Source organism: Lactuca sativa, chromosome 4, assembly GCF_002870075.4.
Source record: "Lactuca sativa cultivar Salinas chromosome 4, Lsat_Salinas_v11, whole genome shotgun sequence".
Classification (NCBI taxonomy): domain Eukaryota; kingdom Viridiplantae; phylum Streptophyta; class Magnoliopsida; order Asterales; family Asteraceae; genus Lactuca; species Lactuca sativa.
The window spans coordinates 14,212,648-14,284,736 of record NC_056626.2 but is presented as its reverse complement, the minus strand read 5'-3'; the positions used below and the strand labels follow the sequence as shown (position 1 = coordinate 14,284,736).

General features: G+C 34.8%; 2 protein-coding genes across 3 annotated transcripts; one reads left to right on the top strand and one right to left on the bottom strand.

Annotated features, from left to right (window-relative positions):
- Positions 1-31,913: 31,913 nt before the first annotated feature.
- On the top strand, positions 31,914-38,678 carry LOC111909768 (paired amphipathic helix protein Sin3-like 3). Of its 2 annotated transcripts, none has more exons than XM_023905543.3 (22): positions 31,914-32,246; positions 32,337-32,406; positions 32,499-32,571; positions 32,967-33,122; positions 33,203-33,386; positions 33,466-33,564; positions 33,656-33,829; positions 33,927-34,176; positions 34,270-34,406; positions 34,492-34,567; positions 34,665-34,804; positions 34,902-35,056; positions 35,134-35,261; positions 35,345-35,599; positions 36,213-36,988; positions 37,068-37,162; positions 37,249-37,387; positions 37,487-37,639; positions 37,725-37,888; positions 37,971-38,082; positions 38,153-38,331; positions 38,489-38,678. In XM_023905543.3, the coding sequence occupies exons 3-21, from the start codon at positions 32,501-32,503 to the stop codon at positions 38,297-38,299; spliced, it is 3,411 nt and encodes a 1,136-aa protein (XP_023761311.1). In that variant the 5' UTR covers positions 31,914-32,246; positions 32,337-32,406; positions 32,499-32,500; the 3' UTR covers positions 38,300-38,331; positions 38,489-38,678. The 2 variants fall into 2 exon arrangements, with proteins under 2 accessions (XP_023761311.1, XP_042756765.1); XM_042900831.2 differs by having other exon boundaries at positions 32,484-32,571.
- An 18,874-nt stretch (positions 38,679-57,552) lies between these two features.
- Positions 57,553-60,880, bottom strand: LOC122197583 (uncharacterized). Its single transcript, XM_052770772.1, has 4 exons — positions 59,444-60,880; positions 58,903-59,369; positions 58,373-58,824; positions 57,553-58,293 (listed from the first exon to the last, which is right to left on the bottom strand). Exons 1-4 carry the CDS (start codon positions 60,878-60,880, stop codon positions 57,725-57,727), a joined length of 2,925 nt encoding a protein of 974 aa, XP_052626732.1. The 3' UTR covers positions 57,553-57,724.
- Positions 60,881-72,089: the final 11,209 nt, after the last annotated feature.

The following is a 72,089-nucleotide window of genomic DNA, read 5'->3' as shown; positions in this document are numbered from 1 at the left end:
TTTTCGGTAGCTTGGTGATGAAGTCCATCGTGATTTGCTCCCATTTACACATGGGAATCTCCAGAGGTTGCAATTTTCCATGCGGCCTCTGGTGCTTGGCCTTGACCATCCTGCAGGTCAAGTACCTCTCGACATACCAAGCGATTTCTCGATTCATGCACGACCACCAGTAACTCAATCGCAAGTTCCGATACATCTTGGTGGCTCTAGGGTGAATAGAGAAGTGAGACTTATGATCCTCCTCCAATATAGTCTGTCTGACCCCACCAGACATCGGAACCCAAACCCGACCGCAACGGGTCAATAATCCTCGGCTATCCCGCCGAAACCGGGTGTTCTCACCCCTAATCCTCTCTAATTTCCAGTTCTCTGGTCGCATGCCCTCAACCTGAGTATCTCTATCAAACTCATAAATAGAGAATCCATCGATATCCTCATACATGTCGCTGGGGTGGAAGACCCATCTGACTTGCGGATCAGAGTGTCCGCCACCACGTTCGCCTTACCTGGGTGGTAAAGGATCTCACAGTCGTAGTCCTTGACTACATCTAGCCACCTGCGCTGCCTCATGTTCTGGTTCGACTGATCCATGATGTGTCTCAGGCTCTTGTGGTCCGTATATATGGTACAGTGGACCCCATAGAGGTAATGCCTCCAAACCTTGAGGGCGAATACCACCGCCCACAGCTCCAGATCATGAGTAGGGTATCTCGTCTCATGCGGCTTCAGTTGCCGCGATGCGTAGGCTATCACCCATCCTCTCTACATGAGGACCGCCCCCAGTCTTGTGATGGACGCATCACAGAACACCACAAACTCCTCGACTCCCTCCGGAAGAGTCAATAATTGAGCCTCGCAAAAACGATGTCGGAGGGTCTCAAATGCCCTCTACTGCTCAGTGCCCCATAGGAAATCCACCCTTCCTCGTCAGACGAGTGAGGGGTACTGCAATCTTGGAGAAAACCTATATGAATCTCCGGTTGTACCCTTCCAATCCCAGAAAACTCCTGATATCGGAGGGAGACTTTGGAACCTCCTATTGCATAACCGACTTAATTTTGGCCGGATCGACCAAAATCCCCTCCTGGTTAACAAGGTATCCAAGGAGCTGAACCTCTCGTAACCAAAACTCGCACTTCGAGAACTTGGCATAAATCCGTACCCGCCTCAAAACTCCCAGTAACTCCCGTAGAGTAGATGCTCCTCATGCTTCTCTCGGATCTTAGAATATACCAAGATATCATCTATGAACACGATGACTGAGCTATCGAGCATCAGCCTGCATACCCGATTCATCAGGTCCATAAATATTGCTAGCACGTTGGTGAGCCCAAACGGCATCACCACGAACTCGTAATGTCCATAACGAGTCCGGAACGCGGTCTTCTCCACATCCTCCTCTCTAACTCTAAGCTGACGGTACCCAGACCTCAAGTCTATCTTGGAGAACCAAGATGCTCCCTGTAACTGATCAAAGAGATCATCTATCCTCGGGAGTGGATAACGGTCCTTCACCATCAGCTTGTTCAACTCCCGGTAATCAATGCATATTCGGTACGAACCATCATTCTTCCTGAAGAAAAGTATCGGCGCTCCTCACGGGGAACTGCTCGAACGAATGAACTGCTTGCCTAATAGTTCTTGCAGTTGTGATGACAGCTCCTGCATCTCTAGTGGTGCCAATTGCTATGACGCCTTGGTGATAGGGGCCGCACCTGGCACTAGGTCGATCCTAAACTCGACCTGCCTCTCCGGAGGCACTCCGGGAAACTCCTCTAAAAATACGTCAGCAAATTCCCTGACCGCTGGAATCTCTGATACTGAAACCTGATCTATAACCCATGTATCCACCACATACGCTAGATAACCCGCACACCCGTGTTGAATGTACTGTCGAGCCCTGACAGCTAAACAAAACCCTGATCCCAGTCTGGTACCCTCGCCATAGACAATAAGTTCTCCCCTACTTGGGGTTCGAACCACCACGCGCTAACCCTCGCAGTCGATCATGGCACTGAAGCGACTAAGCCAGTCCATACGCACGATCACACACATCCCCCATGGGAATCGGAGTCAAGTCTATCGGGAAAGACACCTTGAAGATCTCCAACACACATCCCCAATAAATTGAAGAAGCGGAAACTTCGTGTTCGTTGGCGATAGGGACTCGCAACGGACACTCTAGCTCTCCTACTGGCACACTGAACTCCCTACTAAACGTCTAAAACACAAACGACTGACTCGCCCCCAAGTCAAATAAAACCAATGCAGGCAAGGAGTTCACTAAAAGCGTACCTAATCACAGGTAAAACAAATAAGCATAAAAAATATATAATCAGTAAGATAAGGGATAGAAACATACCAGCAACCACTTCTGGTGTTGTCCTGACCTCCTTTGCTGTGAGCTGGAAGGCACGTCCCTGAGCCCTCGGGGCTCTGCATTACCTTGCCTCCCGTCTGTAATCCTCAGTGTAGCCGGCACGGGAGCCTGCACCGGCTTGGCGGCTAGTAGCGGACACTGGGGCTTCATATGGCCCACTTGCTCGCAATGGTAACAAAGTCTAACTCCGGGAGCTGGAGTCTGCTGCTTGTAATCCCTTTCTAGATGACCCTGCTTGCCACATTTATGGCACCCGCTCCCTGATCGACAAATCCCCGAATGAGCCTTTTTGCACTTTCCACAAGTATGGTCTGGCTGTCCCCCAGATCTGCTATCAGCGGTCTTAGACCACTTCGGCGCCGGCTGTGACTGTGTCGGGGCTTGCCGCTGCTTCCTCAACTGCAGCTCAATCTCCAACTCTCTCCGCCTAGCGGCCTCCTGTAACTCCACTAGTGTATCACATCGCTGGGTGGCAACTAACTGAAGGATATCAGTCTTGAGCATGCTCAGATAATGCGTCATTTGAGCCTGCTCATAAGCAAACTCCGGGCAAAACATCGCCCTCTCCGTAAACATGGGGGTGATCTCCGTCATCGACTCTGTAACCTGCCTCAGATCCAAGAACTCCTGTGACAACCTCTCGCGCTTGACCCGTGGGATATAGAGAGCACGAAACATATCTCTGAACTGATCCCAAGTAATAGTAGCTCTCTGATAATCCGTATACCACCCCGTTATCATCCCAACACCAATCCTTTGCCCCAGTCCTCAACAAGTTCAGGGCACATCTGACCTTTTGGTCAGTAGGACATGAGCACTTGAAGAAACCTCCCTCCACGTCATACAGCCACCTCATGGATATGATCAGATCCTAAGTCCCATCGAAAGTCGGGGTCTTCGTGTTATCAAAGTCCCATTACTAGAAGCCCCGACTGGCTCCTCCCCCTGCCATTGTTACAACTGTTGTAGCTGCTGTGCCAGCCGTCTTAGCTAGGGCTGCATATCTGTCATCAAAACACTCAATCATGGCGGTCCTAATAGACCCAAACATCTCCATAATCTGACCCCGGACAATCTCGACCACCTCCTCGTGGATGATCTCCCTGACGCGATCCTCTGTCAACACTGGCCCATCCTGGCCGATAATCTCGGGTGTTGTCGGGGCACCCTGATCTCCCTGCCCTGATCCCGATCTGGATCCAATCACAAAATACCTCGTAACCACCATGTTGATTATACACCAGGAAGATATCATATAATCCACACAAATAACAGGGAACCAACTCCCAACTAAACCCTAGGGGTTGTGACTTCTTGCTACGCGTATGGGTCATGTGCTTTCAGTGGTACGGGCCCATACTACCTTCCATACCTACCTATATTTGTCTCAAGTATCACCACAACACCCTAACAATATACATATACATGGTGGTCTCTTAATCCTCACTCTTAGAGGAAGGATAACTATCTCATAACCGACCTACCGGCCTCACACAACCCACCCATTAAACTTCCACCAACCCTATAGCACTCATGTATTATAGCCATACATAACGTTGGACCCCAGAGACATCCGAATACTCGGTCCTACTCTAAGCCTACAACCAAACAAGGAACATGAAATAAAGCTGAACCAAACATTCTTAGGATATAAGATCTTAATTATGTACAACCGTGATGCATACACTAAGCAACTACAGTAATGATGTCAATCTCATATAAAGAAAACCCTAGGCTATCAAGCATCATACAATCAGGCAATTCTATCATGCAGTTCCTGAAGATCCCTAGCCTAGTACTAGCATGTTGTTCTAACATATCATATAATCAAATAACTTCATGGTATTTTGGGGTCTACTTATTGGCTCCAGCTGATTGTACACTTTGCATACTCCTTTACATATTTTGAAAACCATTTAAAAATCATTTTGAAAATCTTTCCTTGATTTGAGACTGGATTCACACGAGTGTTCCTCCAATTCACTCAAACCAAGGCTCTGATACCAACTTGTAACAACTATAAAATTCAAGCCAATTTAAAACTTTTTAAAGCATTTCAAAACCATTAATCATTACAAATCAGTTTTCAAAATAGTTCCATATCAGAGTATCCCATAAACAAAGTCATAAAATGTGAGGAGATGTATGATCACACCTTTGCCTTCCCGAAATCATCTGAGGTACCTGAAACAAAAACTGAAAATATAAGCCTAAAGCTTAGTGAGTTCCTCCAAAATACCCATACACACAACAATATACATACAATCACAAACATCATACTATGGGTCCAGTCGACCATCGAGTTGGAATACCCCAGGCCCTCAACCATCCGGTTGGAATGCCAACATACTATGGGTCCAATCATCCTCGGGATGGAATACCCCAGGCCGACAACCAACAGGTTGCAATGCCCACATACTACGAGTCCAATCATCCTCGAGATGGAATATTCACGGCCCACAACCATCGGGTTGGAATGCCCAGGTCTATTGTATTTCGCACAAACCAGATAAGCCTCAACCACCAATCAAACATGTGCACATATATCAGCTAATCACATAACAGTCTATAGACAGACAAACCGATCTAACATATCATAGCAACATATAACATCCTATCTGATGGGTTTTGGTCATAAGACATCCTATGTGCTCATACAAACCCTAAAGCTCGGATCTAGGTTTCTCTATTGTACATACTTTGAATCCAAGACTTGAACCCTAATTCTAGCATATGGAAATCAGAATTCACATGTAAATAGGTTTAAGAACATACCTTGATTGTTATATAGCAATAACAATCCAATTCCTCCTTGAATTGACCTTGGAAAGCAGAGAGTCACAAGTGTCACTCCTCTAATGGCTCACAAACACCATAAGCAAGTGGAGAAGGTATAAGGAGAGAGGAGGGAGGTTAGAATTCGTCCTTAGGACCTCTTGGGAAGGGATACACGAATTCATAACCCTAGGGGTGTTTATATAGGTGTAGAGATAGGGTTTCAATCATTATCCTTATCTAGTTGATTATCCATTAAGCAACCAATAAGATAATCCTTGAATCCTTATCATACTCGAATTCTAAGGCTTTCCAACCTTAAATTCGTTCACCATACTTATAAGATAATCCTTACCTTATTTTGTAACTATCACATAATTACAATTCAGCCCCTATAGTTTAATTAATTACATTTGATCACAAAACTAATTCTTAATTAATTATCAACCAATATTAATTAAACAAATATGATTTCTCCTTTAATATATTATTCTTATAACATATTAATAAATCATATTATCCTCTCTTTCTATTTATTTCTCCAATCAAGTTGCTTTGGTGAAGGCAACCCAAAAGGACCATGCACCATCGGGTCAAGTACATACCAAAATAGTTATGGACTTAGACACTAATCCAACAGTCTCCCACTTGGATAAGTCTAATAACTATTCTGCGTATGACTTCGGATTCCGATCTGCAATCGTAGCTTTCCAAAGCCGCTGTCAACTCTGATCATATCAAATACGCGTGTCCTTAGATAAGGGATCAAATATTCCTCCATTCTAGATATCATATGAGATATGATTTCAAATCATTCTCTTTGTACTATATCTCGATTCCGATTTATGACGACTGACTAATTGAACAAATCAAATTAGCCCTAGCCCGGCCGAGCATTTACGTTTGTCATCACTAAACCATCGAGGGGCCCAAAGATATCGCTTTTATCCTACTTTGAATAAAAGGAACGGATAAACTTTGATACAATGCTCGTTTGCACTCACGCACCGAATCACACACAACAATATGTTTTATAACACCAAGTTACTGGTGCGTTTACATATTATCAATGTGTAACCGATTTGCAAGATACAACTCACACATCTCGGTTTCAAGAATATAAGATGTTATCGTCTCACCAATCACTCGTGATACAATCCATGGAGTGATCCAAGTGAGCGTGGGTCTAATCCAATGCTCAAATCTCATTCATAAGCACTCATGAACGTCGCAGCAAACATTTGCTTATGTCTAATACTTTTCTAGACATTCCACACACCAATTCACGACAGTCTTTATTCATATCTACTTCCAACATATGAACGACTGTGGCCCGTTTGAATAATTCGATTATTCTTAATAAACTCAATTATTCTGGAAGTCAAAACATGCAAATGTGAAACACAAGAATAATACTAATCCCATATGGCCTCAAACCTTTGAGTATAAATAAAACTCCTTTTATTTATCACCATATCGATTACTCATTATTTGTCGTTTCGGGTAATCAACTTCTTACTTGAATTACACACTTATCCCATGCTCCTAGCATGCACACAATGTTTACCTATGGTTCTTACTTTGTGAAATAGATCACATTGAACACATTTCCAATCATTCTCATTTCACAACTCCAAATCCTTTTCATAAGTGAAAGAATATCAAATTCTTGCTACTTATAGAATATGCTAGATTCTAACATTCTATGCAACTTATCCTTTCGTAATGTCATTGCACCAAAGTCACAAAGACTATTGTCAATGATATTACAAAGTTTTCTATCGGAGATTGTTACAAGACAATTCCATAGATGTGATGTCTCTTACTCAAAGCACTTTCTTTGAACATCCTTTTGCATAGAAGTTTCTAATCTAGTCATGAATTTCTCAATATTCAATTCCCAATATGGACACACTTCCATATGTTCCATATGACAACTCATTCTTAATAGAATCTTATCTATTCGTAATGATGTCGATATGGTCCATCAATATGGAAACATTTCCATATTTTCCAATACTATACTTCCAACTACTCACAAGCGACCAATCATCGTCGAACTTGGATTGTCCTTTGATAGTTGTTTAATTATTTTAGTCTAAACCGATTCTTGTCCTTTTTCCCTCTAAATGTGCTCGACATTTGGAAAATTTTAGAATGGTCAAACATTAAAGCATTTGCAATCGATCCTATACCCGAAGCGTATGGGACACGACGCATAATGTTTTATTTGCTATGTTCTCAAAATTCGAATTGTGAAGAGGGATGCCGTAATCATAATCGAAATTTTAAGAACACACTTTGTACCTTTGACTAATTTTATTAACATTTCTCAACCTAAACCTTTAGATTTGAAATGAAGCATAATATTCTCTCCCTTAATTATAGCAAAACAACCTTTCAACTCTTACAACTTTGCAAAGTATGACTCTTGTTTTCTATAATTAATATTGCTAACCTTGCAATACTTTTCTTAATAATCATATAATCATAACTTTTATGCTCCCACTATCATGATGATTATTAAAACATAACACTTATGCTCCCACTAGCTTCGACATGTATTCATAAACATCTCAACTTCCAGAAAGACAATACTTATTGAATTTCTTAAGTTCATGTTTCTAATACTTAGTGCTTTGATAATCCTTTATCAATGCTTCTTGAACTTATACACCTTTGCCTTCGATAGTTCATATGTGTGTCTAAACAATTAAAACTAATTGCCAAACCTCACAATTCAAATTATGGAAAGGGATGCCGTAACCATAATTGAATTCGAGAATGCAATTTTACAATCACTATCTTCTTAAAATCTTTCTTAGTGAAAGCATTTTCTCACAATCATTTTCATGAAGGAGGAAATCTTATGACACTTAGATTTAAATAGTGTATAAACGTTCCTATCCATGTGAATTTGTCAAAACCAACGTTTACGACAAATTCAAACTCATATGGATCGAACTTTCTTAATCTTGATTTCTTGCCTCATGGTAGCACAGCTGTCGACCACGTCTTCCAAGTAATTAAGCATCTCACCCTTTCTTATCAATGTACCTTTCATTGATTAAGGTGCCTTGCCTTTTATGCATTCAAGATGAGAACTCATAGAACTCACATGCATAATTAACTCGATTGGATTGGCACAAAATCAAAATAATGTCGACACGATAGGTTGTAAACCTTAACTCGTGTGCTAGTGATGATCGATAAGGTTTATTTGATTTGTTCTTGAGACCTTTCAAGACCATTAAGACTCCCACTGACTCCTTGACATATAAGATTCTCTTGTCAAAACATTTCTTGACAAATAAATATTCAAGAGTTAGTGTACCTTTTATAAAAAAAATCTTCATAAATTGGTCCTAGTTGGTCTTTGTCTTATCTAAGACATCACAACTTACCACATTTAATGAATGTTTTAAACCTTCTTAATACTTTTCACTCATTGTTACAATCTTAACTTTAAGATTTGTTATTGGAACGAAGTATGATTGACTTATTGATTTAACCATTTCTTCAATTCTTGATTCCTCTTCTTAGACATACAATTGTACTAAGACTCACTTAGAGGATCAATTGAGATATGGTTCTTAATCATTAAGACCTATCATAAAGCATAAAAGGTACTCTCCCATCTTCTCAGAATGGAGAAACTTTTATCTTTCTGCCTACTTGATTCTTCTTATTCGTTCTGCTATTGATCTAAACCCTTTAATCAATTCAGAATTACACTTAATCTTGTAAGTATAATCATATTTACTAAGCCTTTAGTAAATCATGATGAATATCTTTGTTATTCTTATGGTGAACTTGATCAACACACTACTTTGTGTACTTGATCTCCTAGTCCTTCACTTGACACTTTGTCAACGAATTGGTCTAATTTCCAAATATGAATTTCTCATTCATCATGCAACCAAGTTGCGTGATTCCAAATTTCTGTCCAATTGAAACTTTGGGCGATGAGAAACTTTCCCTATTTGGTAAATTCTTGACATTTCCATAAATAACATAAATAAGAATCATATCCATTTGTTGTAGAAATATGCAAACACCAATTTTCATAATGATTTCATTGCAAGGAAATAAATAAATAAATAAGTCAAACAAAAATTTTATTTTATTTATAAAAGCAGCGGAAAACATATGTCTTTACAATGCAAAATCCATTGAAAACTATGTATTTCATAAGAAAATTTTCTAACAACTCTATCATAACTATCTAAGATCAAAATCTAATCTTCAAGTCCATGCGATCAAGATCCATTCCTTGTGATTAGATTCATCTTGCTCTTTCACCAAGCTTCCTTTCTTTTCACCGATCCTGTAAAACATTCAAATGTAATCTTATTACATCATGTATCAAGAATCAATGAGTAGGAACTTAATGGAGTTAGATAGTGGATTTTTACCTAAAGCGCAGTCATACCTTTGACTCTCCCATCTCCTAGATCTCTTAGGTAATTAAGGCAACTTCGTCTCCAATGCCCCTTCTCTTGGCAATAAAAGCAAATTGACTCTTTTGGAACAACACATAGAACTACTTCAGACATCGCCTTTCTCTTATGATCAAACTTTTCGATCATTGCATGTCTTTCATTGCCATTGTCTATATCCATAGAGTTCTTGAAGGCAGATTCACCAATCAACCTTGCTTTTCTATTGCGCCAAACCATTGCTGATTCGGCAACAATAAGCATATAGGTGAGATCTATGTTGTGGTTCGTCATATAGTACTCTCTTACGAACTCACTATATGAGTTGGGAAGTGACTGAAGAACCCAATCAACAGCTATCTCTTCACTAACAACGGATCCCATGTCTATCAATGTGCGACTTCATCCCTAGGACGTGTGCACACACCGACTTTCCTTCTTTATGTTTACTTGCCAAAAGGGCTTGAGTGATATTGAACCTTTCAATTTTACAATCTTGTGGGTTAGGGAGAATAATTGGAGGAGGAGGAGGAAGTGAAGCATGATTTCTTGATCCTCGATCGAATCGTGGAATATCATCTTCATGTGGAAAGCTTGTTCCACGGGATTTGGGAATACCATAGTTGTCGAACTTTGACATCTACAAAACGGGAGAAAACGAATTCAAGTTAGTTGATAGATTAAGTCCTTGGTAAATCACCCAAATGAAATTCCAAGGCTAGGACCCAACACAATATTCTACAACTCGGGAGAGGGATGCCGTAACCCTAATTGCAGAATATTTGAAGGTAAGTGAATGATGATTCACTAATTTCCACCATGATAAACGAAAATTATTTTTAAGTTTTAAATCTATGAAAACTCCTAGATCCTTTGAGATTCATTAAACATTTCAATGGCATGTTTAAATCTCGATATGCCCCTCTAGTTTGTGACTGGGATGCCGAGGATCACAAAGCGGGTGTGAATAACCATGCAAACTACATGGTGCCCTCACACGTTACAGTCACCTATTCGATGTGCCGGTAAACCACACACGCTCCACCGAACTATGACAAACATTGAGTCACCCTTTGCTACCTTTGCTAAGACCCATTTAGTGTGCCGGTTAACCACACACGCTCCACTAACGTCTTCGCAAGGGCACAAAGTGTAATTTCATGGAATTGCATCAATTCACTTTTGCCTAAGTAACTAAGATTGGGAATTTTATAAAACATTTAGTTACTTGATAATTCATTATACTTATAATGGAAGGTTTCGTCCTATCCTACCCGTTCGGCTAACGACCCTCCACTAGTCAAGAGTGCGGTGGGTAAGAGTGGATACCCATTCAATCGCCATTTTATAGGCAATTTCCTTAAACACCCCTTATAGACCAGCTTCGTGAATGAGGCCTACTAACGGTAAGACTGACTTTTACTCATACATATATATAATGTTAGACTTTTAATGTTATATATAGTATAGGGTGTATTTTATACTTTTAAAATATTAGGTGGTTCAATTTAACAATTATACTTTTAATTCACTTAAATTGTAAACCTAAACTTTTATGGATTTATTAAACTTCTTTTAATTATACACCTTAATTAATTAATAAAACCATAAGGGTGTATTTGAACTTTTTCAAAACTAGTGTTTTAGAATTTAACATTCCTAATTAACTTTTAATCAACTTTTAAATTCCAAAACTTGAGGGCAAGTTTTGAAACATTTCAACACATTAGGGATTAGAATTTAAATATGCATCAAAATTAAACTATTTAATCAAAATTTAAATTCCAAACCTTGAGGGCAAGTTTTGAAATCTTTTTCAAAGCATTAGGGTTTCAACTATTTAAATTTCAAAACAACAAAACTTTTGGGGTTCAAATTTAAACTATAAAACCTAAAGGGCCAAATATGAAACTTTTCACAACAACAAGGATCAAATAACAAATAATTCAAATTAACATTTAATCACATAATTATCCATATTTGATGATTTCTTGCAAAATAATTTATCAATTTACTTAAAATAATTAATCAATTATCTTATAAGGAAACAATTATCCTATTAATTGATAAATATCTTCAATTAGATTAAAAATATAGTCAAATATATCATATAATCGGATTAATATTAATCTAACATGATAAGGTAATTATCCATAAGCAAAAACAGCAAGAAATCCCGAAGTACCCTCCTTCTGACGAGTTGACTCGTCGAGTCAGCCTTGGACTCGTCGAGTCACCTTGGACTCGGCGAGTTCAGCCATGGACTCGGCGAGTCTAGCCTCCAGAATGCAAAAAATCGAATTTTTCAGTTACAACAAGCATCAATACAATAGAAACCAATCAAGGCTCTGATACCACTGATGGGTTTTGGTCATAAGACATCCTATGTGCTCATACAAACCCTAAAGCTCGGATCTAGGTTTCTCTATTGTACATACTTTGAATCCAAGACTTGAACCCTAATTCTAGCATATGGAAATCAGAATTCACATGTAAATAGGTTTAAGAACATACCTTGATTGTTATATAGCAATAACAATCCAATTCCTCCTTGAATTGACCTTGGAAAGCAGAGAGTCACAAGTGTCACTCCTCTAATGGCTCACAAACACCATAAGCAAGTGGAGAAGGTATAAGGAGAGAGGAGGGAGGTTAGAATTCGTCCTTAGGACCTCTTGGGAAGGGATACACGAATTCATAACCCTAGGGGTGTTTATATAGGTGTAGAGATAGGGTTTCAATCATTATCCTTATCTAGTTGATTATCCATTAAGCAACCAATAAGATAATCCTTGAATCCTTATCATACTCGAATTCTAAGGCTTTCCAACCTTAAATTCGTTCACCATACTTATAAGATAATCCTTACCTTATTTTGTAACTATCACATAATTACAATTCAGCCCCTATAGTTTAATTAATTACATTTGATCACAAAACTAATTCTTAATTAATTATCAACCAATATTAATTAAACAAATATGATTTCTCCTTTAATATATTATTCTTATAACATATTAATAAATCATATTATCCTCTCTTTCTATTTATTTCTCCAATCAAGTTGCTTTGGTGAAGGCAACCCAAAAGGACCATGCACCATCGGGTCAAGTACATACCAAAATAGTTATGGACTTAGACACTAATCCAACACTATCTACCAGGATACTGATCTAACGGATCATAACAACATATAACATCCTATCTACCAGGATACTGATCTAACGGATCATAACAACATATAACATCCTATCTACCAAGATACTGATCTAACGGATCATAACAACATATAACATCCTATCTACAAGGATACTGATCTAATGGATCATAACAACATATAACATCCTATCTACCAGGATACTGATCTAACGGATCATAACAATACTCGAGCATATAACATATCAGGATAACAATCCAAAAGGGCTGGCCTTTGTGCCTTAGACCCTTGAGTGTAATGAGGAAAACTCACCTCTCAATTGTAGAATCGAAGTGACGATCTCAGACTCTCGAACCACTGCCACGAACTCCACCACCTATATTTACCATATGACCGTTTCATAAATTTCCAATTCACTAAAATACCCCAGAAGTCAACTAGTCAACCCTTGGTCAAATTCCAAGTCAATGGTCAAGGTCAACAGTCCATGTTGACCCGACTCGTCGAGTGCAGTTCACCGACTCGTCGAGTCCTTCTTGAACTCGAGAAGTCATGAAATCCCTCGTTGACTTGTCGAGTTTCCCTGCAACTCGTCGAGTTCATGCAGGTCTAAATGTTGGGAAAACCCTAGCTGACTCGCCGAATCATCCTACCGATTCGCCGAGTCCATGCAGAAATCCTTGCACGACAATCTTCATCGGACTCGCCGATTTGGCCATGCAACTCATCAACTCCCTTCAGTCCTTTCTCCATCCAAACGATTTTAAGCTACTACAAAGCTCCATATTGCGGATCAAGCTTCCCAAGGCATGTTTATCACGTAAAGTTACAAACTTTACACTCATGCAAGGTCTTTAGAGCCAAAACCAAGCTAAAGAAGAGATTATAGGCAAGGGAAATGCACTATCATGCTAAAGGCTGGAACTTTATGATTATAAGGACCAAGATGAGCCTAGATCTGAAGTTGCAACTTCATATCTTGGTTCATCACCCAAAATGAAACACCAACATGCTAAAATGGCCCCAAAACTCAAATATAGAAGGGTCTATCTAGATAGAGATCAAGGTAACAACTTGATACCTTCAAATGATGCTAAATTAGGGTAGAATCAGATCCACACATGTTCCTTGCCTCAAACTTCTTGATCTTCAAGCTCCTTGCAACAAGATCTACCTTCCAAGCTTAAAACACACAAAATAAAGAGTAAACATAAATTAGGGTTTCTAGGCTCAAGGGGGGCTGTAAGGGAGGTTAATGACCCTTTAAATAGGGTGCAATACACTGGAAATTAGGGTTTCATCCACCAGCTCCAACTCGTCGAGTCGTGTCCTCCAACTCGTCGAGTTGGCCAATTAAAACACGCAGCTGATTTCCTTTCTACTTGACGAGTCAGGGCATCCGAATCGTCGAGTAGACCCTTTAAGATGTAAATAAAGCTATAAAATCAATACCTGAAAGTTAGGGTATTACAAATTATTTGGGTTTAGAACATAGTTTTTTATTCGTTTTCTCGTTAATGATCCGTACCCACTAAGTCTTTTATTAAAAGGGTTGAGTATATATCATCACTGATCCACTCCATTTATAACATGCCCCGTATAAATTTTCGAATTTTACATTCATATTTGATACTTTTTATCATTTATTTTTTATTCTAATCGAAACTCCAAAGGCCAAACCATGTTTACCTAAGGCTCGAGGAGTTGACATTAGACTTCTAGTTTTCTGCCAAGATTCATGATGCCATTCTATTTATATTTCATCAAGCAATCGTCAATGCCATTTATAAATCAATAAAAGCATCTATCAGTTGGAATAAGGTTTATAATCACTATTCTCTATCACTGCAATTAACAATCAAGAATGGATCGGAAGTTGCTCCAATAATGATTTTAATTTCCAACGAAATTCCTCCGCATGTAATGCATTTTCTAAAGCGACATTTGTTTTATTTAAGAAATGTTATTTTAAGTATAAAGTTATAAAAGACATTTTTTTATTTAAGAAATGTTATTTTAAGAATCAAGTGAAATGTGTCTGCTTATTCAAAAAAAACCTACGAGTTACGGGGTGGATTTTGATATTTGTTGATTCGGTGAATAAAAGTATGTGTTTAATTATTCAAAACTCTGCGGGTTATGGAGCGAGTTTGGATCATATTTTAAAATTTGGTAAAAATGTTTGGATCAATGTTGATTCGCTCTAAACCTGCTTCATTTACAGGTCTAATCATAACAAACTATTCCTATAATATATATTTTTTCGCTTTAGCATCTTGTTAAATTTCAACATAAAATCATGTGGTTTTAAGAAAATTATTGTAAAATGATAGTATCATTGAAATAAAATTATCTTATTTTATATATTAATAATTATCAATAATACTAAAAATATAGACAAGCCCATTCAATTTATACTAGGAATTATTTGTATTCCATCTGCTTATTCTACCACATCTACATAGTTTAGAGAACATATTTGTGGTTACCATTTTAAAATATATAATTCATGTTGAGATATATATAGTATGTGATATATAGATAATGAAAATGTTATGTCATAGGTGTACTTACAAAAGACATTCTCTTTCTAGTATCCCCCATGTTGAGGTCCCTAGTGGGCACCTTGTTTGGTTATGATAGTTTGGTAGCTTGCATATGTGATGCTCTCAAGGGTAATTTTGGTACTTTAAATCTATAATTGGTACTACAATGTGGATAAGCTTTGACATGGGGGAGTTGCGAGCAACCTAATGAAAAGTTTCTATAAACTAAAGTTAGGGTCATGGGAAACAAATTTACTTTTTGTATTTCACTTGCGCATATGTAAAGGACTTTTAATAACTTTAAGATCTATTATCAAATAACATAAAGTTTTTTTTTTTTAATGTGTGTGTGTGAAGCAATACTTGTGTGCTTTTGCCGTGTGCTTAAATAACATTAAAAAGTAGATTAAACGCAAGAATGAACAATGTGTTTTTGTTTTTCTTTAACATTGTAGATTAACTAAATATCTTATTAAAATACTACAACTTGAAAATTTTACTCATTATACAAAACTACAATTGGATTATCGGCTTAAGATGTAGCTAATTTTTCTACTGTAACTTTGTTGACATGATGTTTAAGTACCCTGACTGTATAGCATTGCTAATTTTATGGGGATTCCTAGCATAAACAAACATGTATTCGAATTTCAGCAACCATATATTCTAAGTTTAAACTCCATTATAGATTTGACTATGTTTTTCTTTAGCCAGCCCTCACAAAGTGAGCAATATGTACATATGGCCGTTCCAAATATATTTTGGGCCGGAGAGAAAACTATGGACCTTTAAACTACACAAATGTGATCAAGTTTTTTATAATCATTCAATAATTGAAAGAAAATTACTTATACTATCTTCCAAATATAATTGTTTCCATAAAAAATTGAGGTCTCTTTAAAAGATGGGCTTTAGACCGTCGTCCCTATCGCTCACCTTTTGGGACGGACCTCCATTTGCAACTCATACAAGATGCTCTTGGGATGTGATGATGGAAGTTATCTTGAGGGTTGGTGGATGGTATAATGAGTCCTTGTTACGAGTAGATTTATCAAAATACAAATTCTTAATAAGATTATATTTTGTGGACCAGCTAATAAAAAATGATGTTTAATAGAATTAATTAATAAGTTAACTGAAATATATAAAATTATAAAAAAAAATGTATGTAAAAGTTTGATTTTTTTAATAATTAATAGATCGTATATTTGGAACTTTTTTTTAAATAAATAAATAAATAAAGCTCAATAAATTTGTTAAAAAAACTACCATGAGTAGCTTTTTAGAAAAACTAACTAATAAAGTGATTTTTATTTTAACAACGTGAAACTAGAAAAATAATTAGCTTGTAATCCAAATATGACATGCCAAACATAACATGAGGAACTATAGATATATAAAGGTATAATAGCAAATAAAAAGTGTGATGCTAAAAAAAATAATAAAATATTATTATTATTATTTCCTTTTAACCTAAAGTAATATTCAGTGGTTTCTTTTTTGGCCTTTTTTATTATTAATAATTCATGAGCCATTTTTAAATAAAAAACAATATAATATCTAAGTCCTATATTGGCTTTTTTTATTATTACTAATTCATGAGCAATGCTTGCAAGATATATAGAATCTAGAGACCCTTAGAAGCCAACTATTTCAAGAAAATCCTTTCGTTCTATCTCGAAGTTTGATAGCTCACTTAAAAGTGACATCATTAGCTCAAATTCTAATATGAAGATGAGCTTTTATCACTGGTAAGTAGTGGTTGATTCAAATTTTCTTATATTAGGCCGAGTTTTCATTGTTTCTCACGAATGATTGGTTTTGACTTTTGATTAATCAAACCATCCTCATTTATTTGCTTAAAGAATTTTAAATGTGAAGAACCATGAATTGAGATAAACCAAACCAATAAATATGGACTCGTTTATTTATTTATTTTTAAAATAAAATCTCAAAAAAAATAAAAATGAATGCACAATGTCATAATAAGGAAAAGTTAGAGATAGATGCAATAATAAGGTGAAATTTAGGTAAATATTTTTTCTAGGCCTCTTTTTGCCATGTCAATAAGATATCCTAGGTGGAAGGTGACATTGCAAAAAGAACTCATTAAGCTAGGCCATGCTGTCAAATTTCAAATTAAAAGGTTACACACTGATATGCCTCGTATAATCTTGGAGCATAATGCTTTAAGAAGGAAGTTTGAAAATTTAATATTATATGTTATCATAAAAAATATTAATTCTTATGTTAACCCTTAAAAAGTCTTTAAACATGGTTTTTCTATAAATGCTAGCATTTGTTGTAAGGATTGGAAGATGGATTTTTAATTTTGGGGTGATGTATAACTCGTATGACAATATGGCATTCTTGAAGTTGAAACTATCCAATGGGCTTCAATGGGCCAAAGTATCATAAATGGATAAAGTAACCAATCCTATCAGAGTGGGTTTATTATTGGACATAAATTGGATTTATTATACACTTTGAACAGCTCTTTCTCAGGTAAAGTGACAAAATAGGAACAATATCAGAATTAATCAATTATTACATCAAATATTCCTAGGTGATGTCTACAAGCACAAACGTATGGCTTGTTGACGATTAAATAAAAATAAAAATAAACCCCATGTTTAATTTTAGAAAATGACCTTCTAGGGTAACAAATATCATTTTTATTTATATTTAGTCTTTTTTTTTTTTTCTGTACACTTTTTTTGTACACCATTACCAATAAACAGACATTTTGTGTTCAAAAAAATATACTTAGGATTAGTTACTGTGGGTTAAAGCCTAGTTGATATTTGAGAGAATTTGTTATGTAAGGTCTTTATTCACCGTCTTCCTTACTTGAGATTGTGGGTTACCTTCTCGTTGGAGGACATCTTGGACAGAAACAACCATGGAAGAAGGTTTAGAGTGTGCCCTAACTCCATGGTAAACCAAGTTATGCCCTTTTGTTTTTATGATCATTCTTTAACCATTTTATTTGTTTTTCAAGACTCAAAGGAATTTTTTTGGGGGTGAGTCGATCTAGAAGGTTCAACCAAGAAATTCAAGTAAAGGAAGATATATGAAATGGAAGCTTGTGATTTATCTTAAAATTTGTTGCATTGGAACATGAGATGAATATATACAAGATGAAGATGGACCACAAAGCTTTGGTTGTTAGAGAACAATTGAAGTCACTTAGGAGTGTCACAAACCCTCATGGGACTCTCACCCTACGAGACTTTGTATCCTTATGAGGGTATTTTTACAATGATTTTGAGTTCGGGGTGGGTTTCCCATTTAGTTTTTCATGGCGAGTGTGGGGGCGATAAGCCTCGTCCCAAATAACCCATCCACTGAAATATTTATCCTATTTTAAATGTTTTTATGTATTAAAATAAATATTAAAGTTAGAGTATCCATTATGTAATATATGTTATATGTTTGAATAGTTAGTCTAATATGTAAGGTTAAACAAACAAACCAGTGAAAAATAGGGTAATGGAGGTTAAATGGGGGATTTCGAGCCAAAGAGGAGAAACAAAGATACTAGTGGAGGTGATATTAGAATTAAGGGATGAGGTCGAGAGGAATTAAGGGATGAGGTCGAGACTGGGAAATGAAAGAACTTCAGGTCGAGGTAAAGGCACAAGGGATGGGGAGTAGTGAATTCAAGAGTGGTAAAGGGGGATGCTAATTCCTCTCTGTTTAGTCTCATTAATATCCATAATGTCACCAAAATGGAAGTTGCTCACTTTCAAATAAATAATCTTTGTGTTGTTTGTTATGTTTATAGTTAATCTAGTTTAATGTTTTAGGCTAGGAATCAATGACAGTTAGCAGTTATGAAATGGCTATTAATAGTGTCAAATGTATTTTGGATTAATGAAAGTTGGCATAATGGCTTAAAAAAGTTCATATTTTTTTTCAAACTTCCATGGAATATATTATGAAACCGACAATACAGGTTATTGTCGGTTGTAAGGATATGTATTGAACACAAAATGACTGTTTACTAGAATATTTTGTACAAAAAAGAAAGAAATTGACGAAATATAAACAAACATAAGAGTTCATTACCCTATAGTAATTTACTCATTGGTTTTTGTAGTCTTCTAGATGTTGCAAATATTTTTATGTAAAATATTCAAAGTCCAAATAGATGTAGTGTAACATCCAAAATTTCAAAACAATTAAAATTTTCAAAATCACCCATTTTATAAACATTGTTACAAAAAGGTTTTCAATACATTATTTAACAGAGTAAATTTCCCAGGTTCATATCATAAAACACCAACGCGAGGAACAGTACGATCACGCATTTGCCTTGCCACAGACTCTTGAGAACCTGAAACATAAAACCACAACTGTAAGCCCGAAAGCTTAGTGAGATACCCCCAGAATACCAACCACATATACGCCTTTCCAGGCCCTGACCTTCCGGTCCATGTGTCTCAGGGGACTTCCGTCCCTGCTGGGTAAACCTTCCGGTCCTACCCACGCCGACCTTCCGGTCCATCACACAATATAATCGCCTTCCGGCCCATAACATATATTGCCTTCCGGCCCATAAGCATAAAATGCATATATAACATAACGAATAATCATATAGCAGTTCATAGACAACAATCGATCAACAGATTACATATCATAGCATTACTCTAACAAGATACCGGTCTAGCCGGTCACTAGCATAACATTACCCTATGAATCAGTCAACATACTAAATGCATAAATACACCTTTCCAGGCCATGACCTTCCGGTCCACATAGCAATGCCTTCCGGCCCATAACATGTAATGACAACTACCCGGATTTCCATCCGATAAAAAGGGTCGGCCTTGGCGCCATAAACCCTAGCGATATAGTGAGGATAACTCACCTCGAAACTGCCGACTGAACAGATAGCTCAAGCTGCTCCGATCACTGATACGATCTCCACCTCTGGACAGTCACCAATGCACTGAACTCAGACAATAACAACAATTACCAAAATACCCCTGGAACCACTGGTAAATCCTTGGTCAAAGACAAGGTCAAAGTCAACCCCTAACTAACCCTACTCGCCGAGTCAACCCTATGACTCGCCGAGTCCCCATACTCAGAACTTCACTCAACCCGCGACCTAACTCGCCGAGTCACCCCAAGACTCGCCGAGTTCAACGACTCTGAGTCCACTCGCCCTTAACTCACCGATTCCTTAAGACACCCTTTCTACACGTCGAGTATCCCCTTTTTACTCGACGAGTTCCTCCTGGAAGAATCGCGGGGCCACCCCGACTCAACTCGCCGAGTCTGAAGAACAACTCGACGAGTCCCAGTTAATCTTCAAGCTACTCGCCGAGTCTGATCATCGAACTCGGCGAGTCCATGCCATGCAACCGCTCAAACTGCATCCTGGATAAGTATGGTTCCGAAATACCCAAGCATGGGACCTTCTGGACCTCTAAAGGTCCTAATACAGGGTTATATTCGTTTGGGTAACAAGGTAATAATCCATCTAATCACCAAATGGGTTCCATAAACCCTAGATCCATGCACACATCAATATAACAGAAATGATCCGAATATTACCTGAATAACGCACTCTCGGTGTCCCCAAACCTCAGAACTCGAATCCCTTGCAGTTCCTTTAGCCAAGACTCTTCTTCTCCTTGCACCACAATTTCTTCAAGTCACCAATGGCCTTCAATCTTGCTCTAGATGCCCACAGCCGCTTAGGGTTCTTCTCAGTCGACTAAAAGACGGGCAATGACGGCATATAGTGCGTTATATACGACCCAAACCTGAACGGTTAGGGTTTTCGCTAAACAGCGTAGACTCGCCGAGTCCATATCGGACTCGTCGAGTCCAGTCGCGAACCCGCGACCAAGTCTGCGATCCTACTCGGCGAGTCTAGGCTCCAACTCGCCGAGTCCCCTCTTAAAACACCCCCAAAATCATAATTATATCAATATTTGAAATTCCGGGCTGTTACATGTAGTATAAATGTTTCACCGAGAGAAAACCCGAACACAATCTCATTTTGATATTTTCTTTAAAGGGTTAAGGTTATATTTATTCACTTAACTTTTAGGTTTATGCTTGTTAGGTCACTTAATTTAGTTTGAGTTTTAAAAGTCATTTAAGTTGATAGTTTTGTCCCAAATGATCACTATGACCGATTGTACCAAACTCCTTAATTCTCATCCAAAAGTTAAGTGACCAAATAAACACAAAACCTAAGTGATCAATTATGATCTTAACCCTAAAAAGAATTATCGATAATGGGGGTATAACCAGGGGCGGTTCTAGAGGGTTCCCAGTGTGGCACTGGCAACACTTATTTTTTTTGTCTGCAGTAGAAAATTTTTCGATTTTTCGATATTTTTATTTATTTTTCATGTATCGGCAACATTTATTTCGTCCTAATAACACCTAATATGTATTTATGTGTCTGCCCCTGGGTATGACTGGTTATAGCGACTATTTTAGAAAAAATTATCAAGTTAAATGATTTTTTAAAATGTAAATCAAGAATGATTATACTGAGTATAAAGTCCAAAATTAAGTGATCGAATATGACATTAATTGCTCTTCGAAGGTCATTTAACTTGTTTCTTTAACCTATTATTCATTATTGTCATATTTGATATGGTCTGTATATAATATTGACTATATTAATTGAATTAAAAGGAAGTTATAAGTTATTTAATGAATTCTATACATACATAACGACCGTTTGGCCTATCATTATTTGTGTTACTTTTTCTATGAATGGCAAACAAATAATAGACAAACTAAAAGCTAACGGAAAACTGGACGATGATATTAGTCAATATATGTTTCCATGTATATCAGTATTTGTATAAGCCTTTATTTAGACTATTGTATTGCATACGACCGCCCATTGGTCTCATACCCATGTAATAGTATTTAATCTGTTGAGCAATGGAATTCCAATTCATGGGAAGTTTTCTCTGACTTTTAGATGATACAAAGAGTTTAAAAACCGAAAATGTAAACAACAAAACATAGACTAAACAAAGAGAATGAATGCCCCCAAAATATATATAAGGAGACCCAAATATTAGCACATTAATCTACTGAGTGTTTTAAAAAACCAAAATCCTCCTTAATAAATGAAAGTTTTTTTTTTTTTAACACATGTCAATCTCTCATAAGTTTTGACACTTGTCATTTTGTAGTATTTTTGAAATAAATATTATCCACTTGTCAATTTTTGGTTTGTTTGAATATTTAAAATTAAAGTCATATAGTTATATATGTAAAGTATTAAATATATATGTAAAATATTAAAGTATTAAATATCATATATATGATATTAAATTGCATTAAATACATGTTTTCCTTTCTTATTTTAAAATTATACATTAAAAATCATTTTATGTTTACATTTTAATGTTTTTTTAATCAACCCGTATAATATACGGGTCTTACATTTAGTTCATAATAATTTAGAATTGCAAAATGTACTTTCCATATTGTGAAATTGTTCTTCGTACTATAATTGTTCAAGTTTTACGAAAATCATGATTTGTTATCAAGAATTTTTTTAAAGTTTTTTATGGTAAAAATTAAAAAAAAAAACAGTCACAATCAAAATAGAGCTTGATAGTATTAACCTATTCCTTAGGTTGAGAGAAATATCACAAAATCAAAATTGGTGTAAAAAAATAGTTTTAGTCATAGAGGATACAATTCTAAGGCTTATAGTGGGCTATGGCGAGGCTCGGCATGTCCGAGTTAGCCTTGATAAACACGGCACCACCAACTCGGCATGCCAAGTTCGGTGGCTAAACTCGGTGAAGGTATACGATGAGAAAGAAAACGTTATGTGTGTATGTGTTTGCTATTTTTATATTAAAGACAATAAATCTTAGTTATCATCGTACAACAAGTGAGAAGACAAACGGATAACAAGTTGTGCCACTAAGTCTTTTTGTATGGTAAAGTCAATTCTTTTGAAAACTACATTCATAGTCTATCCAAAAATACCCAATTTTTCAAAAGTAAAAATAAAAATAAAAATAAAAAAAGAAAAAAAAACATTTTCGAAATATAGACGTTTTTTTTTCAATTTTTCAAATTTTAAACCTTCCATCATCTACTATAAATACCAACATCATTCTTCATTTTTCACCACATTCAAACCTTATCATTCAATTCTCCTAACCTTTTATATTTTCTGTCATCTTCTAACCTTCTTCATCTTTCAAAATGGTTCATATATGGAGCAAAGAGGAAGAGATAATTTTGGCTCGCACATGAGTCAATGTAAATGAATATCCAAATCACATCAACTACCTACATCAGAGAAGAGTAAGATCACCCAATGGTACAACCGCAAAGCAGCTGAAGGGAGCCAACGAAGTAAGGATCAAATCTTCGCCAAATAAAGATCAACAAACGTAGTGGTAGTACAATTTCACACCATGTATAGTAGGCTGAGGCGTAATTCAACAGATGATGAAAATGATGAAATATTGTTCGCTAATGCTCTTCGAACTTTCCATGTAGAAAGTAAGGTCACGTTTGGTACAAGGAAATGAAATTGCAGTAGATAATGGAAATGCAGAGAAAGATAATTAATCTAATGAAAGAGAAATAATTCCCTTGTTTGGTACAACATAGAATTCACTTAAGAAATGTTTTTGAAAATCATTTCTCTTGTTTGGTTGCATTAAGCAATGAATTGGAAATGAGTGTTTTTTACTATGTTTATTCCATTTCAAACAATATCTTTTTTATAATAATACAATTATGAATTATATCTGAATTTGTCAAATTATGCATTTTTTATGTTTAAACTTTTTCATTTTAACAATTAGCTTACTTAAAAATATGCATAAAACAGAAAACAAACAACTCTAACAACCCTTGTTTAGGGTTGGGTAAGTTAACCATTTCTTAACCAAATAAACTGTTTTATGAGTCCAAAATGAAGCTAAGGTAAGGACTACAATCTAGGAAAAACATCAGCTCATTCTAAACTCGTATGAGGATTTTATGGTTGTTCAAAGTTAGATAAAAAATCTACAAAATGATGAAACGGAATCAACAGCTTCAACATCCCATGTTTAGGGTTGTATAAGTCAGACAATTCTTAATCAAATAAGCTATTTTTTAAATCTAAAATGATGCCAAGACAAAGGACTATAATATGGAAAAAAAACATCACATTCCGACCTCGTATGAAGATTTTATGGTTGCTCAAAGTTGGGCAAAAATTCTACAAAATACTGAAAAAAAAAAACATCAAAAAAACTAATATATTACTTGAAATCTAATTATCAAACAAATAACATACATAAGTATACACAATAAAGCTTCATCAACATGCCAACAAATACAGACACATAAAACACACTAAACAATGTCAAAATGCATATATAGCTTCATTGACTTGTACTTCTCTTCTTTATGGCTGTACAATGAAACATGAATTATTCATGAATAAGGAAACAAAATGGGTTCAAGAAACAAGAAGCAAATTCATTCAATTGGTAAACAAGACCCATACTATTATGTATTGACCAATAATAAACATAATTAATTGACCAATAATCATCACTCGTTTAAAGTAGAAATCAAGAAATTACAGTGATTGGAATTCAGGTTTGCACATCGACCCATCAAAAAACCTAGATAAAGAAACAAATGATGAAGTCGTCGATCTCTGTGGAAGCGTGAACCTGAAATCGACTTCTTAGGAGAGGAAAATAATCACGGACAAAAAATGGGAAGCGTACTCAACGAGTTTCGAAGTCAGGACACTTTCAATTCTCCGTTTTTTTTTCTCACCATTTCTTTATAAAAATAGGAGAATTGATTAAGTGTAAATGGAATTGAATTATTTCCTTTTCACTTCCTTTTAAATGTTAACGAAACAAGAGAAGTGGAATAGATTCTATTTCTCTACTCCTAATTTTCTGCACCAAATATACCCTAATAAAATATTTTGAATGAAGTTGTCTTGTGTGTTATTTTAATTTGAAGCTTATTTTAAGTTTAAGTGTCTTATGTTTTATTTTAATTTAAACTGTGTTGTATTTATTTAATTTGAAGTGTCTTGTGTTTTTTTCTATGTTGTATTTTTTTAAGTGTTGTAACTTTTTCAAGTTGATGAAATTTAAGTTTTTATAAAAATAATTTGTTTGAGTCGATTATTTTTTTATATAAACTTGCTACTCTAGACAAGCCAACTTTAAATTTATTGCATGTATAATTAATTTTAGTAAAAAAAATTAGCATGGCAAAAACGACAACTCGCACCCTCTAAGGCGGCTGGTGGGTGTAGTGTCACTCTTGTTACGGTCCACATCAGTGTCACATCATATTTGCCACACTATTTGCAACAATTGTCATTTTCATGACGTGAGTTGTCACATTTGCCAACTTTTAAAAAAAAATTATATTAAAAATAATCAATTTAACTAACGTAATTTAAAACTACAGTTTCATTAAAATTCAAAGAAAAATACAACAAACACACCGAAAAAAAAAACTTAGAATTTAAAATAAAAAAACATAGAATCTAAGTTACCAAACGTAGATAGACCTAAAGGAAATATTCATTGGAAAATTGAGCTTCCAAATCGTCGATCGGTTCTGCGTTAAGATCGATGTGGTGGACGTTTCAAATATGTCCGATCAAGTCCCTACGAAGAACATGATGCGTCTCAACATCATGAATTATTGCCCTCCTCGCTAGGTACTCCGCGCTTCCAACCTCAAAAGCTTGTGTCAGTGGAACGATCTCGTTTTCGTTATACTCACATATTGCATTTCCTTCGTCTTCAAGAATCATATTATGCAATATGATACAAGTATACATCACCTCACTCATTTTCTTTTCCTCCAAATAAGACGCGAGATATTTAAGAATATGTTAACGTTTTTTCAAAGCCCCAAGTGCTCGTTCAACATCCTTTCTCGCCTTCTCTTGAGCTCTCTTAAACTTCAACCTTTTGCGATCATTTGGACAAAACAATGACATCATAAAATAAGAACGCTCCAGATAGATCCCGTCGACAAGATAATACCCATTCTTGTACGATGTTCCAGTTTTCTTGCACCGAGAGAGACTTCCTTCACCATCAAGCTTTATCAAAAGGGACTTAAACACTCAAAACTCAAGCATGGAGGTTAGGGTAAGGAACGTTTCGAGAAGTTGGAAGCTGATGAATGACCTAATTCCAAGTGATCATGCCCTTAAATACAAAGTAAATCCTAAACACATGAGCTTGCACTGCAACGAAAATCACACCATGACAGCCTATGTGTCGTGTCATGATGGGCCTGGTCCAACAAGGCCCAAATCAACTTAAGCCCAAATTGCATTCTAACCCCAAATCAACCTTATATCTAAAATCTTATATTCTTAACCTAAAACCTCATTCCTTTAAGGTACAAACTTCAACCGTAAAAGCCCGAGATCTTCACATGATCAAATTAAGTCCGTCTTCCTGAATATTGAAACATCCCAAAATTGGAGGTTACAAAAACACTAAATGTGCATACATGCACACATATGAACATTCAAATGTGTATATTTGTACTTAATTTTCAAAAAAAGAAAAAAGATTGTCAAATTTTTTTGGAGTCTAGATACGGCTTAGACGCAACATTTGAAGATTAATGGTGGTCTTCGTTTTGAAAAATGATAAGCGGATTAGGACAACAAAGGAAATAATTCTCCTTGGACGTTGATATCGGAAACTAGTTGTTCCACAAAGGAAAAAATAATCCTTGATATAGGAAAACATGTCTATATTGATTCTTGATTGAGCACATGACGGGATTCGATTTCACAAATGGAAATAATTTTAAGATGGAAAGTTTTATGTTGATTTAGGAAATAGTTTAATTGAATTAAACGGAATTATAACGAGCACTTCTTATGCATTTTAAAATTTAAATTAACTATTCTAATGTGGTTTGGTTGATAAGTATTAAACTAATGTGCAAAAATTCGATTTTATGTTGAAGTATGATCGAGTATAATCACTTAAAATTGTTGTTTAGTTTATGCAATCGATCTGAATATCATTGTCGATTGTATACTATTTTTTGTGACATATATTTGTTTGAAATTATTATTATTTTTGGAATATATTTGTTGATATGCTGTGATTATTAGGTGTATCGGTAAAAAGAAATATCAAGTAGCTATCTTTGGTAAATGGTAAGTAGATGTTATTGCATATCAATTAAAATAAATATAACTTATTTATGCTATACCGAAGAATAATGATTATAAACAACTCACTTAAATTATATAAAAATAATTGTTTTCGACATCTAAAGGGATGAGTACTTATTTAGTAACGAGTTCTTATATTTTTCAATAATACTCCTTGATGATATATGAATGCTTTCTCGTTCTTGTAACAAACAATAAATTTTTATTTTACTTTTTATTTTGTATAGATTTTGATTGTACCATATTCATTATATTCAAAAGGATACCAAGGAAAAATTAGTTGCTAGTTTAGGGAACAAGAAAATCCACAAAGGAATATGGTAAATTACTTTGTTGACGATGGTTGCTAAGATTTCTCCCAAGTTTTCGGATTATTCTATTTCTCTCTTTGTGCATTGGAAAATGCTGAAGATCAAGGGTGTGTTCGGCAAAAGTAGCTTGTAGCTTGTAACTTGTAGTTGGTAGCGTTTTGTTAAACGCTACGTGATGTAACATTTGGATTTATAGCATTTTGTTTAAACTAAACGCTAGAAACTTGTAGTGTCAAACGAAACTTTCTGTTCACAACGAAACATTTTGTCAAACGCTAGAAGCTAGAAGTTCTCAAACGCTCAGTGTCGAACATGCCCAAAGTATTGAGCTAGGTAGTGGTTTAACCTGCAAAGCAAGCAAAGCGTCGACCAACCTCTATGGGTCGATCCACAAGGTTGTTGAGCAAGGGACTTAATCCAATAGTCAGATTTATATCAATACCCTCCGTTTCGAGAGGGAGTTTGCCCTCAATATCAAAGACAATTTTTGTGATGATCCTTTTGGTTTTCCTAGGTCTAAGGTGTATTGACATTTCCATTTGATAAATTTTTTCTCTATGTTGTTTCAATATGTGAGTACTATTAGGTATGTTTTTTGGTTGTTCGACGGGGTGGTGATTGATATTGGCATTAAAGAGTGGTAGCGCCAACGACGTGGATTGGACTTACAAGGTCATAAAAGAGACACATGGAAGATCGAGTGAATTATTGAGTTTAATGGAAGATATATGCGATAAGTGAACTTACTAATGCATTCATGCACCATGAATGGTCCAAATAATCATCTACTCGGCTTGTGGAAGTCTTACTTTTGCATTGATATTTTGGTGATAAACACATAAACAAAAATAGACTAAGTCACCAATCTCTAATTGTTTTTCCATTCGATGTTTGTTAGCTTGATTTGTCATCATTGGGTGTGTTTTTCGTAATGTTTCTTTAAGTAAAGCAACGAGACATTGGTGTTCAACCAATGTGGTTTCAACATAAGCTACTTTAGTGCCGCTAAGTGTGTAATATATGTTGGCTGGAGCGGGTCAGCGGTATAAGGATTGAAATGGTGTCATCTTAATACCACTATGGTAGTTCGTGTTATACCGATACCCCGTCCAATAGATGGATTTACTCCACTTCGAGGTTCTTCATAAGTAAAGCAATATAAGTAAGACTGTCAACAACAATTTATTACTCTTGTTTGCTCGTACATTTAAGGGTGATATGTGATAAAGTGCAAGAGTAGTGTCCCAAGTTTACCAAATAATTCTTTCCAAAAGCGACTAAGGAATATTGGGTCTCAATCGGAAAATATGGGCTTTGAGTAGGATATGTCTTCGGAAAATATACGGTGGAGAAACAGGTTAGCGAGAGATGATGCAATGAGTTGGGGGTGAGGGTAGAACTAAAAAGTGTGCAAGTTTGGTGACACAACTGACGATTATCCAAATTTGTGATTTTTTTTTCAGTTAAAAGTAGTATATTGGTGATGAAGTTTATAGATATTTCTTCCAAACTTGGTTTGGAATCGGGAGTTGTTGTAGGAGGCCATATAGTTTGTGGGTGAGGTATTTAGTTTGTTGGAAAATGGCACATTCGTTAACAAAGTAGGTAATATCTTTTTATAAGTGAGGTAATAAAAGACTCGTTTATGTGACTAGCTGCGGTGGTAATACATGTTGGGTACCAATGGTATTCCGAGGATTGGACAATTTGAGTTAATAAACTTCGTAGACTTCTTTGATCGATAAAAACACGAAAATTTATGACCTAGTAAGTATTGTCTCCATTTCTTTGATCTCCTCGACAATAACATATAATTCCTAAATATAAATGGAGGCAATGCATATGCAGGGGCATAATTATTGCTAAAATATGGAATTGTCTTCTTGGGAAAGGACTGCACCATTAATGCACATGTAGGGCAAAATTTTCACTACATACTATCTTTATTTTTCACAAGTAGGGAGTTTGATGAAAAAGGATTATGTATATGCTTAACTATCTCCTTCTTGATCATCTCGGTGATAAAGGCCCATTATTTTTTAGTTTTGGTAGATGGGAAAACATTCATGATAGAAGAGTTGGATATAAGAGGGATATGGTGGTCACGATTGCATGATTGTAACAGTGAAGTGGGTGGGTAAAATTGGTAAGCGTGTGAATAAAAAATAGATTGAAGGTGTGTGTATGTGGATGGGAAGAAGGGTCGATGTTGTTGGTTGGTTGTGAAACAAAAGAGTAAGCATGGAGGTTTTAACGTTTTTATAGGAGGTATTTAATGGTACATATGAAAGCTTGGGATGAGGAGGGTCCACCGCGTAAGGTGAGCGATTGACCATTTGCTTGGTGGGTGAGTTGCAATATCAAGAAGTTAGCTTGTATGGGTTCGCGAGATGTGAGGTATGCAACACCGAGAACAATTTATTCCCCTTTAACTAGAAGAGCAAAAAAGGGTATGGTGAAATATGTGTTTTTAGGTGGAGTATGATGTCAGGGGCAAAACATTAGCAATAGATGTTAGAGTCGCTTCCGACCATCATGGGGAGGGAGAGGCTCAAGATGATCAAAAGGTGGAAGAAGGATGCAAAAGTGATTGAATGATGTTTTTTATATCATGATTAAATGATGTTATATTTTTAAATCTTGAATTAATAATGACATTAACTAGATGGCCATTAATATGACAATTGATGTAGAGTGCTTTAAGGGACAAGACACATAGTAGTAAGGTATTTGGGGGAAAGAAAGCAAAACTTGTTGTCAGGATCGATTTTAATAATTATGAGGATGTCATTTATTTGTCATAGGTAGTGGGTGGGTCATGTGGGAGTTACATTTGTGATTGAGTTTGTACTTTTTAGGCTGTTTTTTGGAGGATGATGGTTGTATGTCGGGTTTGACTCATAGGCATAGCTACTTGGTTGATAGGGTATCATATGCTAACCCTCGTTTTCTCCTTACAATTTTAACAAAGTAGTTTGTTTTTTTTGTTTTTTTTTTTTTTTTTTAAATATATGGTGCACCCCATGTTCTATGATGTCGAGTTGGGATTGAGATGTAGGTTGAGTGGTTAAGATTTATCGGTGTTGAGGAAGGTGAAGGATATGAGATTGAAGATGTTTTCTACCATCGGAGCCAAAAATTCTTCGAGTGGGTGGCACATGTTTTGGGAGGCATGTTGAGGAATCAATGAAACCACAAATTGATAAAGACCATATGCGATATGGTTAACCACTAAGAAATTCATGAGAAGAGAGAGACGTGTATAGAGCAATTTTATGCTTAGTATCACTCCAAAAGGAACTTACAAATATATAGGAATGGTAATTAAAAACTAATTAATCTTAGAGAACATGGAAAAAAAAAGAAGATATTGGTTTATGGAACTTAGAGTATACTCAATGCAAAATGAAAATTGTTAAATACGACTTGAATACTGAAGACTTAAAAGACGCGTCGGAGAACACAATGAAGCTTTTAGGTTAAGGCTAGAGCATTTGGCTAATGCGCTTTTGGCATGCCAAATGTGACAGGAAAATGGTAAACTACTTTGATACTAATTGTTAAAATTTCTCCAAAATTTATGCATGATTTTCTCCTTTCTCTCTTCATGCACTGAAAAACGGAGGATATCATGTCTTCGACCCAATAACAGTTTAATTTGCATGCAAATCGGGTGCCACCATACCCACGTTGGTCGATCCATAAGGTTGGTTGGTGGGTGGAGGACTTGACCCGATCCGTATTAGATTCAAGATTAAGTATAGTCTTAGATTCAAAATTAAGTATCAAAACCATTATTTATCCACCATTTAATTATAACACTGAAAAAACATTCAAAACCCTAGTACTCGCTACAAGTAACTCATCCGCAAACTTCACCAAAATCAAAGGTGACCCTTTTGACTTCGGTCAAACCCACCGGACTTAACCCCAAATCCTTTTTGATTCTGTATTACTTTTCAATAAAACCCTCTCTTTTTAAAAGACAATTTTACCCTTGTTCCACTTGGCCCTAAGATTCACTTAAGCACAGCACCGAGTAACCGGCAGTCATCGGTTCCCGGTCACCCAGTTCACAATAACAAAAGATTTCAACAGGACCATGACCATCTCTACAGTCTAGACCCTTGCTCTCTTCTCCCGTTTTCTTCTCTGGTATACGCACAAACACGCTAAACTGTGTGTTAATATATACATACACCTTTTATAATATGTATAGCCTATAGATACATACAACCAGCTCTCTCTAAATTCTATCTACAGGTTTTTAGATTCAGTATCTGCATTCAATCACAGAGTTTGTGGTTTGATAACACACACAATCACAGAGACCAGAGAGTGTAGATAGACACACATGTGTATGACTAAAATTTGAAAGTATCAACGGTGAAATTGAAGTAAAGTTGAAGAAAATAGACGATCTTTTTGGTGATTACAGCGAGGTTATTTATCGTTGATTAATTTTGTAATTGTTCGCATTGTTAGATGCTTTTCTTCGAATTCAAGGTTTAATGCTAAATTATGTTTTACAGAATGAGGAATTGTTGATGGTGATCTGTAGAGAGGGGTCAATTGTTGTTAATATGCGTTGATTGTAGATCGGTAATTTGGTGATTTTAATTGTCAATTGAAGGATTATGAGTGTTTAGGAAAGTTTAATTATTACTGAATTTCGAAAGAGTTATGTTTTACAGGGATGAAGAGGTCTAGAGACGACGATTTTTCCGGGAGTGCTTTTCAACTCAAACCGCCTATCAATTCAGAATCGTAAGTCTTAAATTTTGATTACGCTTTACATTATTTGACTTTAGAGATACATTGTGTGGAAGAAAGTTTGATTATGAAGTCTCTGTGGGGGTTTCTGATGTACTTTTTGATAGTATTATTGTGGTCTGTAGTTTGTATTTCAAATTTAATTTCTTAATGGTAAAAGTTTCGATCAGTAATTCTTTCTTATAGTCAATATCAGTAGATATCTTTGAACTTCGCTACACAATTGAAGTAATCACTTAGGGTTGAAACAAAAAGGTAAGGTCTTTGTCAATGCTTAATTCCTGAAGATATGTTTATGGCATTTAATTCTTCAAGTTTAGGGTTAAATATGAGAGGTATGTCTGTTGAATGAATGGTTTGATTTATTCATCTGATCTTCTGGAATGAAGGTCTGGGCAGCTCCAAATGATGAATGGAGGGAGTGGACAAAAGTTGACAACTAATGATGCCCTTATGTATCTCAAGGATGTCAAAGATATGTTTCTTGACAAAAAGGAGAAATATTCCGAGTTTCTTGATATAATGAAAGATTTCAAAGCACAAAGGTTTGGCTAAACTGTTGCTTCCTCCACCTTTCCGTGTTCTCATTATGTGGATACTTGTCATGATCATTATGTTTATGTAGGGTTGACACCACAGGGGTCATAGCTAGGGTGAAGGAACTGTTCAAAGGACACCGAAAACTAATATTGGGTTTTAACACTTTTCTCCCAAAGGGATTTGAAATCACCCTCTCAGAAGAGGATGAACCACATGCTAAGAAGCCTGTGGAGTTTGAAGAAGCCATTCAATTTGTAAACAAAATTAAGGTAATAATAACATCACAGGATTGTGTTCCTAATAGCTTTCCTTTTCAAAATTTCATCTAACATGGTTTCTTGCTTGCAGATGAGATTTCAAGGAGACGATCGTGTGTACAAATCTTTTCTTGATATTTTGAATATGTACAGAAAGGAAAACAAACCCATTAAAGAGGTCCACCAAGAGGTTTGCTATTTAAGACTATTGTTTATTTGTCTTCACTTTACTCTTCCTGTATCATTCTTAATTTCTTCAATCATTTATCTTCTTCCTTCAGGTTGCTGCTCTTCTTCATAATCAGCCAGACCTTCTCAAGGAGTTCACCAATTTCTTACCTGATTCTTCAGCAGCAACATCCAATCAGTATGTTCACTCCAGTAGGAACCATAAACCTCACCCTGAAGATAGGAGCTCACCAATTGGCAGAATAAGACCTCCACCTTCTGAAAAGGTAGTTTCCAATCGCTTGACTCATCTTTACTCATATGGCCTACAATTTGCATGGTTATCTGCATGTATATGTCTTCTGAATGTGAACCAATTTTCAGAAAGGTGTTGCTTGTCATGCTGAACGTGAGGTCAGCGCTGACATGGCGGATCCTCATCATGAGGAAAAGTTTATAAAAGCTGAGAAGGAGCATAAGAGACATGGTGATAGAGAAAAAGTGAAAAGGGAAGAAAGAGAACACCATTCACAAGATAGAGATTCTAATCATCATCAGGGGTCAAATCGTCTTGCCCAAAAACGTAAATCTACTAATGCACTTGAAGACTCTGTTACTGAACTATTTCAACAAGGTATCATCTCCTAATTCAAAACAAGATTAAAACTTCTTTATAACAATTTATATTTTTCCATTTCTTGACCTAATTTAAGTTGATATTGCACAGATATGCGTGATCAAATGATTAGTCTTCGTGAAAAGGTGAAAGAAAGATTACACAACTCAGATGATTATCAAGCTTTTTTGAAGTGCATTGTGCATTATTGCACAGAAAATATCACTCGACCACAGCTGCAATCTCTGGTAAACTTGTGTTGTGTCCCCCCTTTTTTTAATCATCATTAAGATTATTATTTGGTTTTTAAATAAAACATTTATTTTCCCTTAGGTGAATAATCTACTTGGAGCTCATCCAGATCTTATGGAAGAAGTCAACGTGTTCATTGACCGGAATGAGAGGACTGGTAATCATCAATAAAAAAAGTTCCTTTTGATTTGCATACTATAAGCATCTGTTAACATTTGAGATTATAAACTTTTTTTTTTTTTTTTTTTTGGCAGATGATGAGGATAAAAATGTATCTGAATCTAAGCCATCTTTACTTCCAAACAAGGATGAGTATCAAGCAAAGCCAATTCATGAACTTGACCTTTCTGACTGTGAACGTTGCACTCCAAGTTATCGGCTTCTACCAAAGAATGTAGTTAATTCTTACATCTTGTACGTTTACTCAGTTATATCTCAACTTTATTTTATAATTGGTTTTTATTATTTGTCAATGGATGTTTTCAATACAGTATCCAATTCCTTCAGTAAGTCAAAGAACAACAATAGGTGATGAGGTGTTGAATGATCATTGGGTGTCTGTTACATCTGGAAGCGAAGATTACTCTTTTAAACACATGCGTAAAAACCAGTATGAAGAGAGCTTATTTCGTTGTGAAGATGACAGGTAGATAGATAAAATTAATAAATAAAAGTTTATTAATTTTCCTTCTGTAAAACCTTCATGGATACCTTTTATGTCAGGTTTGAATTGGACATGTTATTGGAATCAGTGAATGTAACAGCCAAACGTGTGGAAGAACTTTTGGATAAAATTAATGATAATTCAATCAAAACAGAAAGCTTGGTTCGTGTTGAAGATCATTTTACATGTGAGAAACTTATATAAACTTAATAGAAATTCAATTTTCTTTTTTCTTGATGATATATATATATATATTTTTTTGTTACTCAGCTTTGAATTTGAGGTGCATTGAACGCTTATATGGAGATAATGGACTTGATGTGATGGATGTATTAAAGAAGAATGCATCTCTTGCTTTACCAGTAGTGTTAACTCGGTTGAAACAGAAACAAGAGGAGTGGGCCAGGTGTCGTTCTGATTTTAATAAAGTTTGGGCAGAAATTTATGCTAAAAACTATCATAAGTCACTTGATCATCGCAGCTTCTATTTTAAACAGCAGGATTCAAAGAGTTTGAGTGCTAAAGGTAAACTGAAACTGTCTAATAATTCATGTTTCATTTTACAGTAAATTACGTTTTTGGTCCCTGAGTATAGCTCATTCTTGCAGTTTTGGTCCTTATTTGAGGTTTTTGTAATGTTTTTGGGATGGAAATTGCAAAAATCAGCTATACTCAGGGACCAAAAACGTTACAAAAACCTCAAATAAGCACCAAAATTGCAAGAGAAAGTTATTGGGACTAAAATTGAAAAGAAAACTATACTCAGTGACCAAAATTGATAATTCATGTTTCATTTTACAGTAAATTATGTTTTTGGTCCCAGAGTATAGCTCATTCTTGCAGTTTTGGTCCTTATTTGAGGTTACTATCCTCAGGGACCAAAACTGATAATTCATTGTTTATTTTATAGTAAATTATATATTTGGTCTCTGAGTATAGCTGATTCTTGCAGTTTTGGTCCTTATTCGAGGTTTTTGTAATGTTTTTGGGACGAAAATTGCAAAAATCAGCTATACTCAGGGACCAAAAACCTCAAATAAGCACCAAAATTTCGAGAAAAAGTTATTGGGACTAAAATTGCAAAATAAACTATACTCAGGTACCAAAACTGTTATTTACTCTATATTTTATATTGCAGCATTATTGGCAGAAATCAAGGAAATAAGTGAAGAGAAGTGTAGAAACGAAAACATCTATCAGCATTTTACTATGAAAAGACAAAACAGTACACCACATCAAGAATTCAAGTATTGTGATTTGGATGTCCATGAAGACTTATATCAGCTCATGAAATATTATATTCCACAAAATTCTACCCCTGAACAATTCAATAAGGTCATGAAGATCTGGACCACTTTTGTGGAGCCCATGTTTAATGTCCCCCCTCGCCCTCCTCAATCCACAAATGGCAATCAAGATGTTGCCAAAACCAGTAAAAGGCAAAGTGAGGGCAAAAATGTAAATACCACCACAAGTGTTAATGGACACCATAAAGTTGAGAAAGAAGAGGGTGAATTATCCCCTAATGGAGATTTTGAAGAGGATAATTTTGCAGCATTTAGAGAGACTACTACTACTACTACTACTAATAATAATAATAGGTTCCGAGAAGATGATGAAGTTGAAGGTGAGGAAAGTGCACATAGGTCCTCTTGTGACAGTGAGAATGGTGATGGATCAGGTAGTGAAACTGCTGACGTGGCGGGTGCGTCCCATGAAGATCATGCTGACAAGGACGAGAGTGAAGGTGAAGAAGGAGATGAAAATGAAACCCTTTTACCGTTTTCAGAGCTTTTTTTGGATACAGTGAAGCCGCTTGCAAAGTACGTCCCTGAAGTATCGCGTATTGTCACAAACGGTCCTCGGGTTTTCTATGGAAGTGATTCCTTCTATGTTTTCTTCAGACTCCATCAAGTATGACCCTCATTGTTGTTACCAAATACAAAGTTACAAAAGCTACCGATTTTTATATAATTTTTTATTTAATTTACAGACGTTGTACTCGAGACTAGAGGAAGCAAAAGAAAAGTCTGCTAATGATAAATGGAGGGGTTCAAGTGACAAGACACCTAATGATTCATATGCTAGGTGTCATGGCTACTCTAAAATAGCTCTATAATTCACTCAATTATTTTTGTTCAATAATTATTTTAACTTTTTTTTTTTGGTTTCAGATTCTTGGATTTACTTTACAGTTTTCTAGGAGGTGGTATTGATAGTGCAAAATATGAAGATGAATGTCGAACTGTTCTTGGCACTTGGGCATTCCCTGTCTTCACACTAGACAAGCTAATCTACAAGCTTTCTAAACAGGTCACTTTTCTCTTTATCCTAATTTAATTTAAAACCATCATTAGAAAAATAAAAATATAACTCTGAATTTTATGCCCATAATATTAATACCCTCCACAGGTGCTGGCAATCGCGGGTGATGAAGTTGACAACAAGCTTCTCCATCTCCATGCATATGAAAATATGAGAAAACCTGAAAGATTCATAGATGAACTTTATAACGCAAATGCCAGAGTTATTGTTAATGATGACAACATTTATAGATTTCAGCATGTAACTACTACTTACTACTTACTCTTCCCTTTTTATATCTTTTTTTTTTTTTAGTTTTACCCCATCAAATTTTGTTTATTTTCAGTCACTTATACCAGAAACAAATAAACAAACCCAATTAGCAATTTGGGTAATGGACACTGTATATGAGACATCAGAACCACCAGCTTTTTCAATCGACCCAAATTTTACACCCTTTCCAATTCCAACCACTCAAGGGAAAAAGAAGCCCGGGATATTTCTAAAGAGGTAAATTAAAATATCGATCATTTATTAAGTAAAATAAAAAGGAATACTAAATAAATACTCTAAATTAATCTTGTCAATGCAGAAACAAAAGAAAATATGCTTGTGAAGATGAAGATTTAGCAATGATGCATGCAATGGAGGGTCTTCGAATAGTAAACAGAATGGAATGCAAGATAAATTGCGTCACATATAAAGTAATCCTTTTTAATTTTTTAATTTTTAATTTTTTTTTAATTGTTGACTTGTGAGGGTTGTGTGTGGCAGATATCTTATGTTTTAGATACAGAAGACTCGATGGTGCGTAAGGGCAGAAAAAAGGTCAACAGTCAAAGTATATCGTTGAATCAACAAGTCAACCTTTCTGACCAAGTACAGAAGTTCCGGAAGGTTCTGCAGTCTAGGATTCGATGAACATCAACATGACACACACATAATGATTTGAGGTATTTCACATAATTAACTAGCCTAACCATCTTTTTAAAAAAAAAAATATCTGTAGCTTTAAATAAAAGAAAAAAGTTGGGACCAAAATTGCATAAATCGATTATACTCAGGGATGCGTTCTTGTGATCTTCTAAAACATATTCATATTTTATGTAGGTATTGTATTGCGCAAGATTTGAAGTCAAATTACAAGGTGGAATATATCTGCATCAGCTTACTTAGTTTAAGCATTCAGATAATAAAAACTTAATAAGAGTCGGTTTCTCTAGTTAGTTTTTGATTTTTGATTTTTGATTTGTTTATGGAACTTGCTATAGAAAAAGGTAATTGAGTTCTTTAAGTGTCATCTTCATTTACTGCAATAGCGCTTTGAGATGACTATTACCAAAAAAAGCAATTTTTAAACTGGGTATAAAAGGCTTATTGATAATGTTTGTCTTTTAAAAGATGATAACTAATAGACGTGCAAAAAAAAAAAAAAAAAAAAAAAGAACCGATTGGAAAAGTCTAGGATTTGATTTTTGGTTTATATAAAAATCGATTTTTAGGCTCGGTTTGTTGTAGTCTAAATATAAAATATAAAAAATCAAACCGAACAAAATGCCATAAACAATGTCATTTATGTATAAACTCAGAGACTAATTAAACTAATTGACATGCGGCGGGTTTCATTCAAAATTAAATTAATGTACATGCATTTGCGTCCTTGTGCATTATTTATAGTAAAGTATTTATTATTAATGTTTTGTTAATTACATTATGGTTTATGAATAAACCTAAAAATAGAAATAAAACCAAAAAACTAAGAGAAATTAAATATCTTCCTACATTTAAGTCTTACTATTCTCCTACCCACATTAAATGGTGACAAGTGGACTAAAATATTATCAATTTAATTAAATGTGTCATTAAATGAGACACATGTTAACATTTGATTGGGTAGGAAGATAATTAGGACTAAAATGTAGGAGGATTTTTAATTTCTCAAAAACTAAACACGGAAAAATTGATAGTTTTGTTTTTCGCGAAATTAATTTGCCTCTTACTTTTTATGCATATAAATATTCCTACCCACTTAAATTCTGATACGTGTCATTTTTTTACCATTCAATTTAATTTTATTTGATATATTCCTAATATATTTTTTACCATTCAATTTAATTTTATTTGACCGGTTTGATACCATTCGTGGTTAAGTATGCTTAAAACATACCATAACTTATATGTGTAGTAAATCATGAGAATGGAAAAAGAAAACGGATAAAAAACAGAAAACCCATAAGGATTCATCATCCATATCTGGTAAGTATGTAAATTATTTGATACTATTTGAACTTGAATTGGAGATATAAAAATTAGGATGCTAGCAGTTTTAAAAACTTTAATGTTGTTCTATAATATGTTAATTTAAACTAAAAATGAAAGTAAAAGTGGCAGGCCACATGTGTGGTTCAAAAGATGAACTGGACTTCAACAATCAACAAACCCATGGAAAAGCCCGTATGTGTGGTTCAAAAGATAAACTTGATGGGTTTTAGCCATATGAACATTCCTATGTGCACATGCAAACCTTAATGCTTGGATCTAGGTTTCTCTAATTGAACATACATTGAATCCAAGACATCTAATGGCTAATAGAGTATAATAACAATATGAAATCAGAATTAGAAGATTACCTTGAATCACTTGCTTGATCTTCTTGTCCTTGGAGCTTTAGAGTCACAATTGTCACTCCTGTAATGGCTTACAAACACCAACTAGTAAGATGATGATTTAAGAGAGAGAGAGGAGAGGGGATCAAAATCGGCCAGGGTTTCTTCTTAGAGCACAGGTACCGATTTCCTTTGACCCCTAGGGTCTATTTATACTAGTGAGGCTCCTAGGGTTTCACCCTTAAACCCTAATTGGATAACTTAGGCCCTAAGCAATCCAATACCCTAATTGATAAGCCTTTGGACGATTTCAAGGCCTATCCATAGTCCTTAAAACCGTCCCCCTTTATACATAAAGGATTTATAGCTCAAAGTACAACTATCATACAATTGATAGTTTATGCCCCTTTATTCAATTAAACTCTTTAAGTCACCAAATTAATTTCTAATTAATTTATGACTTATATTAATCAAATAATAATATTATTATTCCTTATATTATTCTCATAATATATTAATAATATTTCTTCTCTCATAATAAATCATCCTGTCAAGTTGCTATGGTGAAGGCAACCCAAAAGGACCATGCACAACCGGGTAAAATACTTGCCTAATATAGTTGCAGTCTTAGACACTATTCCAACAGAACTGGACTCCAACAATGAACAAACCCATGGAAAAGCGAGAAATCGAGTGGGCCAAAAACAACATTTGTTTTTTTCTAATATAAATCAAGTGAGGACCACAACTAAAACCAATTTTACCACCTTGATGTAGTGATGTACAAAACTCCACAATTAGAGATGCACATTGTGAAACATTTTTTTTTAATTAATCTATAGGAAAAACCAAACATGTGTTGATGTGAACTAGGTTTAAGAAAACCAAACCGATGGTTAGGAGTTAGTTATTTTAAAATTTGAAAACGGTTTTCTTAAAAAAAAAACTAAATTTTAACAAAAATTTCACCTAAAAAAACCCGAACGGTTTTAAACCGAAACCAGTTTAAAAAAAATCATTTTTTAATCAATCTTTTAAAACTACTTACATGTTTTTTTATTTTTTATTTTTAATATGTATGATGAGCTACAAGTTTGAAGAAAGAAAGCATTGACCGGTTTGATGCCATACGTGGTTAAGTATGCTTAAAACATACCATAACTTATATGTGTAGTAAATCATGAGAATGGAAAAAGAAAATGGATAAAAAACAGAAAACCCATAAGGATTCATCATCCATATCTGATAAGTATGTAAATTATTTGATACTTTTGAACATGAATTGGAGATATAAAAATTAGAATGCTAGCAGCTTTAAAAACTTTAATGTTGTTCTATAATAAGTTAATTTAAACCAAAAATGGAAGTAAAAATGGCAGACCGCAGGTGTGGTTCAAAAGTTGAACCGGACTCCAACAATGAACAAACCCATAGAAAAGCGAGAAATCGAGTGGGCCGAAAACAACATTTTTTTTTTCTAATATAAATCAAGTGGGGACCACAACTAAAACCAATTTTACCACCTTGATGTAGTGATGTACAAAACTCCACAATTAGAGATGCACGTTGTGAAACTTTTTTTTAATTAATCTATAGGAAAAACCAAACTTGTATTGTTGTGAACTAGGTTTAAGAAAACCAAACCGATGGTTAGGAGTTGGTTATTTTAAAATTTGAAAACAGTTTTCTTAAAAAAAACTAAATTTTAAAATAAATTCACCTAAAAAACCCGAACGGTTTTAAATAGAATCCGGTTTAAAAAATCATTTTTTTAATCGATCTTTTAAAACTACTTACATGTGTTTTTTTATTTTTTATTTTTAATATGTATGATGAGCTACAAGTTTAAAGAAAAAAAACATTGACCGGTTTGATAGCATACCTGGTTAAGTATGCTTAAAACATACCATAACTTATATGTGTAGTAAATCATGAGAATGGAAAAAGAAAATGGATAAAAAACAGAAAACCCATAAGGATTCATCATCCATATCTGATAAGTATGTAAATTATTTGATACTTTTGAACATGAATTGGAGATATAAAAATTAGAATGCTAGCAGCTTTAAAAACTTTAATGTTGTTCTATAATAAGTTAATTTAAACTAAAAATGGAAGTAAAAATGGCAGACCGCAGGTGTGGTTCAAAAGTTGAACCGGACTCCAACAATGAACAAACCCATAGAAAAGCGAGAAATCGAGTGGGCCGAAAACAACATTTTTTTTTTCTAATATAAATCAAGTGGGGACCACAACTAAAACCAATTTTACCACCTTGATGTAGTGATGTAAAAAACTCCACAATTAGAGATGCACGTTGTGAAACTTTTTTTTAATTAATCTATAGGAAAAACCAAACTTGTATTGTTGTGAACTAGGTTTAAGAAAACCAAACCGATGGTTAGGAGTTGGTTATTTTAAAATTTGAAAACAGTTTTCTTAAAAAACAACTAAATTTTAAAAAAATTCACCTATACAACCCGAACGGTTTTAAATAGAAACCGGTTTAAAAAAAATCATTTTTTTAATCGATCTTTTAAAACTACTTACATGTTTTTTTTTTATTTTTTATTTTTAATATGTATGATGAGCTACAAGTTTAAAGAAAGAAAACATTGACCGGTTTGATACCATTCCTGGTTAAGTATGCTTAAAACATACCATAACTTATATGTGTAGTAAATCATGAGAAAGGAAAAAGAAAATGGATAAAAAGCAGAAAACCCGTAAGGATTCATCATCCATATCTGGTAAGTATGTAAATTATTTGATACTTTTTGAACTTCAATTGGAGATATAAAAATTAGGATGCTAGCAGTTTTAAAAACTTTAATGTTTTTCTATAATAAGTTATTTTAAACTAAAAATAGAAGTAAAAGTGGCAGGCCGCATGTGTGATTCAAAAGATGAACTGGACTCGAACAATGAACAAACCCATAGAAAAGCGAGAAATCGAGTGGGCCAAAAACAACATTTGTTTTTTTTCTAATATAAATCAAGTGGGGACCACAACTAAAACGAATTTTACCACCCTGATGTAGTGATGTACAAAACTCCACAATTAGAGATGCACATTGTGAAACTTTTATTTTTAATTAATCTATAGTAAAAACCAAACATGTGTTGTTGTGAACTAGGTTTAAGAAAACCAAACCGATGGTTAGGAGTTGATTATTTCAAAATTTGAAAACGGTTTTCTTAAAAGAAAAACTAAATTTTAACCAAATTTCACCTAAAAAAACCCGAACGGTTTTAAACTGAAACAAGTTTAAAAAAATCATTTTTTTAATCAATCTTTTAAAACTACTTACATGTTTTTTTTTATTTTTTATTTTTAATATGCATGATGAGCTACAAGTTTGAAGAAAGAAAGCATTGACCGGTTTGATGCCATACCTGGTTAAGTATGCTTAAAACATACCATAACTTATATGTGTAGTAAATCATGAGAATGGAAAAAGAAAATGGATAAAAAACAGAAAACCCATAAGGATTCATCATCCATATCTGGTAAGTATGTAAATTATTTGATACTGTTTGAACTTGAATTGGAGATATAAAAATTAGGATGCTAGCAGTTTTAAAAACATTAATGTTGTTCTATAATATGTTAATTTAAACTAAAAATGAAAGTAAAAGTGGCAGGCCACATGTGTGGTTCAAAAGATGAACTGGACTCCAACAATCAACAAACCCACGGAAAAGCCCGCATGTGTGGTTCAAAAGATGAACTTGATGGGTTTTAGCCATATGAACATTCCTATGTGCACATGCAAACCTTAATGCTTGGATCTAGGTTTCTCTAATTGAACATACATTGAATCCAAGACTTCTAATGGCTAATAGAGTATAATAACAATATGAAATCAGAATTAGAAGATTACCTTGAATCACTTGCTTGATCTTCTTGTCCTTGGAGCTTTAGAGTCACAATTGTCACTCCTGTAATGGCTTACAAACACCAACTAGTAAGATGATGATTTGAGAGAGAGAGAGGAGAGGGGGTCAAAATCGGCCAGGGTTTCTTCTTAGAGCACAGGTACCGATTTCCTTTGACCCCTAGGGTCTATTTATACTAGTGAGGCTCCTAGGGTTTCACCCTTAAACCCTAATTGGATAACTTAGGCCCTAAGCAATCCAATACCCTAATTGATAAGCCTTTGGACGATTTCAAGGCCTATCCATAGTCCTTAAAACCGTCCCCCTTTATACATAAAGGATTTATAGCTCAAAGTACAACTATCATACAATTGATAGTTTATGCCCCTTTATTCAATTAAACTCTTTAAGTCACCAAATTAATTCCTAATTAATTTATGACTTATATTAATCAAATAATAATATTATTATTCCTTATATTATTCTCATAATATATTAATAATATTTCTTCTCTCATAATAAATCATCCTGTCAAGTTGCTATGGTGAAGGCAACCCAAAAGGACCATGCACAACCGGGTAAAATATTTGCCTAATATAGTTGCAGTCTTAGACACTATTCCAACAGAACTGGACTCCAACAATGAACAAACCCATGGAAAGCGAGAAATCGAGTGGGCCAAAAACAACATTTGTTTTTTTTCTAATATAAATCAAGTGAGGACCACAACTAAAACCAATTTTACCACCTTGATGTAGTGATGTACAAAACTCCACAATTAGAGATGCACATTGTGAAACATTTTTTTTAATTAATCTATAGGAAAAACCAAACATGTGTTGATGTGAATTAGGTTTAAGAAAACCAAACCGATGGTTAGGAGTTGGTTATTTTAAAATTTGAAAACGGTTTTCTTAAAAAAAAACTAAATTTTAACAAAAATTTCACCTAAAAAAACCCGAACGGTTTTAAACCGAAACCAGTTTAAAAAAAATCATTTTTTAATCAATCTTTTAAAACTACTTACATGTTTTTTTATTTTTTATTTTTAATATGTATGATGAGCTACAAGTTTGAATAAAGAAAGCATTGACCGGTTTGATGCCATACGTGGTTAAGTATGCTTAAAACATACCATAACTTATATGTGTAGTAAATCATGAGAATGGAAAAAGAAAATGGATAAAAAACAGAAAACCCATAAGGATTCATCATCCATATCTGATAAGTATGTAAATTATTTGATACTTTTGAACATGAATTGGAGATATAAAAATTAGAATGCTAGCAGCTTTAAAAACTTTAATGTTGTTCTATAATAAGTTAATTTAAACTAAAAATGGAAGTAAAAATGGCAGACCGCAGGTGTGGTTCAAAAGTTGAACCGGACTCCAACAATGAACAAACCCATAGAAAAGCGAGAAATCGAGTGGGCCGAAAACAACATTTTTTTTTTCTAATATAAATCAAGTGGGGACCACAACTAAAACCAATTTTACCACCTTGATGTAGTGATGTACAAAACTCCACAATTAGAGATGCACATTGTGAAACTTTTTTTTAATTAATCTATAGGAAAAACCAAACTTGTATTGTTGTGAACTAGGTTTAAGAAAACCAAACCGATGGTTAGGAGTTGGTTATTTTAAAATTTGAAAACAGTTTTCTTAAAAAACAACTAAATTTTAAAAAAAATTCACCTATAAAACCCGAACGGTTTTAAATAGAAACCGGTTTAAAAAAATCATTTTTTTAATCGATCTTTTAAAACTACTTACATGTTTTTTTTTATTTTTTATTTTTCATATGTATGATGAGCTACAAGTTTAAAGAAAGAAAACATTGACCGGTTTGATACCATTCCTGGTTAAGTATGCTTAAAACATACCATAACTTATATGTGTAGTAAATCATGAGAAAGGAAAAAGAAAATGGATAAAAAGCAGAAAACCCGTAAGGATTCATCATCCATATCTGGTAAGTATGTAAATTATTTGATACTTTTTGAACTTCAATTGGAGATATAAAAATTAGGATGCTAGCAGTTTTAAAAACTTTAATGTTGTTCTATAATATGTTAATTTAAACTAAAAATGGAAGTAAAAGTGGCAGGCCACATGTGTGGTTCAAAAGATGAACTGGACTCCAACAATCAACAAACCCATGGAAAAGCCCGCATGTGTGGTTCAAAAGATGAACTTGATGGGTTTTAGCCATATGAACATTCCTATATGTACATGCAAACCTTAACGCTTGGATCTAGGTTTCTCTAATTGAACATACATTGAATCCAAGACTTCTAATGGCTAATAGAGTATAATAACAATATGAAATCAGAATTAGAAGATTACCTTGAATCACTTGCTTAACTTCTTGTCCTTGGAGCTTTAGAGCCACAATTGTCACTCCTGTAATGGCTTACAACCACCAACTAGTAAGATGATGATTTGAGAGAGAGAGAGAGGAGAGGGGATCAAAATCGGCCAGGGTTTCTTCTTAGAGCACAAGTACCGATTTCCTTTGACCCCTAGGGTCTATTTATACTAGTAAGGCTCCTAGGGTTTCAGCCTTAAACCCTAATTGGATAACTTAGGCCCTAAGCAATCCAATACCCTAATTGATAAGCCTTTGGACGATTTCAAGGCCTATCCATAGTCCTTAAAACCGTCCCCCTTTATACATAAAGGATTTATAGCTCAAAGTACAACTATCATACAATTGATAGTTTATGCCCCTTTATTCAATTAAACTCTTTAAGTCACCAAATTAATTCCTAATTAATTTATGACTTATATTAATCAAATAATAATATTATTATTCCTTATATTATTCTCATAATATATTAATAATATTTCTTCTCTCATAATAAATCATCCTGTCAAGTTGCTATGGTGAAGGCAACCCAAAAGGACCATGCACAACCGGGTAAAATACTTGCCTAATATAGTTGCAGTCTTAGACACTATTCCAACAGAACTGGACTCCAACAATGAACAAACCCATGGAAAAGCGAGAAATCGAGTGGGCCAAAAACAACATTTGTTTTTTTCTAATATAAATCAAGTGAGGACCACAACTAAAACCAATTTTACCACCTTGATGTAGTGATGTACAAAACTCCACAATTAGAGATGCACATTGTGAAACATTTTTTTTTAATTAATCTATAGGAAAAAACCAAACATGTGTTGATGTGAACTAGGTTTAAGAAAACCAAACCGATGGTTAGGAGTTGGTTATTTTAAAATTTGAAAACGGTTTTCTTAAAAAAAAACTAAATTTTAACAAAAATTTCACCTAAAAAAACCCGAACAGTTTTAAACCGAAACCAGTTTAAAAAAAATCATTTTTTAATCAATCTTTTAAAACTACTTACATGTTTTTTTATTTTTTATTTTTAATATGTATGATGAGCTACAAGTTTGAAGAAAGAAAGCATTGACCGGTTTGATGCCATACGTGGTTAAGTATGCTTAAAACATACCATAACTTATATGTGTAGTAAATCATGAGAATGGAAAAAGAAAATGGATAAAAAACAGAAAACCCATAAGGATTCATCATCCATATCTGATAAGTATGTAAATTATTTGATACTTTTGAACATGAATTGGAGATATAAAAATTAGAATGCTAGCAGCTTTAAAAACTTTAATGTTGTTCTATAATAAGTTAATTTAAACTAAAAATGGAAGTAAAAATGGCAGACCGCAGGTGTGGTTCAAAAGTTGAACCGGACTCCAACAATGAACAAACCCATAGAAAAGCGAGAAATCGAGTGGGCCGAAAACAACATTTTTTTTTCTAATATAAATCAAGTGGGGACCACAACTAAAACCAATTTTACCACCTTGATGTAGTGATGTACAAAACTCCACAATTAGAGATGCACGTTGTGAAACTTTTTTAATTAATCTATATGAAAAACCAAACTTGTATTGTTGTGAACTAGGTTTAAGAAAACCAAACCGATGGTTAGGAGTTGGTTATTTTAAAATTTGAAAACAGTTTTCTTAAAAAAAACTAAATTTTAAAATAAATTCACCTAAAAAACCCGAACGGTTTTAAATAGAATCCGGTTTAAAAAATCATTTTTTTAATCGATCTTTTAAAACTACTTACATGTGTTTTTTTATTTTTTATTTTTAATATGTATGATGAGCTACAAGTTTAAAGAAAAAAAACATTGACCGGTTTGATAGCATACCTGGTTAAGTATGCTTAAAACATACCATAACTTATATGTGTAGTAAATCATGAGAATGGAAAAAGAAAATGGATAAAAAACAGAAAACCCATAAGGATTCATCGTCCATATCTGATAAGTATGTAAATTATTTGATACTTTTGAACATGAATTGGAGATATAAAAATTAGAATGCTAGCAGCTTTAAAAACTTTAATGTTGTTCTATAATAAGTTAATTTAAACTAAAAATGGAAGTAAAAATGGCAGACCGCAGGTGTGGTTCAAAAGTTGAACCGGACTCCAACAATGAACAAACCCATAGAAAAGCGAGAAATCGAGTGGGCCGAAAACAACATTTTTTTTTCTAATATAAATCAAGTGGGGACCACAACTAAAACCAATTTTACCACCTTGATGTAGTGATGTACAAAACTCCACAATTAGAGATGCACGTTGTGAAACTTTTTTTTTAATTAATCTATAGGAAAAACCAAACTTGTATTGTTGTGAACTAGGTTTAAGAAAACCAAACCGATGGTTAGGAGTTGGTTATTTTAAAATTTGAAAACAGTTTTCTTAAAAAACAACTAAATTTTAAAAAAAATTCACCTATAAAACCCGAACGGTTTTAAATAGAAACCGGTTTAAAAAAAATCATTTTTTTAATCGATCTTTTAAAACTACTTACATGTTTTTTTTTTTATTTTTTATTTTTAATATGTATGATGAGCTACAAGTTTAAAGAAAGAAAACATTGACCGGTTTGATACCATTCCTGGTTAAGTATGCTTAAAACATACCATAACTTATATGTGTAGTAAATCATGAGAAAGGAAAAAGAAAATGGATAAAAAGCAGAAAACCCGTAAGGATTCATCATCCATATCTGGTAAGTATGTAAATTATTTGATACTTTTTGAACTTCAATTGGAGATATAAAAATTAGGATGCTAGCAGTTTTAAAAACTTTAATGTTTTTCTATAATAAGTTATTTTAAACTAAAAATAGAAGTAAAAGTGGCAGGCCGCATGTGTGATTCAAAAGATGAACTGGACTCGAACAATGAACAAACCCATAGAAAAGCGAGAAATCGAGTGGGCCAAAAACAACATTTGTTTTTTTTCTAATATAAATCAAGTGGGGACCACAACTAAAACGAATTTTACCACCCTGATGTAGTGATGTACAAAACTCCACAATTAGAGATGCACATTGTGAAACTTTTATTTTTAATTAATCTATAGTAAAAACCAAACATGTGTTGTTGTGAACTAGGTTTAAGAAAACCAAACCGATGGTTAGGAGTTGATTATTTCAAAATTTGAAAACGGTTTTCTTAAAAGAAAAACTAAATTTTAACCAAATTTCACCTAAAAAAACCCGAACGGTTTTAAACTGAAACAAGTTTAAAAAAAATCATTTTTTTAATCAATCTTTTAAAACTACTTACATGTTTTTTTTTATTTTTTATTTTTAATATGCATGATGAGCTACAAGTTTGAAGAAAGAAAGCATTGACCGGTTTGATGCCATACCTGGTTAAGTATGCTTAAAACATACCATAACTTATATGTGTAGTAAATCATGAGAATGGAAAAAGAAAATGGATAAAAAACAGAAAACCCATAAGGATTCATCATCCATATCTGGTAAGTATGTAAATTATTTGATACTGTTTGAACTTGAATTGGAGATATAAAAATTAGGATGCTAGCAGTTTTAAAAACATTAATGTTGTTCTATAATATGTTAATTTAAACTAAAAATGAAAGTAAAAGTGGCAGGCCACATGTGTGGTTCAAAAGATGAACTGGACTCCAACAATCAACAAACCCACGGAAAAGCCCGCATGTGTGGTTCAAAAGATGAACTTGATGGGTTTTAGCCATATGAACATTCCTATGTGCACATGCAAACCTTAATGCTTGGATCTAGGTTTCTCTAATTGAACATACATTGAATCCAAGACTTCTAATGGCTAATAGAGTATAATAACAATATGAAATCAGAATTAGAAGATTACCTTGAATCACTTGCTTGATCTTCTTGTCCTTGGAGCTTTAGAGTCACAATTGCCACTCCTGTAATGGCTTACAAACACCAACTAGTAAGATGATGATTTGAGAGAGAGAGAGGAGAGGGGATCAAAATCGGCCAGGGTTTCTTCTTAGAGCACAGGTACCGATTTCCTTTGACCCCTAGGGTCTATTTATACTAGTGAGGCTCCTAGGGTTTCACCCTTAAACCCTAATTGGATAACTTAGGCCCTAAGCAATCCAATACCCTAATTGATAAGCCTTTGGACGATTTCAAGGCCTATCCATAGTCCTTAAAACCGTCCCCCTTTATACATAAAGGATTTATAGCTCAAAGTACAACTATCATACAATTGATAGTTTATGCCCCTTTATTCAATTAAACTCTTTAAGTCACCAAATTAATTCCTAATTAATTTATGACTTATATTAATCAAATAATAATATTATTATTCCTTATATTATTCTCATAATATATTAATAATATTTCTTCTCTCATAATAAATCATCCTGTCAAGTTGCTATGGTGAAGGCAACCCAAAAGGACCATGCACAACCGGGTAAAATACTTGCCTAATATAGTTGCAGTCTTAGACACTATTCCAACAGAACTGGACTCCAACAATGAACAAACCCATGGAAAAGCGAGAAATCGAGTGGGCCAAAAACAACATTTGTTTTTTTCTAATATAAATCAAGTGAGGACCACAACTAAAACCAATTTTACCACCTTGATGTAGTGATGTACAAAACTCCACAATTAGAGATGCACATTGTGAAACATTTTTTTTAATTAATCTATAGGAAAAACCAAACATGTGTTGATGTGAACTAGGTTTAAGAAAACCAAACCGATGGTTAGGAGTTGGTTATTTTAAAATTTGAAAACGGTTTTCTTAAAAAAAAACTAAATTTTAACACACTACAAGAAAAAGACCCTTTCACGACGCGCAAATCACGACGCTCACTGATTTATGTTACGCAAAAGAGAGTGACAATAAAAACGTGTCGTCTGTTCAAAAAATTTGAGGATTTAGGTCACGCATTATTGCGTGCCCTTAAATTAGTGTCTAATGTAAAAAAAATAAAAACACGGAGGGCACATTATCTAAAACGTGCGTCCTCTATGATTGTCGCTTTATGATTTTTACTAAAACGCGCGTTCTTGAAAGGGGGAAATGAAATCCCCTCAAAATTCTTAAAATTTTTAATTCCCCGCTTCAAGATCCCCTTCGTTCTATTCTTCCCTTTTCTCTGCAAACCCTAATCACGATACCATCTCTGTTGTATACCTCAACAATTCATATATCAGAAAATCATTGGGATAATTTCTAGGGCTTTTTAAAACACTCATTCGACTCTTTTCTCTCCCTCCTCCCCTGTCTATCTATTTAACCAGGCCTCCTGTACCCTAATCCATTTTGAGGGGACGACTCCTCATTTTTCTCGCAGGTAGGAACCAATTAATAGGTGTGACGTACAAATAATGTCATTTTGAGCGGACGACTCCTCATTTTTCTCTTAGATTTAAGACTCCTCTTTCATTAAAAATAGGAGGTAGCAAGGTCAATTTTCTGAGATTTGAAACTATATGTCTCGAATTACAGGTTGAAGATCAGAAATCGAAGGTTGCAAGTCAGATTTGGGATCGAAAGTCTGAGGTTTAGGGTACGATCGGAAGCATCAAGATGCAGAAAAAAAAAGCGGAGGAGGCATCAGGTTCGAAGATTGTTCTCTTCTTCTTCATGTATGTGCCCTAGATTTCGTTCTCTTACATTCAATCTCTAAAGATTCTTTTATTCCCTAAATTAGGTACGAAGATTATTCTCTTCTTCTCCATTTGTTTTTTTGGAATGACGACCTCTCCTCTTAGGAGTAAGTCCTGAGTCCCCAATACTTGATCTGCAAGCTGTGACATGAGTTTTTAGTGAAGATAATGAGTAGCAGACTTCATGTTTGTGATTCTATTGTAACTAAATTTTCTTTCAGGGGATGGCTATGATATTGTATTAAAGAAGGCAAGATCATAGTCACAGGAGTCGCTAATGTGGTCACATACCACGTTTTGAACGTTTCGTACCCAAACGGGGTACAATCTCGATCCGAACGCCATGCGAAACGGTCTTAGGTACGGCTCATTGGCGATCCGAGCAATTAATTGGTACGATGACGGGGACGCGTTTCTGACGAATTGGATTGCAACAATTCGTCGATTGGGTCAGCGATTTTGTCGATTGGGTCGGCGATTGGGTCGATTGGGTCGGCGATTGAGCGATTGGGGGATTGAGCGGGAACTGTGATGACGATTCCAAAAAGTATCGACTCAGGAAAAAAAACGCTTCAGTAATTGGTTTGATTCCTCGATACCAGGTACCATGATTGCTTATAAATCAGGCCCCTGTGACAATAAACTTCATCTTCTTCAATTAGATGTTTCACTGTAACATCAAATCGATTTCTGCTTTTCTTCTTTTCTTCTCTTCTACAGTTCTCTGTTATTGAATATAGTTATTCTATTAGTTACTAAATAGCCCGACAATTGGTTTGATTCATCGACTTCCAATAATACACTTGCCAATTTCTGTTTTTCTTCTCTTCTTCTCTTCTACTGTTATTCTATTAGTTATTGAGAATGGTTTTTGGCTATGATATTGTATTTTTCATGATTTTCTTTCAGGGGATGGCTATGATATTGTATTTTTCATGATTTTCTTCTCTTCTACAATATGTGTATTTTGGTATTTTGAATTATGGAATCATGAAAAATGTTGCTGGAATTGACTTTATAAAAATATATTGCTGGAATTCTGTTGTTGAATATTATGTTTATAAGTAAATTATTGCTAAATATGTGTTCTAAAAACAGATACACCGTATCGGGACCAATGGTACGCCCTACCGGACACGTACCGAAATGAACCTACCCCTCTCGTACCCGATACGCCCAACCTCATGAATCCCGTTCCCGTTCCTTGTTCCCGTACCGGACCGTACCACGAACTATGTGACTATGGGCAAGATGCATTAGCAGCTGTCAAAAGGTATAACAATGTCGAACTTGATGGGAAGCCAATGAATATAGAGATTGTGGGATTAAACAGTGTGGCCCCTGTTGCTGGTTTTTCATTTCCAAACAACTCTTTTGGAAACATGAATGGTTTTCCAAGAAGGTATGGTTTTTTCTTGTAATTTGAATCTTTGGTTGCATTTGGTTGATTTCTTCCTTTTTTATTGAAGACGCAGTTCTTTGGCAGATCTTTGCCTTGATACGTAAGCCCCCTCCCCCTCTTTTTTTTTTTTAAATTATATAATAGTTAAGTCCTTATAGTTTTGTGATTATGTCAAAACAGGCCCTTACTGATGGTCTTTCTAAGGTATTTCTTAAACCCTGATATATAACTTGCAGTGATTCCTTTATGAAAGGGTAAAATAGTCAAAACAGTAGCCAGTCCTATCACACCACCATTACCAACAGACAGTGCAGAAAGAAGACAAGAATTATGCGAAATTACGGTTTTAGAAAAATTGGAGAACCACTTTCAGATAATATCACTTTGAAGACATCATCGATACTCTTCCCAAGACCGTATTACACTCTTACTTATTAATTTTTATCCTTTTTTATTTGAACATATTCATATTTAATACTTTTTATTTTTTTTCTCAAAAGGTATTTGAAACTGATAACATGAAAGCATGGAAATCTGTTTTGATATTTGCCACTTCATATGCATTGGGGCTTTTCATGATTGCTAAATCCCCATGGTATTTTCTTCCATTAGCTTGGGCATGGACAGAAACTGTAGTTACAGGGGTAAAATTGTAAATAAAGTTACTTTGTTTTTTTCTCTTCATTAAATAATCCTTCAAATACATATTTTTAATATTTTTTTTGTTGTATTTGTGCTTTCAAGGTCTTTTAGTTGTTTTTTCTGGACAAAATGAAGAAGATATAGAGAGATTGGTGCTGATTTGATGCTATTTAAATATGATTAGGCCGTTCAGATATTTTTTTGGACAGACTTGCCCCTGTTGCTGGTGGGTTTACCAAAATACCCTCCATAAGATAGTTTTATAAGTGCTTTAAGTCCCTAGTACAATCTACTGCATGTAGATGGACAAATTACCCCTGTTGCTGGTGGGTTACCCAAAAGAAACTGCTTTGCATTATCCTTGATTTAGTATGTTAGTTCAATGTTTTGATGGATTTTAGGTTAAACAGGGATGTATCTTTGACTTACCATTTTATTGAAAATGGAATTATGGGTTTGGTTAAAAGAAAAAATAAATAATAATAACTACATGAAATAATGAACTTTTCAAAATGTCTCATTCCATTATAATATCTTTGTGACTTAATGTTTTAATTTGGAACTTGATTGCTTACTGATAGTTGTTTGTCCCTTTTTCTGGATCAGGTTTAATTTGGATTTCAAGCTCACCAGCATCTCCAAGTAATGAGGGATCCGTTACACTTAAGAATATCAGCTTATCAAGAGCATCACTTGCATTACTAAAAGAAGGTTTCTTGTTAGAACTTTTGTTTTTAAAAACGATAAAAGATGGAAATCAAGCATGAAACATGTAGACTGTAGAGATGTTTTTACATGTAAATTTATATATTGTAAGAAATAGAATTGTAAGACATTAAATTTTATGAAATGGATTATATTTTTTGTATATGATATTTTATTTTATATTGTGAGGCATTAAATGCAAATTTAATTTGAAAATTAGTAAATCTATAAAAAATAAATTTTTTTTTAACATTTAAAATTATGATACGCAAACATGCGTGTCATCTTCATTTATGACATGGCCTTTCTTGACAGAGGCTTTCTTGATACGCATTACGTGTCATTAACACGCGCGTCGTAAGGTTACGACACGCGAATGCGTATCGTCTTCCTTTATGACAGGGCCTTCCTTGATACGCATTGCGTGTCGTAACCGAGCGTCGTAAATGCGCGTCATAAATGCGCGTCGTAAATGCGCGTCGTCTATAGACGACGCGCAAAAGCGCGTCGTCTCTCTTTATGACAGGGCCTTCCTTGACACGCATTTGCGCGTCGTCTGAGCGTTTTACGACGCGCAATGAGCGTCGTAAAAGGCCTTTTTTCTAGTAGTGACAAAAATTTCACCTAAAAAAACCCGAACGGTTTTAAACCGAAACCAGTTTAAAAAAAATCATTTTTTAATCAATCTTTTAAAACTACTTACATGTTTTTTTATTTTTTATTTTTAATATGTATGATGAGCTACAAGTTTGAAGAAAGAAAGCATTGACCGGTTTGATGCCATACGTGGTTAAGTATGCTTAAAACATACCATAACTTATATGTGTAGTAAATCAGGAGAATGGAAAAAGAAAATGGACAAAAAACAGAAAACCCATAAGGATTCATTATCCATATCTGATAAGTATGTAAATTATTTGATACTTTTGAACTTGAATTGGAGATATAAAAATTAGGATGCTAGCAGCTTTAAAAACTTTAATGTTCTTCTATAATATCTTAATTTAAACTAAAAATGGAAGTAAAAGTGGCAGACCGCAGGTGTGGTTCAAAAGTTGAACCGGACACCAACAATGAACAAACCCATAGAAAAGCGAGAAATCGAGTGGGCCGAAAACAACATTTTTTTTAAAACTACTTACATGTTTTTTTTTTTATTTTTTATTTTTAATATGTATGATGAGCTACAAGTTTAAAGAAAGAAAACATTGACCGGTTTGATACCACACCTGGTTAAGTATGCTTAAAACATACCATAACTTATATGTGTAGTAAATCATGAGAAAGGAAAAAGAAAATGGATAAAAAGCAGAAAACCCGTAAGGATTCATCATCCATATCTGGTAAGTATGTAAATTATTTGATACTTTTTGAACTTCAATTGGAGATATAAAAATTAGGATGCTAGCAGTTTTAAAAACTTTAATGTTTTTCTATAATAAGTTATTTTAAACTAAAAATGGAAGTAAAAGTGGCAGGCCGCATGTGTGATTCAAAAGATGAACTGGACTCGAACATTGAACAAACCCGTAGAAAAGCGAGAAATCGAGTGGGCCAAAAACAACATTTGTTTTTTTTTTCTAATATAAATCAAGTGGGGACCACAACTGAAACCAATTTTACCACCCTGATGTAGTGATGTACAAAACTCCACAATTACAGATGCACATTGTGAAACTTTTATTTTTAATTAATCTATAGGAAAAACCAAACATGTGTTGTTGTGAACTAGGTTTAAGAAAGGGAAAATGACTTATAAGGGTAATGATGTTTTACCCGTGTTCACATTATACCATTCATGTTTTTTTTAACAAAAAATACCATTAAAATGTGTTTCCTGTACATATTTAACCATTGGTAACCGGATACAATAGGTATCCTGGTTTTTTCTTTATTTTAAAAAAAAAATTATGTGGAAAATACGTGGCTCACCCCTGTCTCAATTAAACACCCTCACCCTCAATTAAACACTCTCAAAGCACGATTTCTTCTTCACTCTTCAAGACTGTAACAGCTTTCTCAAATCCATGGCTTCCTCCTCTACGTACAACTCCAGCACCAGATCGAAGAAAATCAAGTCAAAATCGAAACTTGATTTTGCAAATCCTTGTGATTGTGGCTACCCTTCTCGTATCTGGGCTTCAACGACCAAAGATAATCCTGGAAAAGAGTTTAGGGTTTGCCCTAATTCAACGGTATGTCGGGTTTAATCTATATGTAGTAATGTCTTTTCAATAATTTTCGTATATTTGTTTTAGGATAACCCAGAAATTAAATACAAATTCTGGGAATGGGTTAATGAAGAAGATACAGTCAACAAGAAGAAAAGAGATGAATTGGGAGCACAATCCTGTGAAGTGAGGGCACAATCTTGTGAAGTGAGGATTGCAATTATGGACCATGATTTCAATATTTACAAAAAGAAGACAGATGAAGAATTTGATAAGATAATTAGGAAAATTAGCAGTCTCAAAAGATATGTAATTGTTTTGTTTATGTTGTTTGTAGTATCACTTTTAAGGGCATAAATGTCAAATTGTAATCGGATATTATGGTTGTTTTGCTGAATATGATTGAATGAACATGTTTTGTTGTTGCTAAATTGACTGATGTACATTCTTAAGTTTGAATATGATTTAATCTTAAGTACAAACAACATTGAATGAGCATTCATGCATTGTCTTGTTAGGGTAATAAATAATGTGCAGAATTTTACCCCTGTACAAACAACTTTGCAGAATTTTACCCATTAATGTGCAGAAGGGCATAATGGTCAAAATGAAGGAATCCTAAGAGCATAATGGTCAAAAAGAATCTTATGTAAAAGCAACTTTGCAAACAACTTTGCAGAATCTTATGTTTGAATATGATTTAATGTGAATAATGGTAAAAAATAATATGAAGGGCATAATGGTCAAAAAGAAGGAATCCTATGTAAAAGCAACATTGAACGATGTAGATTATATTTAAGGGGTAATAACAAACAAAAGCACAGTTTTTAATGTGCAGATTTACATCAAAAGACAAGCATAGTTTTTATGCAAAAGACAAGCATAGTAATTTCTGCCCTAAACAAACAAAAGCACAGTTTTTAATGTGCAAATTTACATCAAAGGGAATCATTCCAGTGTAACAGGTTTATTCACACTTAAACCACATCCATCCTTGGTGATGACCACCCTCCTTAATGCCACTTCAGTGATCCTCTCTGAGTATTTCCTTTTCCTCTTCAATGGTTGTGCTCTTTGTTCAACTTCAACAACAGGTTGTGCAGCAGGTTCCTCAACATCTTCAATTACAGGTTCAACAACAATTTGTTCCAATTCATGCTCAACAACAGGTTCATGAACTTGTTCCTGATCAGGTTCATGAACTTGTTCCTGATCAGGTTCAACAACAGCTTCAACAGCAGCTTCAATAGCAGCTTCCACAGTAGGTTCAACAGCAGCTTCAATAGCAGCTTCCACAGTAGGTTCAACAACAGCTTCAATAGCAGGTTCAACAGCAGCTTCATCAACTTGTCCCTGATCAGGTTCATCAACATTTTCAGCCAGCTCTTCAATCTCAGATTCAGACTCAGATTCATACTCATCTTCAACTTCAGCCATCTCTTCAATCTTAAATTCAGACTCATCCTCAACATCAGGAACATGTTTACCCTTCTTCTTTTTGGCTTTAGTACTTGGTCCTACAGTAAAGTTTATAATGCATTAATAGATAATACTTATAATTTTTTGTAAATGAATGATACTTGATATGAAAAAAACCTTCTTTGGACAGTGGACATGTTATTTTGTTGTGTCCTGGTTCTCTACAGATGCTGCATTTTGTAATAGCCCCTTTCTTGCTAATAGTATGTCGACCTTCTTTTTCTGAAGCAGCCTTCTTCCTGTTGACTTTAGGTCTGCCAGGTAATCTTTTACGTTTCGGGGGCAACATAGGTTGACCTTCCCAAGATGGCCACATTTCACTTCCATTTATAGGATTAATTGTATACTTATAGCAATTTCCAAACATTTCTGTTGTGAACCAAGTTGCCACATAGTCTTCCACATTCTCATTTAGATAACTAATAGCAGCCATGACATGTACACATGGTATTCCACTTAGTTGCCATCCTCTACATGCACATGTTCTTTGGTTCAAGTACACAGCATAAACCTCATGTACTGACCTCACCTCAAATTGTTGCACTCCACTGGGAATTACATACCAATACCTATAAAATAAAGGAATATAGTATAAAATTAGTACTTGGGAATTACATGCCAATACCTATAAAATAAAGTATATATACCTTAGATGTTTCCTCTTGTCCACTATTTTCTTTCTAATAGATGGACATATGGCTAGATTCCATTTCTGCCCCTTCAATCTTTTACAATACATCCTATCCATCACAAACCTCCTAATTTCCTCTAACATTGCTATAATCGGCTTTTTCCTAGCATGCACAATTGCAGCATTAAAAGATTCACAAATACCATTCTCAATGGCATCACAAGACCTGTCCAATACAAAAAAAGCCCTAGACCAGGATTTTGGATCTCTTTCCATCAAGTGATCATATGCTTGTACATCAATCACCCTAATCTCTTTCATTATACCTTCAAACCTTTGCACAGTTGTGGCCTTTGCAGCCCTCCAAAAAAGCTTCCTATATGTAGCACCCTTAAATTTTTTCTTGAAATTAGCATACACGTGCCTAGCACATTGCCTATGCTCAGCATCTGGTACTCTTTCTTTAACAGCCTCAATAAGACCCTAAACATGCAAGATAAACATAACATTAAGATAAATAGAGCAGTAACCAATTAAAAAACAGTTAGGATAAATACCTTGTGTTGGTCAGAAAGTAAGGTTAATCCTGCCCCATTTCCCATGTTAATGTCCTTAAGTAGTAAGTTTAGAAACCACTTCCAAGTTTCTTTGTTCTCAACTGCAACTACTGCCCAAGCAATGGGGTAAATATGGTTGTTAGCGTCTCTACCTACAGCTGAAAGAAGCTCACCTCTGCAAATACCTTTTAAAAAGCAACCATCTACACCTATAACTCTCCTGCATCCTTCAATCCAACCATCCTTTACACCTTTGATACAAACATACATCCTAGAAAAATAAATTGTGGAATCAGGCATTGTATCCGTCCCAATTTTCACTGTTGACCCTGGATTAGCTCTTAATATCTCAGCTCCATAACTCCATAATTTTTCATAATGTGTGTTCAAACTGCCTTCGATCTCATTAAGTGCAAACTTCTTTGCATTCCTGCATTGTCCAAGACTAACCTTCACATTGAAATTTTCCCCAACTTTATCGCTCATTTCCCTACAACTCATTTTGGGATTTTCTAAAATATCATTAACAAAATGTTTCCCTATCCATGAGTAAGTAACAACTGACCCAAACTTGAAGGTTCTAGCACAGTTATGCTCATTAATTAAGGACTTAATTTGGAATGACTTTTCATTGCTCATCCAAGTAGCCCATAGTCTAAAAGGACATGCTGCCTTTCCTTCACTAGTTTTACAACACCTGACTAGCAACCTAGTTTTATCATTTTTTTCATACCAAAGGTTATAACCGTTTGCTACTGCATAGTTTGAGACAAGCTGTTTAAGTTCTTGAGGGTTACAAAACCTCATACCAAGGATGGGTTGCATTGTATCCCATTTCTGAGTTGTGTCATGAAAAGGATAAATCGGGGCTTCTTTGGTTCCATTATCTGAATCATCATCCTCATCAACAAAATCATCTCTAGGGACAACACTAATATAGTTAAGAAAGGGATCATCGGATTTAGTCAATGGTATTACCTCTTCATCGGGTTCATGATCAACAGATAGAGCATCAGACATGACCGAGTCTTTATCTTCATCAGAGCTTTCACTATCAACACCTTTTTCTTCCTTTTCTTCCTCTATCCAGTCAAGCACCGAATCGTTGTAGTGATCAATATATACATTAATCTTTCCTTCGTTACCATGTGCAGCATCAAGAAACCTCCTGTAGTCATCATCATTTTTCAGTGGTGTCAACCCATCACGCATTGACTTATGCCCAAGACAGTAGTAGACAACAGGACACTTCCCCTTTGTGACATCCTCAAGAACATAAATGAACTCCTTGAAATTTAATCCACCAAAATCGACATCTGTAATTGATGTTTTTTGATTCAAGTAGTATATAAGATGAGGAATGGGGGAAAACATTCCATCGTAATGAACATCTACTTGAATGTAAGTTGATCCTTTTGTATTAGATGGGCCAGCCATGATCGATCTCAAAGAAACCTTCGACTGAGAAAACCCTACACAACGATCTTGGTATGAGGGTGTTTAATTGAGCTTTGAGAGTGTTTAATTGAGGGTGAGGGTGTTTAATTGAGACAGGGGTGAGCCACGTATTTTCCACATAATTTTTTTTTAAAAAAAATAAAGAAAAAACCGGGATACCTATTGTATCCGGTTACCAATGGTTAAATATGTACAGGAAACACATTTTAATGGTATTTTTTGTTAAAAAAAACATGAATGGTATAATGTGAACACGGGTAAAACATCGTTACCCTTACAAGTCATTTTCCCTTTAAGAAAACCAAACCGATGGTTAGGAGTTGGTTATTTTATAATTTGAAAATGGTTTTCTTAAAAAAAAACTAAATTTTAACAAAATTTCACCTAAAAAAACCCGAACGGTTTGAAACCGAAACAAGTTTAAAAAAATCATTTTTTTAATCAATCTTTTAAAACTGCTTACATGTTTTTTTATTTTTTATTTTTAATATATATGATGAGCTACAAGTTTGAAGAAAGAAAGCATTGACCGGTTTGATGCCATACGTGGTTAAGTATGATTAAAACATACCATAACTTATATGTGTAGTAAATCATGAGAATGGAAAAAGAAAATGGATAAAAAGCAGAAAACCCATAAGAATTCATCATCCATATCTGGTAAGTATGTAAATTATTTGATACTTTTGAACTTGAATTGGAGATATAAAAATTAGGATGCTAGCAGTTTTAAAAACTTTAATGTTGTTCTATAATATGTTAATTTAAACTAAAAATGGAAGTAAAAGTGGCAGGCCACATGTGTGGTTCAAAAGTTGAACAGGACTCCAACAATGAACAAACGCATGGAAAAGCCAGAAATCGAATGGGCCAAAAACAACATTTGTTTTTTTTCTAATAAAAATGAAGTGGGCAGCATAACTAAAACCAATTTTACCACCTTGATGTAGTGATGTACAAAACTCCACAATTAGAGATGCACATTATGAAACTTTTTTTTTTAATTAATCTATAGGAAAAACCAAACTTGTGTTGTTGTGAACTAGGTTTAAGAAAACTAATCCGATGGTTAGGAGTTGGTTATTTTGAAATTTGAAAATGATTTTCTTAAAAAAAATACTAAATTTTAACAAAATTTCACCTAAAAAACCCAAACGGGTTTAAACCGAAACCGGTTTAAAAAAATCATTTTTTAATCAATCTTTTAAAACTACTTACATGTTTTTTTATTTTTTATTTTTAATATGTATGATGAGCTACAAGTTTGAAGAAAGAAAGCATTGACCGGTTTGATGCCATACCTGGTTAAGTATGCTTAAAACATACCATAACTTATATGTGTAGTAAATCATGAGAATGGAAAAAGAAAATGGATAAAAAGCAGAAAACCCGTAAGGATTCATCATCCATATCCGGTAAGTATGTAAATTATTTGATACTTTTTGAACTTGAATTGGAGATATAAAAATTAGGATGCTAGGAGTTTTAAAAACTTTAATGTTGTTCTATAATAAGTTAATTTAAACTAAAAATGGAAGTAAAAGTGGCAGGCTCGCAGGTGTGGTTCAAAAGATGAACTGGACTCCAACAATGAACAAACCCATAGAAAAACGAGAAATTGAGTGGGCCAAATACAACATTTGTTTTTTTCTAATATAAATCAAGTGGGGACCACAACTAAAACCAATTTTACCACCCTGAGGTAGTGATGTACAAAACTCCACAATTAGAGATGTACATTGTGAAACTTTTTTTTAAATTAATCTATAGGAAAAACCAAACTTGTGTTGTTGTGAACTAGGTTTAAGAAAACCAAACTCATGGTTAGGAGTTGGTTATTTTAAAATTTGAAAACGGTTCTCTTAAAAAAAAACTAAATTTTAACAAAATTTCACCTAAAAAAACCCGAAAGGTTTTTAACCGAATCCAGTTTAAAAAAAGTCATTTTTTTATTGAGACCTGTTTAAATCCGATGTTTGTGCACCCCTATCTCTATGCGCAATAACCTTGCATCCTGATCAGTGGCCTGCATGTCTTTGCGAGATTAAATTCGAATAATAGGTCTTGGCTTTAAGCGAGATTTTTTAATGTTTTTTGCGGGCTTAGCCGGGTTGAAATAGACTACAGTTGGTGAAATTTATTTGAAGATGTATTTGTTAGTTTTTAGTGTCGGTTGTGATTATTTATTCATTTTCATTTCTTTTTTCTTCCTTATAAACAAATAGAAGTCTCTTCTATCATTATTTTATTTATTTATACTTTACAAATGTACCATTCTATGTAGTGACAAAGAACATGGTTTGACATGCGGAATTAAAGCTTGCACAATTGAACATGGTGATTTGGGTGTTTAAGGGATATATTGAATGTATATGGTGTTATAAAAAAGGACTAGATCTAGACTACATAATTAACACACACTTACACACTCACTTCTACATCTCTCAAGCACACCTCTACAAGTGGTATGAACCCACTATTTATAGAGGTGTTTACATGTCTCTCTCTCACTCTATCATGTAAATGGGTCTAAAGGCTAAAGCACCACATGCAAGTGGGTTTTACAAAAGTCAAACATTTACAAAGTCATGAATGAATAACTTTGCAACCCCAACATTCTCCCCCTCAAAGTTAGGACTGAATGACCCACTTCAAATCTTCCAAAATCAAGCACTACGTGGTTCGAGCCTCAAAGGTGACACATGTCGAAACGAACTTCAATCTTCAATTCTTCCATGACTCTTCAATTTAGGCTCTATGATGTGAGACCATACAATCCGAGCAGCAACGAATGATTAACTTCAAATAATCACCCGAAAGTTGCGCATAAAAACACACCCCAAAAATCTTCAATAATTCCAAACCCATTTCGAATATATCACTTCCGAACTTCCAATTGCATCATCTCGTGAGCTTTAAAAATTCAAGATCACTTCGGTCTTCAAATCCGCGTAATATGAAAAATTCAAGTTCGAATTTCCATATAAAACTTCTCCCTCTTTTTATAATCAAAATTTGATTATAAAACTCCAAAGGAAAAAGAACGTGCTCTATTCGGAATTTTTCATGCCAAAACTCCCCCCTTAACATGTGGCATAAACATTTTGCTTCAATCCGAAAAATCCAAAAAATATTGAATTTTTAGCTTCGTTCACAGATCGCCTTTGACAAAATTTCTCAAAAATGGGTAGAAATTGTCAATTTCAAAATTCTGCAGTGACCTGTTGCCCCCAAAACAGCCAAATATGCGAAACACACTCCCATTTGCAAAACTGGGTAAAATGTGTAAATTCGCACAAACTGCAGGAACCAGATTTGAAAATTCTGCAATTTCAGCATTTTATGACCCCATTTGCGAAGTTGGGTACAAACTGTCAAAAATGCGAAACTACAGGCATTCGTTTTGATAATTTCTGCATAATGTTCAAACTTGCGAAGTTGGAATATTTTTGTCATTTCTTGAAAAGAGCAGGGACCAAATGCGAAACTGTTAGCTTTCTTCTTCATTGAACTGGTAATAACAGGCTTCGCATTTTCATTCTTATACCCTTCGCATCCCTTCGCATGTTTCAATCACCAAAATGCGAACCCTTTTTCTTTTACATGTGATCTGCTCCAAATGCGAACTAAACACTAAATGCACAGTGCAGTTACACAAATGCGAATTTGATTCCAAAATGCGAACCAAAATTTTGTATGCGAACTCAAAATATGCGAACTGTCTGTGATCAAAATGCGAACTCGTCTTTGATCAAAATTTTTTTTATCATTCGCATTTTATCGATCAAACTTGTGAACTGTATTCAATATGCGAAATCCATTTTTAATCAACCCTTTTCCCAATTCATCCCAAACTTCACAGTGGAACCATTAGCACATCAGAAGAACAATCGATCACTGTGGAATCATTCTTTCGCATATCAAGCCTTCAATCGATCGATTCCAATCATGCGAACAACACTCAATCAAAATCGAGTTTCAAAATCAAACAAATGCGAAACCAAATTTCTTCAATTTCTTCATCTGTTCATTCTTCATCCGCTCAAACAACCAATCGATCCTCAAATTCGCAAGTTTCACCAAATGCGAATTCATTCAAAATCAAAAATTAATTTTCTTTTACAAATCATCGATTCATCGACTACGAACAATACTCAATTCTAAAATCGAGTTCCAAAATCAATCCTTTGCCCTTCGCTTTTCATGAACAAGACGTATTCCAAAATCGACAATCAATGAACACAGATTCCAAATATTCGAATTCAACAATCAATTCTCTTCATCTGTTCATTAATCGATTTTCGATCCTTCTCCTTTCATTAACCAATTCATCGACAACAAGATTTCGTTTTCAATTTTGACATCATTGTTACGAATTTGATACTCAAGAACAAAAGAAATACTCTGTGGTTGACATCGACTTCTAATCAAAATCGATTATTACAAATCAATTCAGGTCAACCTAACAGATTCAATCAACAACAATGAACTCAATCGATCACAAATTTGAACTTTTCCAGTTTGATTTTCGACAAATCAAGAATCGATCTATCGATTTTAAATCAACAATTATGAATCGATATTCAAAATTCAGGTTAACAATCAACCACAAAAGATGATTAGAGATGAAGGAATGAAATCGATAATCAAAAACTAAAACGCAGCAGATGAATCTATGAAGGAACGATGAAGAACAGAACATCCAATGGTACAACATGTAAAGCTTGTGTACAAGTCAGATTGATACAGGCATTGGATCAATCAGATTTGTTTATGGACTCAATATTATCTCATCCGATTTAAGATTTGGGCTCAAATAAAAATCATGAACAGTAAGTTGACTTCTAATTGGGCTCAATTATTGGAATCAGATTCAAAGACATTTTGGGCTTCATTGATGAACAGTAACAACGAATAATGGACTGGATCTTTGAATTTTGATTAAACCATGAACAATAAGCAATTTCGATTTTATTTTTGGTTTTGATTTGATCTAAACAAAAATTGATTGGATCAACAATGAGGTTTGAAATGAATTAGATCCAATGAATCAAAACGATCAAAAATCAAAAACGTTACGCACGATTTCAATGAAATTAAGAGAGATCATAAAGAGAGACTCACCAAAATTGTTCAAATTGCGACAAAAATTGCCAAACCGAGAATCGTTCTTCAAAAATCACCTTGATCTTGAAGACCCGCTCTGATACCAATTGTAGTGACAAAGAACATGGTTTGACATGCGGAATTAAAGCTTGTACAATTGAACATGGTGATTTGGGTGTTTAAGAGATATATTGAATGTATATGGTGTTACAAAAAAGGACTAGATCTAGACTACATAATTAACACACACTTACACACTCACTTCTACATCTCTCAAGCACACCTCTACAAGTGGTATGAACCCACTATTTATAAAGGTGTTTACATGTCTCTCTCTCACTCTATCATGTAAATGGGTCTAAAGGCTAAAGCACCACATGCAAGTGGGTTTTACAAAAATCAAACATTTACAAAGTCATGAATAAATAACTTTGCAACCCCAACATTCTAGCGACTTTATTTTGGGGGGTATTTTGCTCATTTTTGCGTTGTTTTTTATACTATAAATTAAAAGTTTGTGGTGGGTGTTAGATGCATTTTTAGGTTTGTTTATTTCATGCATGTGTATTGCATTGGGTGATTATAACTCCAACAATTTAGCCATTTCAGAGCTTCTATATGGACTCACTTCATCCCATGGCCCACAGGAGACCATGTGACATCCCCAAAATCACGGCCAGAAAAGACTGATTTTGTTTATGCTTTATAAAAATCAGAGTACTTCATTTTATAAAAAGGTTGCGGAATTTGTTCCCAGAAAAACATGGTAAATACGTTATTAAAACATTTTCGAAGAAACGTATTTATTTCATTTTAAAATGTTTAGGATGTCATCGTTAATACCGAAACATAAGCATAAACAGACTTACAATGATTTACACTAGTGATCTACATCTCTTTTAAATCTCTCAGTGTAATGTCACTTCACTTCGTCACCTGTGATATACATAAACTGAGTGGGTCAGGTTGGGAAACCTGGTGAGTACATAGGGTTTTCAACCCACAATAATATAATTATTATGTTCAATCAAACAATCAACCCAATTACCCATCCCCATTATCTTCTTTACTCTTTAAGGATTTAACCTAAGAGTCATCTATCCTGCATTCGTTTATTCCAAAGTCCCTTACTTCCAGGGTTATGGGACTGGCACTAAATCCATAGCTGCCAATGTTCGTTCATAAAGCACTAATTCCATAGCTGCTATAGTCTATTCATCGGGTACTAAATCCATAGCTACCAGTCTTTATCTAATAGGTACTAAGTCCATAGCTACCAATGTTCAACAGGTACTAAGTCCATAGCTACCAATTCCTACAGGTACTAAATCCTTAGCTACCAGCGTCTAACTAATAGGTACTAAGTCCATAGCTACCAATTCCCAACATGTACTAAATCCATAGCTACCAACGTCTAAAAGGTACTAAGTCCATAGCTACCGGTGTTTGTCCCATAGGCACTAAGTCTGTAGCTGCCAATGTATACTCACGTCATCTTCTATCTCTCATCATTCATCTACCCATCTCATACCCAACATTTTCGTATATATAAAATACGTATACAGTTTAAGTCCTTTAAAACATGTATAAAACGTTCAACCAGCATAGACAGCAAGTATTTAGATAATGTGCACACATAGCACGTAGTTTATATAAAATACTTCATATCTATGTGTAAGATGAAATGGACTATGCACTCACAACACGTAATATATATTAAATACTTCATATCTATGTGTAAGATGAAAGTAACTATGCACTCACTTGAGAAGGTGGTGACTCGGTACTCGGACAGCGCTTCGTTTACTTTAAAATAATTTCCTTCGACGAAACCTAGTATTATTACCACTAGATTTTAGTCTAATATTTACCGTGACTAATTATTAGTCTTATTATTATTATTATATAAGCGTTTAAACAATACTTTCCAACCACTATGTATAGACAGGGCCAGACATAAAACACCGGAGGGCAGGACCATTTTGGCATATAGCACTTCTGAAATCCAACAACCCTATGCGGCCCTTTGAACCAGATTCCCCGTACTGCGAGTAGTTAAAAAGATATTATAACGACACTTATATAAGTCATAATAATAGCTCAAATATTTATAATAAATTTATAATAACAATACTAATTTTAAATATAAACTATATTTAAAATAGGGTAAGCATAACTTACTTACAAGGGGATTTTAGCTAGGAGTCGGGCTCTGTAGGGGCAGAACTTCGTCGCTGAATCTTTCTAAGAAAGATTCGTGCAACGCTTCAGCGCTCACCTTACTATACTAAAACTACAGAAAGAGAAGTCGAATCACGAGGGACCGAAATGCTCGGGGGATAAGGAGAGAAAGACTCTTGAATCAAGAGAATGGTGCAAGAAATATGAGAGCCCAAGCCTCTTATTTATAGTAATTGAATTTACAAAAACTACCCCCCATAATTACTTAATGACCTTATAGTTATATAAACAACTAAACACCCCTTTATAATACTATTTTAAATAGATTTAAAGATATTTGTACTAAACTAATGTCGAAAGAACTCAACATTAGTCTTATAATGACCGCATCGTCGATACCTTTCTAATGATATATACATATGTATATATATATATGTGTACGTATATATGATTTATACTTTATTTTAATACGTAAATATGCTATTATAATTTGTAACTAGTTCATACGAACTCCGTTTTTGACGTTCTTTATATCCATGCGTAGGTGGAGACGCACTCTACAACTTTCGTTTAGACTCCTTCGGCTAATTTTGAATTTATTTTTAAAGTTATATTTTTAACAGGCCGGGACAGGATTGGTCCGTTATAATCTCTTAACTTCTTCATCCGATGTCCATTTTCGTCTGTCTTTTTATTGTTACGCTATGAATAATGAGATCTTCAATTCTCGTTTAGGTTGTGTCGGCTAAAAATCGCTCGATCTAATATTCGAATTTCGGACTGTACACTGCTAATCCGAAACTTCGAAAAATCGTAACTTCTTCATACGAAGTCAGATTTGGGCGTTCTTTTTATCGAAGTTCTTAGTTTAACATATTCTATGACTTTCGTTTAGAGCGCTAAATCTAAATCTCGCTCTATCATAAATTTACTATTTACGCTTCCCGGCGCCGTGCCGGTTCCGACACGAAAGTTCGACGGGTCATAACTTCTTCGTTATAACTCGGATTTCGGCGTTCTTTATATGTACGGAAACCCTGTGACATATTCTACAACTTGGTTAAGATTATTTATTCTAAATAGTCTTTTTGTCGAAAAGTCGTTTTCGACCTCTATTGCCTCTAAATTGACTAGCCCGGATCTACGGGCGTTACAATTATCTCCCCCTTTGGATGATTACGTCCCGGAATCATCAACGAAACAGGGTCATATAATGACTCCATACGTCATCTCTTCATCCTAGGTAATAATTATAACTTCTACATTCCTTCAATTCTATCTCTTAAACTCATTGATTGTAAGAGTACTCGATCGTGCACCTGCTCTCTACCTCAGGTTAGACTCCAAATTATGACCTTCAAGTCACAATCTCGATCCTTGCTGGATACGGACTTGAGATAAGTTCTTTTATTACTACTATAGATCGATGTGTCATATTCTAATGACCTATCATCGTATGTTGCAACACTTAGACTTAGGTCTCTTAGAGTTAAATTCTAAAACAGACTATGCCTTCCTTCATGTTCTAATGTGATATAATCACACTTTAACATTAGGCATTTCTAGCCACCAACTTCTTTAACAACGAGTGCGATACTTCTATTGATCGCTTTGATTTCAACCGTTTGGTTTAAGTCTGACGCTACATCAAACTTGGTCCTCTGAGCCACACAACATACTCATCGTAGTTGGACTCGATTCGATATGACCACTAGGGTCGGAATATCAACAATCTTCTTAGTCATTACCGAAACGATGGTAACAACACACTTGAATAAAACGAAATCAATTACTAGCTTCTTGGTAACCTTGTGACTTTCCCTGATCCAAGTGTGAGTCCTGTGCTTCCGGTAGTATAGGCCTCTACTACCATTCACACCTACTCATACTCGTCCCAAGTATTGTCTCGCAGTTTCCCAAGTCACCATGCAGCAAATCATACAATCATTCAACACATCAGATAACAAAACGAAGGTTTTATATTAATTCTTGAAACGATTACATAGGTGTTCAAGTTCACCCTAGACTATGCCTCTACTAGGCTACATCATACGAAACTATGGCTACTGCATAATCCGATCTTCGGGTAAGAAGTCCTCATTCTTGATTCCTCGCATGGTTCTATGCTTCGTCGAGGATCATGTGAAATGCCCTTGGCCTTGGTGGCATTTCTGGTCTTGCTGCTTTATTTTTCCTTGGGCAGTCTCTGGACATGTGCCCCTTGCCTCCACATCCGTAGCATACTTTGTCATTATGTGTGCAGTCTTTGGAATAGTGACCCGTCCTCCCACACTTGTAACAAGTCACTTCTTCGTTGCACTTCCCACCATGCTTCTTCTTGCATTTATCACACCATCTTGTTTCACCTCCATCTGCTCCTCCGAGTTTTGAGAATTTGCTTTCCTTGTTCGACCTCGAAGATCCCTCAAACTTTCGCTTCTCTCCTGCCTTATCTTTTTCTAGACCCTTTTCTCTTATCTGGGCCTCTACGTTCTTAGCTGCCCTAATAGCTGCTTTTAAGGTAGTTGCCATTTTGACCATTGGACCAAAGTCAGTGGGCAGTCCGTTAGCAAACCTATCAATCTTGGAGAGTTCAGTAGGCACCAAGTAGGGAAATAGCTTCATCCTCTCGGTAAATGCGGTGGCATACTCATCAACACTCATCTTCCCTTTCTTCAGGTTCTGAAACTCGTTGTTTAGGTCTACCAGATCTACCTCCGAGCAGTACTGTATTTTCAACTGTTCCAAAAACTCTTCCTACGACATCCTTAAGGCTTCTCCTCATGGCATCGTATCTGCCAATAGCTTCCACCAGCTCAAGACTCCAGTTTTCAGCTGTCTTACTGCAAAGACAGTCTTCTGTTTCTCATTACAGCTGCAGCTCTCAAACACCATCTCCATCTCAGAGATCCAATCCATAATCTCAACCGGCTTTGGGCTTCCTGAGAGGCTTGGTGGTTTCGCACCCAAGAAGTTCTTGTACATCCGCCCATCCTTGTTGTTTCTCCCTTCTGGGCCATCCCTTTGCTCACCTTGAGTCCCAACTTGACTCACTTGGCGGCTGTAGTTCCCTTCCTCAGATTGCTCGGGAATCAGTTTGGGTTGCTCAATGGGCATAGTAGGTTCGTCCCTATTCAACATCCGTCTCATTTCTTCCCTTTGTTCAGCCAACATAGCCCAAATCATGGCTTGAACTCCAGCCATGGTGACTGGCTCAGGCGCAACTTCTTCTACAACAGGTATTTGCTGAACCACTGGGAGTTGGTTCCTGTTCCCATTTGCGTTTACGTTTCCGCTACGGGTCCTTACCATCTCGATCTATACACCGAATAAGGTGAATTTAGACCATTACTTGACGTTTAAATCATCCTTATCACTCCGAAACATTAACATGCTAGTTCTAATACCGTAGTCGTACGTTTAGAATCCTAAACACATAAGGTTTCCAGATCCGGTCGGCAACAGACCATAGATCCGAACAATTAACAACATATCATGCACAAAGCATTTAGCACATAAAAGCATTTTAGGCACAATTCCTAAAATAAGCTAGTGCTCACACCTCACAATCATCGCTTAGCATTCTAAGTTTAAGTCTAGAAATAAATCCATATTCCTAGTTCGCTTAAACTAATGCTCTGATACCAACTGTGACATCCCCAAAATCACGGCCAGAAAAGACCGATTTTGTTTATGCTTTATAAAAATCAGAGTACTTCATTTTATAAAAAGGTTGCGGAATTTGTTCACAGAAAAACATGGTAAATACGTTATTAAAACATTTTCGAAGAAACTTATTTATTTCATTTTAAAATGTTTAGGATGTCATCGTTAATACCGAAACATAAGCATAAACAGACTTACAATGATTTACACTAGTGATCTACATCTCTTTTAAATC

Coding starts and splice junctions, on each gene's coding strand:
- LOC111909768 (XM_023905543.3), top strand. CDS start 32,501: ATGAAGAGGTCTAGAGACGACGATTTTTCCGGGAGTGCTTTTCAACTC. Junction 33,565..33,655: donor TTAAAGAGGTCCACCAAGAG/GTTTGCTATTTA, acceptor TTCTTCCTTCAG/GTTGCTGCTCTTCTTCATAA. Junction 34,568..34,664: donor TGACCGGAATGAGAGGACTG/GTAATCATCAAT, acceptor TTTTTTTGGCAG/ATGATGAGGATAAAAATGTA.
- LOC122197583 (XM_052770772.1), bottom strand. CDS start 60,880: ATGGCTGGCCCATCTAATACAAAAGGATCAACTTACATTCAAGTAGAT. Junction 59,370..59,443: donor TACTTTCTGACCAACACAAG/GTATTTATCCTA, acceptor TTGCATGTTTAG/GGTCTTATTGAGGCTGTTAA. Junction 58,294..58,372: donor ATGTCCACTGTCCAAAGAAG/GTTTTTTTCATA, acceptor ACTTTACTGTAG/GACCAAGTACTAAAGCCAAA.